This window comes from Myotis myotis, unplaced genomic scaffold (assembly GCF_014108235.1).
Source record: "Myotis myotis isolate mMyoMyo1 unplaced genomic scaffold, mMyoMyo1.p scaffold_m19_p_2, whole genome shotgun sequence".
NCBI classification, from domain to species: Eukaryota; Metazoa; Chordata; class Mammalia; order Chiroptera; family Vespertilionidae; genus Myotis; species Myotis myotis.
Window position 1 is genome coordinate 75,104,996 of NW_023416324.1, and position 66,443 is coordinate 75,171,438.

A 66,443-nucleotide genomic window follows, 5' to 3' on the forward strand; every position below is an offset into this window, starting at 1 on the left:
CATCTGCGAATAAGGAGAGTTTTACTTCTCCTTTTCCAATTTGGATGCCTTTTATTTCTTCTTCTTGTCTAATTGCAATGTCTAATACTTCCAGTAGTATGTCGAACAGGAGTGGTGAAAGTGGGCAACCCTGTCTTGTTCTTGTTCTTAGGGGAAATGGTTTTAGTTTTTGCCCATTGAGTATGATGTTGGCTGGGGGTTTGTCATATACGGCTTTTATTATGTTAAGATATGATCCTTCTATTCTCACCTTGCTGAGAGTTTTTATCAAAAATGGGTGTTGGATTTTGTCAAATGCTTTTTCTGCATCAATTGATATGCTATGTGTTTTTTTCCTCTCAATTTGTTTATGTGATGTATCACATTTATTGATTTGTGGATATTGTACCATCCTTGCATCCCTGGGATAAATCCTACTTGGTCATGGTGTATGATCTTTCTGATGTACTGCTGGATCCAATTTTCTAGGATTTTGTTGAGGATTTTAGCGTCTATGTTCATGAGGGATACTGACCTGTAATTCTCTTTCATTATGTTGTCTTTATCTGGTTTTGGTATTTGGGTGATGCTGGCTTCATAGAATGAGCTTGAAAGTGTTCCTTCCTCTTGAATTTTTTGTAGTAGTCTGAGGAGGATAGGTTTTAGTTCTTCCTTGAATGTTTGGTAAAACTCCCCTGAGAAGCCATCCGGCCCCGGGCTTTTGTTTGCTGGGAGCTTTTTGAGGACTGCTTCAATTTCCTCCATAGTTATCGGCCTATTGAGATTTTTATATTCTTCCTGATTGAGTTTTGGAATGTTTTATTTTTCTAGGAATATGTCCATTTCCTTCAGGTTGTCTAGTTTGTTGGAGTAGAGTTGTTCATAGTATTTTTTAACAATCATTTGTATTTCTGTGGTGTCTGTTGTTATTTCGCCTCTATCGTTTCTGATTTTGTTTATTTGGGTCCTCTCTCTTTGCTTCCTGGTGAGCCTGGCTAGAGTTCATCAATCTTGTTAATCCTTTCAAAGAACCAGCTGTTGGTTTCATTGATTTTCTGTTTTATTTTTTTGGTCTTTATGTCATTTATTTCTGCTCTAATCTTTATTATCTCCTTCCTTCTGCTCACTCTGTGCTTTTCTTGTTGCTCTGTTTCTAACTCTTTGAGTTGTAGAGTTAGATGATTTACTACCATTTTTTCTTGTTTTTTGAGGTAGGCCTGTAGAGCTATAAACATCCCTCTCGGGACTGCTTTCATTGTGGCCCATAGATTTTGGAATGTTGTGTTTTCATTGTCATTAGTTTCCAGGATGTTTTTAATTTCTTCTTTGATCTCAATTGTAACCCAATCAATATTTAATAACATGCTATTCAGCTTCCAAGTGTTTGAGTGTTTTGGATTGTTTTTATTGTAGTTTATTTCTACTATTATGCCATTGTGGTCTGAGACGATGCTTGGCATGATTTCAATCTTCTTAAATTTGGGGAGACTTTGCTTGTGACCCAATATGTGGTCTATTTTTGAAAATGTCCCATGTGCACTTGAGAAGAACATATATTCTGTGGCTTTGGGGTGAAATGTTCTGAAGATGTCAATTAAGTCCATCTGATCTAGTGAGTCTTTTAGGATTGCTGTTTCTTTGCTAATTTTTTTGTCTAGAGTATTTATCCAGTGATGTCAGTGGTGTATTAAAGTCCCCTACTATGATTGTATTGTTGTTGATCTCTCCCTTGATATCTTCCAGGAGTTTTTTTTATGAATTTGGGTGCTCCTGCATTGGGTGCATATATGTTTATCAGGGTTATATCCTCTTGTTGTATTGATCCCCTTACTATTGTGTAGTGGCTTTCCTTATCTCTTGTTATGGCCTTCACTTTGAGGTCTATTTTGTCAGATATAAGTATTGCTACCCTAGCTTTTTTTCATTTCCATTTGCCTGAAAGATATTTTTCCATCCTTTCACTTTCAGTCCGTGTGAGTCCCTTGTTCTGAGATGGATTTCTTGTAGACAGCATATATATGGGTTATGTTTTTTTATCCATTCAGCCACTCAATGGCTTTTGATTGGAGCATTTAGTTCATTTATGTTTAAAGTTATTATTGAAAAGTACTTGTTTGTAGCCATTTTTATTTTTGGTGCCTGTGTTCTTTCTTACTTTTTTATTTCTTCTGTTTACACCAGTCCCTTTAGCATTTCTTACATTGCTGGTTTGGTAGTGATAAGCTCCCTTAGCCTTTTTTTGTCTGTGAAGCTCCTTATTTCTTCTTCAATTTTGAATGATAGCCTTGCTGGTTAGAGTATTCTTGGATTCAGTCCCTTGCTTTGCATCACTTTGTAAATTTCATTCCATTCTTTTCTGGCCTGATATATTTCTATTGAGAAATTGTTTGATAATCTAATGGGTGATCCCTTGTAGGTCACTTTCTGTCTCTTTCTTGCAGCCTTTAAGATTCTCTCTTTGCCCTGAACATTTGCCATCATAATTATGATGTGTCATGGTGTGGGTCTTTTCGGGTTCATCTTGTTTGGGACTCTCTGTGCTTGTGTGACTTTTTTTCCTCCCACCTCAGGGAAGTTTTCTGACATTATTTCTTAAAATAGGTTTTCTAACCCTTGTTCCTCTTCCTGTTGTTCTGGCAGCCCTATTATCCGTATGTTGCTTCGTTTCACGTTGTCCCATAGCTCCCTTAGGCTCTCCTCCTGTCTTTTAACTTTTTTCTCCAATTGCAGTTCAGTTTGGGTGTGTTTTGCTTCCTTGTCTTCTAATTCACTAATTTGGACCTCCGCTTCTCCTAGTCTATTGTTGAAACTTTACATGTTTTTTTTTATTGCAGCTAGATCACTCTTCATTTCTTCTTGATTCTTACATAAGTTGTTGATTTTTTCATCCATTTCTTCTTGATTCTTGCATAAGTTGTTGATTTTTTCCTCCATCAGGTTTATGCACTCTAGGACCCTTATTCTGAATTATTTTTCTGACATATTGCATGCCTCTGTTTCACTTAGCTGCTTTTCTGCCCATTTCTCCTTTTCTTTCCTTTCGGGGTTTCTTTGTCTACCCATGTTTGATCTCACCCACAGATCTAGAAGTTTTTGTTCAGGGGCTGCTCCTTGGGTGGCAGTGGCTCCTCAGGCTGCGGTTGCTCCTCGGGTGGTTGTGGTAGCAGCTGCTCCTCAGTTGGCAGCAGCTTCCATGGTGGGTGCTGTTCGCAGCCATGGTGGCTCCTCTGGCTGGTGGGGGGAGGCTTTTCACACAGTTGCTGTTCCTCAGACAGAGGGTGTGCTGATCACGAGGCTGCTGTTCCTTGGATAGGTGTGTGCTGGATGCAGCTGCTATGCCTTGGACTGGGGTGGACTGCTCACGTGGCTGCTGTTCCTTGGATGGGGGCTGGCTGCACGCTGCTGTTGTTCCTCTGATGGGGCAGGCCGCTTTTGAGGCTACTGCTCCTTGGACAGGGGCAGGTTGATTGCAAGGCTGTTGCTCCTCAGACAGGGTGGGCTGCTCCTGTCTGGGAGAAAGGATGGGAGATGGGCTGCTTGCGTGGCTACTGCTCCTCAGACGGGAGTGAGCTTCATGTGTGGCTGCTCCTCCTCGGACGAGGACGGGCCACTCACCTGACTGCTGCTTGTTGGACAGGTGCAGGCTGTGTGTGGCTCTGCTCCTCGGATGGGGGCGGGCTGTGCAGGGCTGCCACTCCTCAGACATGGGCAGACTGCTCGTGCGGCTGCTGCTCCTTGGATGGGTTGGGCTGCTTGCGTGGTTGCTGCTCCTTGGACAGGGGCAGGCCACGTGAGGCTGCTGCTCTTAGGCCTGGAGCGGGCTGCTCGTGGGGCTGATGCTCCTTGGACAGGAGTGGGCTGCTCATGTGTCTGCTGCTCACGTGGTTGCAGTGCCCTGGACAGCTGAGTCTCCTTCGCCAATTTGGGGTTGATGTTATTTGTTTCAGCTGCTCATTCTATTTGCTCTGGGACATGCCTTGGGACACATCTGCTTATTCCACTGCCATCTTGTCTCCCCCTGTCCCCATTCTTATTTTCTTAAAATTTTCACTTTATAAAACCCTCCTCATTCCTCTATCCTTTGAGGTTTCCCTAACAGATACTCCCACCTCTGTGGGGGTCCATGTACCATGTAAAGCCATCTTATTATCCCAGGGGCAGCTAGGAGCATACCTACCACTTTGGAGAACACTGTTCTAGGCAAGTCCTTCCACCTGATGTGGAAGAGACAAAGGAGAAACAGCAGAAAGTGGTATTAGGGAAGTCAGAGGAGTAGAGTGTTTCAAAAATAGTTTCTGGTGTCAACCAGGACAGAGAGCTCCAGTGGTAAGAGAAACGAAGATATCATTGAATTTGGGTATTGGGGGAAAGCTTTGTGAGGTTAAATAGACAAAATTGTATGACAGTGGAGTGAGAGCCTAAAGAAACGAGAAACAATGGATACATGAGTATATAGGATGGGGCAAAAGTAGGCTTACAGCTGTGAGTATGCAGGGTTTATTCTTGCACTATTCTTTTTAATGATTGTACAAACAACTGTAGATCTACTTTTGCTCCACCTTATGTATTAGACTTTCAGGCAATCGGAGAGAATAACTGCAAAAAAAGGAGGTATATCCCCGACCTCTCCAGCCCTGACTCTGTCCCCAGATCTATCAGAGCCTGCTTCTGCGGGGCCTGTCCTTGGTGGGCTGGTACCACAGCCACCCACACAGCCCGGCGCTGCCATTGCTGCAGGACATTGACACGCAGATGAACTACCAGCTGTGGCTGCAGGGCTCCAGCAATGGCTTCCAGCTCTGCCTCGCCCTGCTCTGCTCCCCTTACTACTCTGGCAACCACGGCCCAGAGTCCAAGATCTCCCCGTTCTGGGTGACGCCAACCCCTGAGCAAAGGCCCAGTGACTATGGTATCCCCATGGATGTGGAGATGGCTTACGTCCAGGACAGCTTCCTGACGAATGACATCCTCCGTGAGATGCTGCTGCTAGTGGAGTTCTACAAGTGTGCCCTGGACCTGGTGAGGTTCCAGGAACCCTGGAACCAGGAGCACACCTACCTTGACAAGTGCCAGATCTCCCTGGCCAGCAGGATGCCCAAGGACCAGGGCCTGTGCCATGTGCTGGAGCAGGTGTACAGCGTCCTTAAGCAAGGGAACTGAGAGGATCGACCTCTGAGGACCTGGGAGGCCTCCTGGTCAGACTCAGCACCCCCCAACCCTAGGTGAGGGGAGCAGGTCAAGAGGTTTCATTCGCAACTGTGTTGCTGTGTTCCTGCGGGACTGAGTTGTTCGATGCAGGTGCTCATAGAATAAAGGAGAGAAGCAAATAAAAATAAAAAAGGGAGGTATATCTGTAGCTTAAGGGGAAAGCTGGACAAAGAAGAATAATTTTAATATATGAGAGCACTTTTAAAATGTTATGCAAATATAAGAGTTATTAATATTTGACCTTATCACATGCTGCCTTTTACTTATTTTTACCTCAATACCCTTTTACTCTGAGAAAATTTTAAGTGAAATAATAAATCATGTTTAATACTTACTATTATCAACACACTGTCCTACACAGAGAGATCAGTGAAAACTTGATTACTAAAATATAAATTCAAAATATATGGAAGTGTCCAGAGCATTCTCATGCATGCATATATTTTTCCCAATTAATTTGTTTACACTATGTTTCTTTGTATTTGTCATAATATGTACCCAGAGCCTGGAACATAGTAGGTACTCAATTAATATTTCTTGGTAGATTTTATTTCTTTATGTGAGTTATCCTCCAGTTTCTTCCTTCAGGTGGCAAGTTGTGTTTTGGCAACAATCAAAATTACAATGTAATACATTGAACTACATTCAAATATATGGATTATTTCACCCCATTCCCAATGAAATCCAGATGTGCTATTTCACCAATGAAACCAGCCCTTTATCAAAGTTCCATTAATCTCCTGAAGGTACCACTGTGCTCATTAACTAAATGTCAGGTAGGCACAGAAGCTACTTGGGATTTCACTTAATAAACCGGAACAATTTAAAGTAATTACTTATATCTTGTGAAAAGAAGCCAATGAGTAGCCAGTTTAACCTGCTAGAGACCTGTGGGGGAAAGAACCCATAAAGCGAGGGGGTTGGGAATAGCAGCTTTATTCCCTTTGCCAAGGCTTTCAAGTCAAGCAATTATTTACCCTGAAAAGGTACAGAGTTGACTTTAGGAAAACCTTTAATAATAATTTCAAATGTTTGTGGAACACTTAAAAATGTTAAATTGCCCAATTGACTGCCTAGATTTAGCTTATTTATCTGAAAACTTATTTTAGTAACTACCCGAATTATAGTTTCCCTTTTTATCCAATTTCCCACATTAATGTGATTTACTTTCCAGAATTCTGAACAGTGCTTTATGCCACTCGCAAGAGCAAAGAAATAAATTATTAAATGTATGACTTTGCACACAGTAATTTTCAATATATGGATTATCATTTGGACTTATTTTAATTCTGCACACTATACATTATTTAGTATACTTTAAAATGCTTTCAAGAAAGAACTAAAATTAGGCCACTTTTTTCAATATAATAGACTAGTTATAATAGATAATTAGGAAAATTATAGATATTTCTATATTGTTATACATAAAACAAATTTATATAATATTAATTACTATAAAGTGAGTTTATTCCACAACATACAAAGCTACCATAATTAGAGAATTGAACAAGTAGATCCAATTTTTAAGTACTTAGATTCTATAATCCATATTATCTGAAGGTCAAATGATGTATTTCCCTCATCTGAAAATGACATCATCCACTAACCTATTAGGTTAATAAGCTACTCAAAGAAAGTGAAAGATAATCAATATCTACTGAACACTTAACATATCCAGATACTTTTCATATAAGTCTATTTAAACCTTCACAACAAACTTTTAAGGTGAATACCTTCCCACTTTGCAGATGAGGAAAATGCATTTTCAGAGCATAAGTTTACTCACCCAGAGCCAACACCTAGAGGAGCTTTGACTGATGTCTGAAGACGTGTGCTCATCACCAACATCCAGACATCTCCCTCAACCAAAGGTCTTCAGTTAAACAAACAAAAAAAGCAAAATAATGTTTCTACTGTAATCAAAATGTCCATATTCCTTACCAAAATATGACCTCAAATGGTCCCTTATAAATATCTTTAAGGTTTTATTTTATTTTTATGTTGTTATTGTTTAAAGTGTTACAAATAGTAGTACAATATGTCTCCTTTCCCCCTCCCATTGACCTCCCCCGGGAATGACCTGCATCAGTAAGTTGACAGTCGTGCCATTCATCAAAAAGAGTGACCATTCAAGAAAGAGCAGTCTTGAGGGGAAGCCCATGCCCTAACTCCCCCCCCCCCACCCCGACCCCTGTGTCAGTGTCTGTGTCCATTGGTTATGCTTATATGCATGCATACAAGTCCTTTGGTTGATCTCTTACTGCTCCCCCTGCCCCCAGCCCTCCCCTGCCTTCCCATGTAGTTTGACAGTCTGTTCATCTTTAAGGGTTTTTTTTTCCATTTTCCCTAAAAAAGTCACAAAACTTACCTTCTACCTGCACTAGTTGCCTCATTTAGGCCACATTCAGTGAGCATATATTAAAGGCCCATTCAAATTGGGGTGCTTCCAAGGACCAATAAGATACCGTTGCTCCCACAAAAATGCTTTGGTAAGTAGGAACAATAGGCAAACAGATGGTATAAAATAAGGGCTTTGATATTCACAGAGTAATAGGGATCACATCAGAGGTGGCCTAAACCAGACTGGTGTGGGCAAGGTCTCTTCAAACAGAGAGGCCTATGCTGATTCCTAAAGGAAGAGTATTAGCCAAGTGACAAGTTAGAGAAGGCATCTCAGGAAGCCGGAAAATCATACTAGCAGCACTGAAGTGAGAAAGCGTGGTATACTCTGGTAATGGGAAATATCTTAGTACTGCTGGGCTATAAAGAATAGATGGCTAAAGGAGAGAGAGGGCTGGTAATAAATGACACTCGGCAGCTAAGTCAGGACCAGCTCTTAAGGTACAGTAAACCTTCTGGAAGGCAATGCAGACGCATGAAAGGATTTCATTCAACCAGGGGGAATGACTGGGTTTATATTTTAAATAGTTCATTCTGGGGAGAGTGTGAGGAATGGACTAGATAGGAGAACATTTCGAAGGCTGCCACAATAGCCAAGACAAGAAAATAAGGACTTTGACTACATTTGTGGCTGTAGGGATGGAGGTAAATTCCAGAGACATGGAAAACGTGAACTTGGAGAAAACTTAGTGAGGGTGATAAAAGCTCAAAAAAGAATCTGAAATTGTTTCCTGGAATGACCTGCATCAGTAAGTTGACAGTCGTGCCATTCATCAAAAAGAGTGACCATTCAAGAAAGAGCAGTCTTGAGGGGAAGCCCATGGGTTCATAATTAAACATGTGAGCTGTTTAGTAGGTCTTGCTTGAGTGCAGGAGAGAGGTCAGGTCACTTAAACACAGATTCCAGTTTGTATATCATTTTGAAAGCCATGGATATGAATAAGAACATGTTAGTTAGGTGCTCTTACTTCCTGGAGAAGGTGGGAGGTGGAGTGAGAAGAGAGAACCACAGAGCATGATATTTAAGGTGTGGTCAGCAGCAGAAGAGCCAGGGTAAGTAAACACGGAGCAACGGACACCCAGGAGAATCTGGTGTCATAGAAACCATGGGAGGACAGCTTCCCAAAGGAGGACGTGGTCAGCAGTGTGTAATACTTCAGAGAGCACCGGTCAGATCAACAACGAGCCAAACACAATGGATTTAGCAACAGAGATGATGTTGACAAATATTATGAGAGCTGGGTCAGTGGAGTTATGGGAATGGAAGCCAGACTAACACTCTCATCTGATAGAATTTCCTGAATAAAACAAAGAAATAATCCATAACTCTTATTTGCTAAAGGCTTTGTGCCAAGTATAAAGTTTAAAATTTTTTTTCTTTTGTTTTTGAAATATAGCATTATTATATTTTTATTTTTAATGATCTTAGAGAGAAGGAGGGAGGGACACACACACACACACACACACACACACACACACACAGAGGGAGAAACATCAATGTAAGAGAGAAACATTGATCTTTTGCCTCCTGCACGTGCCTGACTGGGAATCGAACCAGAAATGTTTTGGTGTACAAGACGACACTCCAACTGACTGAGCCACACCAGCCAGGGCAAAGTTTAAACTTTCTTCAAGCACCTTCATTTAATTGGCAATTAAATAAGTAAAGTATACATGCCCTTTCCTTAATTGCAGCTTTCATAATCTATTCACTTTCATGTACAAACAGGCTCATCTGTTAAAGCTGAGCTTACATGCAAAAATTAATGTTAACTCAAACCAGTTGACACAGATTCGCATAGGGAGTATGGTTAGAAGAAACCTAGAACATAATTCCAATTCTGGTAATTTGCAGACACAGCACAGAGATTCATTTAAAGCTAAGTCCTAAAATATTCTGTTGTCTTCCTTATATACATACAAATCAGAAGGTTATTTTAATAGAATTCACTGTTTATTTGTTTTTTAATAGTGGTACTAGAAGTTAGAATTAACCCCTAATCTATAGTTAATCGTATTACATTTGGTTTTTACTGGTGGAGTTTTCTTTCAGAGAATATGATTTATCAACAAACATGCCTAAATCTGAGTAATAATGATTCTCATCTCCATTAATTTTTTTAAAAAGATATCTTCCTCTTTCTCTAATTTATTAAACAATGAGGGCAAGTGGAGTTAATTTTTCTTGCCTTAATAATGTTCAAAGACAGCACTTAAATTGTAGCCTGTTTATAAATTTCAATAATATTGTAAATACATGTATATAAGGCAAAAATATGTGGAATATGTGTTTAAGTGTGTGTGCAAAGTGTTGCAAAATGTTTGAATGAAGTTTTTCCTGTGTGTGTGTGTGGGGGGGGGAGGTTGAGAGAGAGAGAGAGAAAGGCAGAGGAGAAACTCTCCTCTCTGCCTGATCCCGGGTGTTATTTAGTGAGAACGAGGTGTCCGGAGCTGCTAAACCCATTAATTTGGTCTAGTGATGGCAGAGCAGTAAAAAGGAAAGAGCCTGTGTCTGTGATGACACTGTGAAGCTATTCAGCCAACCAGGAACAGCTCCCTCGACTTCTTGTTAGGTATGATAGTGGCCCTAATGGTTAAACTCATTTTTAAATAGGGTGTTTGTTCCCTTTCAATCAAGAGGACTGATTTTATATACAACACACACATTCACAGTGCATTATGTACTGCAAGATTCTACATTTGGTTCTCTAAGATAGAATTTCCTTTATAACTTATTCATTTATAACTTATTAATAAATAAAGGAGGTTTTAGCCACACCATTTAGATGAATCATTTAGTCAAAACTGATCTGTTGTAAAAGTCTGGAAAAGGCTAGCCTGTTCAAACACGAAAGTAGCAAAAGCTACTCTGATGAAAATTAGGATTGAAAACAGGCTTCATAAAAAAAAGTAATAATAATAATTAGTAGGAAACAATTAAGTTTGGATTGTTAAAAATAAACATGATTTTTGGCCACCGTACAATTAAGTTATGACATTTTAAAAAGAATCAGTTATAACTAATAGCAAAAGATACATCAAGTTTTAAATCTCTGTGTCCAGGGAATATTTAAATTAAAAAAAAACTTACTTTAAAATCTTTCAATTAAATCAACACAACTGTGCATGATTTTTGACCCACCATTATAAATTATAACACCCCAAGAGAAATACATCATATTAACTCTAGTAAAGAGGATAATATGGAATTGCATTAAGAATAAATACATTTTGCTCCTTATTCAGAGATTTCAATTAATTTTGAAATTTCCTTTCTACTTTGGAATTTGAATAAATTATAATTTAAAGGGGGAATTTATATATATATATATATATTTTTTTTTATTATTAGTTAAGGTATTACAAATGTGTCCTCATCCCCCCCATTAACCCCCAACCTCCCCCCCACACACAAACTCATGCTCCCATCCCCCTGTTGCCATGTCCATTGGTATGGCTTATATACATGTATACAAGTCCTTCGGTTGATCTCTTCTTAAAGGGGGAATTTGAATGCTCTTTCTGGACTTGATTCTTGTGAGGGAAATTATCTTTTAGTACCGTGGAAATGACGAAAAACTTGGAGAGGAGGTAGAAAGGAAACCCATGGAGTCATAATGCTCTCACAAAAGAAAGCTAGATTGAGTCCAACAAACTCACCTGAGGGATTAGGAAAGCAGATTTCCAATAGTCAAAGATGGGCACAAGTAAAAGTGACAAATAGTGTAAGAGAACAGAATACTCTCAATATTGGAATTATTTGCGATTGTAGTATTAGAACTTGAATGAGGAAGAAAAGCAAGCTGTGTGCAAAGCTCTCCGGTGTGCTCAGATTTAAAAGGGCAGGAGCTGGAGATGAAAGCACAGACAAGGCCAAGGGTGATGAGGGAAGGGCACCCACCTGAAACAGGTTCAGAGCGTTTGATGCACAAAGGCCTCTGAAGCATATCCTTGAAAGCAAAAATGTCTGTGGCTCAGCAGTGAAGCACAGGAAGAAAGGGATAGGACCATTGCTTGCTCTAGTAGAGAAAACTCAGAACCATTGTGTTTCCATCTTGTTTCCATCTTGGCCATCAGGAGACTTCACTCTGGAAAGAGGAGAGCCTGCTGCCTGAGAGCAACCAAGGCCCCACATGGGGGACCTAATGAGAGCTTGCTCTGTTGTCATCCCAGGGTGAAGTCTCCGATGCCCCACGAGAATACTTCCCAGAGACCCAAGAGGCTTACAGATGACAGAGGACCATCCTTGGGCATTTTTGAGTAACCATGGCGACACGCACAGAAGGGCCTAAGCTACCTGGCGAGGGCTCTTATTTTGTTTTGTTTTAATAGAGGCTACTACTCTGGTATATAAGAATATTATATTTAAGGTAAATTCTGACTTCAACAAAACATCCTTCTTTTTCAAGAGGGAAGGGAAGTTAGTAATATTAACCACAGGCCAAGTGCTTTACAGCACGCTCCAGGAAAATTTAAGATTTTCGGTAAGATTATTGAGAAATTAATTCAGCAAATTACATGGAACCAACCTAAATTTAATAAAGTCACTACATGCTGGGTGTTTTTTAAATTGATTTTGAGAGAGAGAGAGAAACACTGATTTGTTGTTCCACTTATTTTTTTTTTTTAATTCAGTCTCCATAGAGACTGTCAAAAATTACCAAAGCCAACTATATTTCAAGTTGTCATGCTGGGTATTGGGAAAAGTTTTCAATTAGCAATAAGCATGACTCCGATAAACCTCATTATGATATTTATGCATTCCTTGGTTGCCTCCTGTATGGGCCCTGACTGGAGACCAAACCCACAACATTGGTGTATGGGGACGAAGCCCTAACCAACTAAGCTACCTGGCCAGGCTCTTTTTTTGTTGTGTTTTGTTTTGTTTTAATAGAGGGTACTACTCTGGTATATAAGAATATTTAAGGTGAGTTCTGACATCAGCAAAACATTTCACAAAGTCACATGGCATTCTCTGTCTTTCAAACCTAAGATTTTTTAAATTTTTTTATTTTATTGATTTTTCACAGAGAGGAAGAGAGAGGGTTAGAGAGTTAGACACTTGTAAAGGCCATACTTTAAATTTTCACCTTATGCCTAATGGAAAAGAGGGTCAGTTGTGGAAATACATGGCCTAAATTCAGTTCTACTTTTTATTGTACCTGGGGAAAATTACTTAACTTATCTGAACTTTACTTTCTTATCTATAAAATGGGGATAATAGCCCTGGACAGTGTTGCTGAATGGTTAGAGCATCAGTCTGTGCACCAAAGGGTTGTGGGTTCCATTCCTGGTCAAGGGCATGGTTCAAACCTGGTCCCGGTAAGAGTACAAGGGCAACTAATCAATATGTCTCTCACATCAATATTTCTGTCTCTCTTTCTCCCTCCCTCCCTTCCTCCTTTCCACTCTCTCTAAAAAAAATAATCAATGGAAAAATATTCTTAGGTGAGGATTTTAAAAAAATAGAGATAATAATATCTATCTCAAAGGGCAGTATTAATTTAAACAATATATATAAAGCACAAATATTTAAAATCCTTAATAAATATCATTGTTGATGCCATTAATGGTGGTAATACTTTCAAATTAATTTCATTTGCAAGTGAAAATGGTCTTCTCCATCTCTATTGGGTAAGATTTTGTTTGCAAGCAATAGCCCACCTGACTACAAGTGGCTTGGTCAATGTGCGTTTGTTTTCTTCATGTAACAATGTCAGCCGTGCTGGTCTTGAATTGGTCCAGAGTTCACCACGTCATGGCTTTGGGTCAGCATTGCCATGATTCTCTTGAGCTTTCCCTCATGGCCACAGGATAAGCCACTGCAGCTGCTCCAAACAGGAAGGAAACAGGAACAGGCACTCATCAGAGGCCTCTCGCCCATGATCTGGCAGGAAAATCATTCTCAGACATCCTCCCTCCTGTCCTGCTGCCTTTTCCTTAGGTCATCTAGTGGGACACATGGCCATCCCTGGCCACAAAAGAGGCTGTGAATGAAGTACCTTCCATTTTCAGCCACAAGAGTGGGAGAGGGATCTGCAACAAGGGAAAACGTAAACCAGTGTTTGCCACCTTATTTTCCCTTTGTTTTTCCTTTTCATGATCAAGCAGATATATTTTTTTCAAAGGCTCAGTTCAGATGCTTAAGCCCAAATATAATAATACCTTACCTCACTCCACACACATGATTATTGTCAGAGCTAAATACATAAATAAATACACCACTCCCATCTCCCTAATGCAGAAAAACAGGTAACTGTTAACCAATTTAGAAATTACAAATATCCCCTCACCCCACCCCCCAAATTGGGCAGCACTGAGAATTGCTTCTGGCCTGATGACTCACTCTTTTGTCCCTTGTGTTTCACACTTTCTTTCCCAGAAATCCTTCTGATCTCATCTCCCTGATTTCTTCCTCTTCCATTAGCTGGATCAAATATCTTTCAAAATATCACCTTCCTCTTTAGCAATGCAACAGGAACAGAATGACATAAGGGATTGAGTGAGTGAGTGAGTGTCTGTGTGTGTGTGTGTGCATGTAGAGAATGTGGGCAGAGAAACTAGATTTGCCTTTGAACTTCACCCTCTTAACCTTCAAACATAAAATAAAAAATCCATCCACAGCTTTCTGATTATTCCCAGACTTGGCTCTCTTTCTATCCTCCCCCATACCTGTCACTCCCTGGCCAATGCACTCCCTGCTTCCCACCCCCTCAAAAAAGAAAAAAGTCAGGATTCTGGAAAGATCTCCATCTGCTGAAGAAGAAAAACAGAAATTATCAGAACTAGAAGCCTCCTCGCTCTCTACTGCACCCCATGCAGTAGGTTATGGAAACCTCTTCTGCTGCCTGCCTTTCACAGAAGCATTTTGTTCCTTCTCCCTCACTGTAGGACTTGCCTAACCAGCTGCCTTGGGCCAGTCTTGTTTCAGAAAGATAACAAAGACTCCCAAACACAGAGCAGGGCCTCACCCACAGCCAGTATGGGCCAGTAAAATGGAGCTGAGTTGGAGAAGTCAATGCTTGTGCACCACTGAAGAAATACAATCAAAATTGTTCTACTCTGGGCAAAAGCAATACAAAATAAAATTCTAGTGGGATAAATGGTGGGTCCCTCTGCATCAGATAAGGATGTTGAGGCTTGTCAGGCACATCAGAGAAAGCCCATATCGTGCAGGGTAGAAGCTCTAAACCAGCAGCGGAGTGACCCATCTCCAAGAAGATGGGCATCTTTAGGAAGATGTGGGACTTCCAGAACCTCTACGTTTTATTCTGAGTGATGAGGTCCTCCATCTTCAAAGGCCCTTCACAAATATGAAATAGCTAACAGAGAACTAAGATGGACGGGTCACCTGAAACAGTGTCCAGGGAAGAAGTGTTGATAAACTGGTTGGGAATATATTACCCAGAAGAGAAAGGCACTTAAACTCACAGGACCAAGGCCCCTAGCACTGCTAGCGCTAGCTATAGTGTAGTGGGTAAGGACTGTTTCTGGTGTCCTACTTTCTGAGTGCAGATTCTGCTGGTGTTGATTTTGGATGAAGTCCCTGCCATTCTGTGAGAACTGGGTGCAGAAGATGACCCATGTGCATGCACAGAACCGGCCCATACTAACTGTGAGAGTTAGCTTCTGATACTGAGTTCCTCCCACCTTGATTCAGATAAAACTGCAACTTTTCACAAGGGCCTGAGGCTATGAAGAAGCCTTTGTAAGGAGAGCCAGATACCGTTTTTTTTTTTCAGGAAAAGTCACCTGATCATTTGTGGATTGCATAATAAATAGGTGGTCCTCAGAACTCAATTTGAGAAATACCGCTAAAGCTTTCCATTAGGAGATAATCCTATTAAATTTAAAAATTTTGGCTAGATGGGGATTTGTAATGTTCTGTGGAAAGTCTCAAGTGTCTCTGATAACACTGAGTGAATGTAATAACAATGACTCCTTGCATTTATGAGCTGCTTCTTAGCTATCATGTGCTTACACATGTGTTGTTTTATTTAATGTCTGCTGGATTATCAGTAAGTCCTACCTGCTGGAGATTGCCACCAGTCTACTGTAACAGAAGTTTCTGGTTTGGGGTCTTGGTTCCTTATAGGATTGGCTTGGAAAGTTAACTTTGTTATTGTTACTTTTATTGTGGTGATTCCGTAGGCAGCTGCCATTCTCCAACAAACCCTTTGTCCCTCGTGGATCAGGGCACACCCACAAAATATTACCATTTATATATATATATATATATATATATATTTTTTTTTTAAATATATTTTATTGATTTTTTACAGAGAGGAAGGGAGAGAGATAGAGAGTCAGAAACATCGATGAGAGAGAAACATCGATCAGCTGCCTCCTGCACATCTCCCACTGGGGATATGCCCGCAACCCAGGTACATGCCCTTGACCGGAATCGAACCCGGGACCTTTCAGTCCGCAGGCCGACGCTCTATCCACTGAGCCAAACCGGTTTCGGCATACCATTTATATATTATAAAATAATATAAATGCCCTGAAACAGAGGCTTTTAAACATATTTGTCATAGATATTCCAAGTGTGGCTTGTCAAGTACCTGCATCAGAAACATATTTTTATGTAAAAACGCAAACATGCAGAGATCAAAATTCCATCTTGGCATAGTAAATCCACATTTCTGGGCATGAGGACTATATATCCATGGTTTAAACAAGCACCTTAAACAACCCTTAGACACACTAACAATTAAGCATATGTAATTGTTTTAATGTCTCAAGAACTCACTAAAAAGTTAAATTCTGCCCAGCTGCTTGCTGGGCAAATGGCATACATATATATATATATAAAATGCAGGCATATTTATGAGGACTCAGATGTGTGGACCAGTCACTAACCCAGCAAAAATCACACCAAATCAGCCCTAAGGAACCCAGGGCCAGGGAGAGAGTGAAGCACTCATAAGGCATAAAATTTAAGGGTAGCCAAAAGTCTCAGTAATCAAGATAAATAATATCTTTAAAAAATTTTTTTTCATCAATTTTAGAGAGAAGGCAGAGGTGTGTGTGTGTGTGTGTGTGTGTGTGTGTGTGTGTGTGAGAGAGAGAGAGAGAGAGAGAGAGAGAGAGAGAGAGAGAGAAGGAAACATTGATGTGAGAGAGAAATATCAATGGGTTGTTGCCTCCCACACCCAGACTGTGGATAACCTGGCAACCTAGGCATGTGCCCTGACTGAGAATCAAACCTGCCACCTTTTGATGTACAGGATGGCACTTCAACCAACTGAGCCATACCTGCCAGGACAAGATAAGTAATATCTTAAATAAAAACTTTCAAATGGCAGGCAGTCCGGGTAAGAGAAGAAGCTTACAGAAACCAAGCCTTCCCCGTTTCCGCGGCCGGCATTTGTTTGTTTGTTTTCACTGAATCCTGTTCATGGGACATTTCGGATACAGACACTCACCTGTGCTGAAGAGAGGAAGAGGGTGTGGAGGAGTGGAATCTGGGGAGAGTCTGAGGAGAGAAGGGGGGCCGGGAGAGGTGGCAACGAATTGAGTGCTGAGACACCCCTGAGCCCAGGACTAGGGCAGCCATTCTCTCCGGAGAGTGAGACTCCTCCCCCCAGCCCCCAGGCAAGGAGCACAGCCACACCCAGATTCCACCCTGTAGGAGATCAAGGATTAAAATACCCTGATCAGTCCCTGGGAGTTAACAGGGTCTGGCCTATAGAGGGATTTTCAATCCCAGCAACAACACAGCACTGGTAACTATTACGCAGCCAGCTCTGGGCAGTGAACTCCCACTGGACAGAGAGGCCCTATAGCCTCAGAGGCCAACCCCAGAACACTGCCACCCAGAGGCTGACCCACAAACTGACTCTTTGCTTAACACAAAATAAGGCAGTCTGGGAAACAAATGCGGCTTGCTTTAAAATAAGGACTGTGGTTTACAACACAGAGGAACAGTGTATCGCAGGGAAACTCAACACCCTCCTGAATACCTGGCAGGTCTAAGGCGAGCCACACTGAAGAATAGAAGAACCGAAGGACCTTCACTACTGCAATATTTTTTTTTTCTTTTTTCACCTTTTAACTAAGAAACCAATTTTTTTTTATTTTATTTATTTTATTTATTTTTTCTTTTCTTCTTTTTTTTTCTCTTCTTTTTTCCATCACCTGATTTTACCCTTTTAATTACTACCTTCTTATTTTTAACCAGTATTATTACTGCTACCATTTTACCATTTTTTTTTAAAGTGCCATTTTATTTTCTCTTTATTTTATTTTGGGATTAGTGTTCTCCATTCTATTTTCATCGTTATATTATTGGTTGTTTCTAGTTTGCATTCATCTCCAGGGAGCTGTTGCTGGAATTTGTTAGGATTAATGGCTGTTCTATAGGAGTATTCTCCTCATATAAAAAAGTCTCTTCCCCTCTTCCACTTCATTCTCTCTTTTCGCTCTTTTTTTTCCTTTTCTTTTCTTATCTCGCTTTTATTTTCCCCCCTCCTTTTTCCCAATTTCATTTTTGCACTCCTTTTTTTGGTCCCTACTTTTCTTTTCTTTTTTCTCTTTTATCTTTTTCTCTTCCTTCTTCCTTATCCCCTAATTCTCTTAATTCAGGTGGTCACCTTTATTTGGGGTTATTAATATCGTGAATATATTTGTGTATAGTGCCTGGTACGTGGTGCCTTGTTGTGTTGTATTTTGTGCCTTTAAATCAACGCAGCAGATCCAAGCAACAGCAACCTCCTGAGCACCACACCCTCTGCTGAGGAACAGCAGCTGTACGTGAAACCTCGCCCCACCAGCCAGAAGACCCACCACAGCTGTGAACAGCACCCACCAGAGGAGCTGCTGCCAACTGAAGAGCAGCTGCTACCGCAACCGCCCGAAGAGCAACCACAGACCAAGGAGTCACTGCCACCAAGGGAGCAGCCACTGAACGACTCAACGTCCAGATATGTCAGTGAGATCAAACATGGGTAGACAAAGAAACCCCCAAAGGAAAGAGAAGGAGGACTCTCCAGAAAAGCAGCTAAGTAATACAGAGGCATGCAACATGACAGATAAAGAATTCAGAATAAGGGTCCTAGAGTGCATAAACCGGATGGAGGAAAAAAATCGACAACCTCTGCAAGAAGCAAGACGAAACAGATGAAAAAATCGATAACATATGGAAGAAGCTAGAAGAAACAGATGAAAAAATCAACAACTTAAGTAAGACCCAAGAAGAAATGAAGAGTGATATAGCTGCAATGAAAAACTCCATTGAAAGTATCAACAGTAGACTGGGTGAAGCGGAGGACCGAATTAGTGAATTAGAAGACAAGGAAGCAAAACACACCCAAATTGAACTGCAATTGGAGAAAAAAATGAAAAGACAGGAGGAGAGCCTAAGGGAGCTTTGGGACAACATGAAACGAAACAGCATACGAATAATAGGGGTACCAGATCAACAGAAGGATGAACAAGGATTAGAAAACCTATTAGAAGAAATAATATCAGAAAACTTCCCTGAGGTGGGGAAGAAAAAAGTCACACAAGCCCAGAGAGTCCCAAACAAGGTGAACCCGAAAAGACCCACACCAAGACACATCATAATTACCATGGCAAATGTTCAGGACAAAGAGAGAATCTTACAGGCTGCAAGAGAGAGACGGAAAGTTACATACAAGGGATCTCCCATTAGATTGTCAAATGATTTCTCAACAGAAACACATCAGGCCAGAAAAGAATGGACGGAAATTTACAAAGTGATGCAAAGCAAAGGACTGAATCCAAGAATACTCTATCCAGCAAGGCTATCATTCAAACTTGAAGGGGAAATAAGAAGCTTCACAGATAAAAAAAGGCTAAGGGAGTTTATCACCACCAAGCCAGCAATGCAAGGAATGCTAAAGGGACTGGTATAAAAATAAGAAATAAAAAGCTCAGAAAGAAAACAGCCACACAAAAACAGAAATGCCTACAAACAAGTACCTTTCAATAATAACTTTAAACGTAAACGGACTAAATGCTCCAAACAAAAGACATCGAGTGGCTGAATGGATAAAAAAACATGACCCATACATCTGCTGTCTACAAGAAACCCACCTCATTAGAAGGGACTCACACAGACTGAAAGTGAAAGGATGGAAAAATATCTTTCAGGCAAATGGAAAGGAAAAGAAAGCTGGGGTAGCAATACTTATATCGGACAAAATAGACCTCAAAGTGAAGGCCATAACAAGAGATAAGGAAGGCCACTTCATAATACTAAAGGGATCAATACAACAAGAAGATATAACCCTGGTAAACATATATGCACCCAATGCAGGAGCACCCAAATTCATAAAAAAACTCTTGGAAGATATCAAAGGAGAGATCGACAACAATACAATCATAGTAGGGGACTTTAATACACCACTAACAGCACTGGATAAGTCCTATAGACAAACAATCAGCAAAGATACAGCAATCCTAAATGACTCACTAGATCAGATGGACTTAATAGACATCTTCAGAAAACTTCACCCCAAAGCCAGGGAATATACGTTCTTCTCAAGTGCTCATGGGACATATTCAAAAATAGACCATATATTGGGTCACAAGCAAAGTATCCCCAAATTCAAGAAAATTGAAATCATAAAAAGCGTCTTCGCAGACCACGATGGCATAATATTAGAAATAAACTACAATAAAAACAACCCAAAATACTCAAACACCTGGAAGCTGAATAGCATGCTATTAAATATTGATTGGGTTACCAATGAAATCAAAGAAGAAATTCGAAACATCCTGGAAACTAATGACAATGAAAACACAACAATCCAAAACCTATGGGACACAATGAAAGCAGTCCTGAGAGGGAAGTTTATAGCTCTACAGGCCTATCTCAACAAACAAGAAAAAATGGTAGTAAATCATCTAACTCTACAACTCAAAGAATTAGAAAGAGAGCAACAAGAAAACCCCAGAGTGAGCAGAAGGAAGGAGATAATAAAGATTAGAGCAGAAATAAATGACATAGAGACCAAAAAAACAATACAGAAAATCAATGAAACCAAGAGCTGAAAGACATCTTTAATATTTTCTCTGTGGGCTCACGTTTAAATTGAGGAAAACTGCTGAGTTCTTAAATTATCTGGGTAGGATCTGGATTCTCTATTTTTGCAATTGATTTTATCACAATATGATTTTTACGTCTTTATACCATTCACAGTTGTGTTTTTTTTAATTCACTGGATTGGAAACAAATTCAAGGAACTATTTCAGGACTAATTCTCATGCATTATTTACTTTATACAACAGGTCAAGTAACAGTTATTGGCGTAACAGACTGCACTTGTAAATGAATGATAAACACTTCACATCTGGAATATGTTTGCATAACTATTAAAGAGCTGCTTATTTAAAAATAAAATAAATAAATAAATAAATAAATAAAAACTTTCAAATGAAATTTAATGCAAAAAAAAAAAATCCAAGATGAACAAAGTTTCAAAATTTTAAATAAAGACAGAATCAGTATTAATCCATTTTTCCTTTTGCCTCAGGCTCAGATATGGCTGAGCCTGGAGCTGAGGATGGCTCTTTGCTCTCTGGGTCAGCACGCTGGCTAGATGATCCTGGTCCTGCCTTTTATTATATCTAAAGGTGGAGCCTGGGACAAGGGGAGTGCCAACTTCTCCTCATGTTATGGTTCAGAGGATTTGAGGTCAAAAACCTAATTTCATTAACTTGGACCCATTGTTTTTTCCTTTGAAAATAAAAGTTAGATGGAGTTCTGTGGTCCTTAACCAAACAGAATTTTATTCCAGTGACAAAATTAATTTGCCTAAGACATATAGGCTCATAAGAAGCCTTACGGACTGCTGATGCTCAATTTAAGGGACTCAGCAGCAATTTGGATGGCCAAATAGGACCCTCTGTGGGGTGTCCCTCTTCCTCAGATGCTGCTTTCTGATAGACTCTTCTGGGAGTGTAAAATTTTAAATCCTTTCTAAACATCAATGATTGGCATAATTGGTGTAATTATAGGTATCTAAAAGGCAGAAAATGCCTATGTAACAGCTGCCAATAGATGGTTTCAGGAAACATGCAGTCACTTGTGGAAAGCCAGGCTCGGGTATAAACGCTTGGGTAATATTACTTCCAGATGGACCAACTTGAATCAGAGATGGCACAGAGATAGAAAGAAAAGAGCTCTCTCCGCTGGGACTGAGCCAACCAGGAACCCAGGGGCAGGAAGTGCGTGTTCAGGAAGAGGGCCTCCCCTGACTGTATGGTGAGAGTGTGCAGGTTAGAGAACCACAGTAAGCTCCATCCACTTAGGACAGGGGGGACTAGAAATAAATAGCTTCAGTTATCTTTCCTCAGGCTTATTTTTAAATGTCCCACGGTTTTTAAGGCCTCTGTTCATGGTAGCAAAATGGAAAAAGCAATAGGCAGTCCCCACTTGCAAAGGTCTTTTTATAAATGGCCATGGAGGAAATGGGAATACCTTGGATTTCTCTACTCCCTAAATATGTGGGGCTAGGTTTCATTCATAAAATGCTTGTGGGCTATGGAGAAGCTCTTTAAGCCGGTTTTGTTAGTAATAGGCATTGGAACCTGCAACTTTTGAACACTGCCCTTAATACCCTCCCACTTTTAGAGAACATGTGGGTTTGGAAGGGGAAGAGGAATTATTTGGGAGAAGTTGAAACAACTTAGAGGAATTGCTCCTCCTGCAGATTCCCAAGGCCAACTACCAGTTAGCCTGCCAAAATGGCGACCAAATGCTAACCTGCAGCTAAAGAATTCTCCCCCCACATTTCCTAAAGGTTTTTACTTCATTAGGTCAAATTACTGCTCTTCCCTTTTTTCTCTCTCTCCCTCTCTTCAGCAGAACTTCTATAAATGAATGGCTTTATTGAACTTAACTAGTATCTTCCTTTTAAAATGTAAATATGTCACCCTAGCTGGTTTGACTCAGTGGATAGAGCATCAGCCTGTGGACTGAAGGGTCCGGGGTTCAATTCTGGTCAAGGACACATGACCAGGTTGCCCAGGTTGCAGGCTCGATCCCCAGTGGGGGTTGTGCAGGAGGCAGCCGATCAATGGTTCTCTCTCATCATTGATGTTTCTATCTCTCTCTCCCTCTCTGAAATCAATAAGAATATATAAAAAATGTAAATATGTCTAAGAAACTGAGGATCATCTAATTAAAAAGCTTCAAGCCTATTAGTGTTCTTCTAACACCTCTTTAACAGTAGTCCTAAAGGAAAGACACTGGATTTCATTTTGTTTTGAGGAGACGGGAGTTTTATTTACAGTTTTTATCATAATGGTTAATGTGGGAGTATGGACTGCTTTCCAGGGTTAGGTGAAGGGGGATTTGGTAGGATCCATCGAGAGAAAGGGTCAAAAGGCCTCTAAAGTGTTTTTTGTAATCTAAAAAGTTTAAAATGTTATGCTATTCTTCAGCAGACACTTTTCATCCAGCAGACATCGTAGAAGAATGATGACCTCGGACTGACCCACTGCATGCATTCCCTTGATTGTGAAACACCCGCACTTCCTGTTCAGATAATTTACAATTTTAAACATTGACAACACATTTGCATTTAAAACAAATACAAGTGGGTCAAGGCCACCATCCTCCATCTGTCGTGTTACTGAAATCTGTGATGGTTTCTCTCCCACAGCAGTCTCCTTTGATACCAGTGGAGATGGGAATGGGAGGAAGGCCATCATCATGAATAAGGTGCATTGCACTCCCAACAGGACTTCCATATTCCCAGAGAAACAGAGAAATATCTGTCTCTGCTGGTAGAGGACTGGTAGTTACTGGCTTGACTGGGTTATGTGACAATGCCAGGGTTCCTGCAGAGGAAGTTCCGTGCATTGTTCATTTGGCTGCATCGGCAACTTCTCCATTAGGCAAGATCCCATCAGCAAACCAAACTCACCTTTGGTCTCTGGGCTGAGCCACTTCTGCTCCAGGGTGCTTTAAAACTCCCACAGGTACCGGCACTGTGGGAGGTGGAGAGCTCAGTGACTCTATGAACATACCCTAAAACAGTAGTGTTTTTTGTTTGTTTTTTCATATTTTTAAGCAGAAATTTTAATGTAAAATAGATAAAAGAGGAATTGTTCAGGTTGTGTGTTTGTGTGTGGATTTTCTTTGAGCACATCTGCCTAAAGGAAAGAGTAGTGAATCTTGGACTTTATGATGACTAGATAATGGACTCTCTCTCTTATATCTAAAGCAGCCTTATGTTCAGCCCAAAATACATTTTGCCATTTGGTACAAGGATATTCCACCAATAGAATATAGTGGAGCAGGAAAAAAATAATGCATCGAATGACATTGCAGTATGATTCCATAACTTTCTGGCCACTTCCAATCATTGTTCTCCAGTGCATAGAACTGGTCATTGCTAGCCTTCTGAGGCTCTGTGATCGCAAGACCAAATTAATGGGTTTAGCAGCTCTAGGCATCTCATCCCGGAATCAGGAAGGAAGGAGAGTTTATCCTCTTCCCTTTTCTCTCTCTCCCTCTCCAGCAGAACAACTCAACTGCCTAAGCAGGTGACCAAATAGAATGCCAATCTCCCTTCTTAAGAGCAACCCTCCTCTCTGGGAGAAGCCTCAGAACTTTACCACCACTTCACTTCAGAATGGGGTGAGGATGTGCTGCTCCCCTCAAGGATATTTCAGGACTCTGACGGTCTTCCATCCTTTCCCAGTTGTCTGCTCATTTGGATTTGGGCAAGGGAGGGGGTAGGTGGGGTGGGATTAGAGGGTGGAACTGATTATGTTAGGGTCAATTTTACTCTGGATTGGAGTTGGGGTTTTTGTCTGGCCCCTGATATTGGGCACTCTCTTTAGAGTGTGGTATGCTTAACCACTGCTGTTTCTATCTCTAGACCTTAGTGCCAAAATTATGGCTACAGGAAAAAAAAGTTGTTATATTAAATAGAAAGAAACCAAACTGTTTTAAGTAAGGATATTATGTATGGTGGGTGAGGAAGGGTAGATGTTCCTTGGCCCTTGAGCTTACACCCTGAGGCCAAAGAATGTTAAGAGGAAGTGCAAAAGCTTTCAGGCCTCAGGAGCAAATGCAAAAAAAGAGAGATGGGACTTAAGAATATACTCAGCTAATCAGTGGGTAAATACTCAATGACTGATCCAGAAGTAGGCAGGTGACACAGAAGCAGCCAATGTAATGCCTGACTCATGACTGGTGAGGTAACAGGGCATGCAAAATGCTATTGTAAAAGGGAATTTGAAGAATAAAATCTGGAGAAAAAATTCAAGAATTTGGTATTGGGAGAAAGTCAAGACACATAGGAAAACCAAGTGAATACATGATCAATATTAATACCTACATGGTCTTGATGCTAAATTAGGCAACCACTAGAGTTTTGGATTTTTAATTATATTTCTCCCAGGGCTCTCATGAAATTTCTAGGTCCCTTATAGTCATGTGTTTCTTTGCAATAAAGCCCCTTGATTTCAGTTTACTTCCATGAGTCTGTTTCTTGCAATCACATAGCCTAACACTAGTAAAGCCAATAACAAGTAATGAGAAGAGCCTGGTGAGTTCTGATGAAAAAAGAACAAGACCAAAGACAATTGATCTCTGTCCTCAAGTTCATTTCAGTAGTGTTAAAATCCCTATATGCTTTGTCACCATGTAGGGGTCAAGGCTATTTCTGCAATTGCCGTTTTTTAACTCATGTATGTAAGCAGAGACTTGGGATAAGATAATCATCTCAGAATGATTTGCAGATGTCCCCATTGACATGCTAATATCTATTTACACTCTTGGGGTGGGCTGGGGGTGTGTGTGTGTGTGTAAAATGATTATTTCAAAGTTTCGTTTAATTTTTAATCTTAGTTCATTTAGACCTGTGGCTAATTTCCCCCCACATTTTACACCTAACCAGCTCCAGGGTGGAAAAGCTGTCACAAGCCTTCATCTATAACACCAGGACCCAGCAATTCCACATCTAGGAACTACTCAAGAAAAACGCTCACATGTTTAAGCAGAGATGTAGGAAAATGCATTGTTATTACAATAAAAATGGAAAATCTTCTTAACCAGCACTTCTTTAATTTACTTGAACAAGATACTTGTCCACAGAACACCTAGCAATAATCTTGAAAGACACTATTTGGGAAAAGGCCTTGGGCGACACTATTTGAGAAATGCAAAGTACTTTTCACCTTCAGCAACACCTTTCCCCCCTCCCCCCTCCCCCCAGGGTTTTTTGTTTTGTTTTTCCTTGTTTTTGCTCCAACTTTTGGATTCATTGGGTGCTCACCCAAAAATTAAATAAAAACTGTTAGCAAATTCCCAAATGTACTTACACTCCTCTTTCAAAAACAGACTTCTGGACCTACTCTGCCAAGTGAGGAACAAAGTATAATGTGTTCGGAGACTACAATCCCACAGGATCCCAGGAACTTCAGATAAATTATTCAAAGTCTCTGGGGATTGGCAAACAAGAGAGATAAAAGGCCCACATTGAGAGTGTGGGAAAGGGGAAGGAAAAAGCAGAGGCTGAGACCGAAGGTCAGGCATTCCAGAAGAGACTGTTTTCACAGGTTTTAGGTGTTTGGAGCTGGGGAAGTTAGGACAAGCACTGGTAAGAAAGTGACAATTAACCACACATACAAGGGGAGCTAATTGATCGTTAAACAGGGCCTGGCAGCTCAGCTCTTCTAAAAGCAGTTACAGGCACCATACACTTTAGCCAATCATCACACTACACTGCTGGGCATTCACTGCCCAGAGAGCCAACTAAAGATAAAGTGTTTTCGTTTGCCTACTGCCTTTCAACTGCCTGTTGTGTCAGGAAATTGCACATTTATTATATGTTTAAGAACTAGTCCAAAGAATTACATATTTGTGGGGAAAAAAATCTAAGGAACCAACAGCCTAAGTAAATGATGATACTTCATTTGTTTCTTAAGTACCACCCTTAAAAGGTAAAAAAAAACCACCACACACACAAAAAACAAAAAACCCAACCCGCAAATGGAATATCATTTGAATGTCTTTTGTGTGATGCAAAGCAAGTTTGTGTACTGGTGCACAAATGAGTTGCAACTTTGTCTTTAAACAAAACGTCTGCAGGGTAAAAGAAGGCCCTACATGCAGCTTCTTGCCCTGACTTGACTGAGGCCTGGCCTGTTTGGCAGCACTCCATACACCAATTGCCCTGAACTGAAACTGTCAGAAGAAAATAAAATGGGCTAAATTTATCATCACCTGTACCCACTGACACATACACACGGAGGTGCCTTGCTAACTAAGACACAAACCAAAACGCAGCAGCCTGGCCAAACAGCCTCCTGGGAAATGCCGTTTGGCGATGTGAGCCTTTTTTTCTTCTTCTTTTTAGCATTGAGAAGGAAAACAACACATGCAGGAAACCATAAAACCCTTCAAGTTAACTGTAGCTAACGGTCACTCTCATTAGGATGTAATGGGTCGGTTGTAGCCCTCCCAATAAAGGTTGAATGTGCTCCTCTGAATCATTTCCAGTTTTCTCACGTGCTGGGATGTCTCTTGAACAACAAGCAGAAGTTCTACTCACTTCCAAAGCTGGTGCCTGACTTCATCTTTTATGTTAGAATACATTTGTTGAACTGGAAGATATACATATAGGTATATATGTACATTTCAACCAAGTTAACCACTTATACATAAGGGCATCCTTGGGAAATGGATAGGAAGTGGGGGGGCCGAGGGAAGTGAGGACTGGCAATCCTGGCCTATGGGCCTAAGGCTTTGGTTAAATCAGTATCTCTATTTGGGGAGTGAAGACATCTATTTCTGCAAATCCCTACTAGGGCTCAAGAGAATGGTTTCCAGTGCATTTTTCTCTCACTTCTGACCTTGTGACCTCAGATCAGTTACAGAACTGGGCAGGGTCAGTGGGCAGTGATTCTCCCCCTTCAGTGAGCACTGGAAATACATGGGGAAGGGGCTTCTTAGGGCCTCACCCCCAGAGTCTGTGATAATCTTCATAAACTTTGCTGCTAAAAAAAATCTCTAGGTAATTGATGCAAGAGTTCATGTTCCAGACTGGGAGACACAGATTCTAGGGACTTATTGTTCAGAACTAAGTAGCTTTTATGTTGCTTCCACTGTGCGAGGCTTGTACACTAAATTCCCCTTTGCTTCCACTGTGCGAGGCTTTTTGCAACAATCCATGAGGTAAGGAACCAGTATTTCATGGGCCCATACAGTAGGCCAGGCAGTAGGCCAGGTATTCTCCATGTGTAATTTCACTCGAGTCTCACAATAGCTTTCCATGTTAGGAAGCATTATTTCCATTTAACATTTTAGAACACTGAGGCTTAAAGAGGCTAAGAAATTTTACCAACATCCTTCACAGCTAGTTGGTCTAAGAGACACTTTCCAACTAGAAAAGATAATACCACAGCTAAGATAACACCGGCAGCATAATATGCAAAAGTATGTTTGAAAGCTCTTTGAAACAATAAAGTCAACAAATAAGAATTAAACATTCATTATATGCAAGGCAACAGGGAAGGCAAATTTGGGGAAATAAGAGTATTTAAGGCCTAGTTCCTGTCCTCTAAGAATTCCAGTCTCATGAGAGAGACCACTTTGGCTATATTAGAATTTGGAGAACTGGGAAGATGGACTAAAATTATTGTGTGCAGGGCTTTAAATGGCAGGCAGCATGTGAATTTTGTGCAAAGGGGAATCTAGTAGATTTTTAGCAGAGTCTGACTCCACCCATATGCCTGGAGATGCTTCTCTCCCCAAGAAACCCTCCACTTTAGCTTTCAAATGATAGCCAGAGCAGAGATACAGAAATGCATATGGAGATAATTTTTCAGAATGAATTAAAAGGGTATGGGTCAACAAACATTAACATGGGTTAGGAAGGTATTGTGTAGGCCTTAAAGGAGAAAAAAAGGGCCTTATGTTAATTCCACTAGAGAAAAACCATCCAAATGGATAAAATAGATTTGAATTCCTAGCAGATTCTTAGGTAATTTTTTTTTTTTTAATCTAGATCTTTCCAAATGCCTCCTTGGGAGCCTTAAATTATTTTAAATTTATGATTAAACATTCTGACCCATAGCATTACCCAAACTGTGTTTTCTAATTCATGAGCACTCTATAAACACAGGAAATACAGTACTCACAAATGTTGATGTCTACTTCCTAATCCCTTGCTTTCTCTCGTTTTCTCCAGAATCCTTTAATGCCTCTAGTACCCCACCCCCACAGTGAGCACAAATCAAGGAAGCCCTCCACATCCGCTTACATGCTCTTTATTTTTTGCTTGGCACTTATAGGTATTCAATTAGGAATCGACAAACCTTGCGTAAGCAACTCTGATGGTGCACAGGGCCAGAAGCAACGTCCTTAAAGAAAAATGGGTTGATATTCTTAAAAGAGAATCTGAAATTTGTTCTTTTCTATTGATCCAAATTATCTGAAAGAAAAAGTCATACTAAACTGTTTGGTTTCTCAGGTTTATTATGCCTTGTACCACCTAACACGTGAGTATCTCTTATGAATGAAAATTGATTCAGAGGAAGAAAAGTACAAAAATGTTTCTTACATTTACTCTGTCACCTCCTAGGACAGACACGCACATTTAAGCTTTTATTTTTAAAGCAACATTATCAAAATCATTAAAGAAAATATTTAAAGCATCCACCCTTACATGGAAAGTCAATGGGAAAATAAACATAGTTCTAGCAAGAGAACCTTACAAAATAAAATATACTTCATATAGGCTTATTTATGTCAAGGTTTTGATACCTAGATCTGAAAAAACAATCATACTATCAGTACAATGAACAAAAATAAATTGAAGCACTTTATAGAAGAGTTCTTTCTCCTTTTGCAAAGATCTTTGAAGAGACTTAAGACACCATGTTGTTTTAAGGTCTTTGAAAAACAACAAGATACTACAATTGCAAAACACAAATACAATTAAAACGAAATATATTAGCAAGTACGCAAAAGAAAAATTTGGAAATTAGTAGCTATAATGATCTTTAAAAGGTGAAATTATATTGAAACACGGCAATTCTATTATTTTGGAGGGGGAAATTGCTTTTCATTGACCCCAAAAAGTTGTTTGTTTTGGACCACAGGCTCCAAAAATGTCTTCTAGCTGGGCAATCCAGGATAGACACTCCCTTACCTATAAGCAATCCTGGATGACTAAAGGGTTATTTCCAAAGACACCTTTTAACCCCTCCTCTCCAGTGCTGAAAAATTATAAGAAATATAAAGCACACATTTTTAATTAACAAACATTTGGAAAATGAAGAGGGGTTTTGTGAATGGCAATTGTTAACCCTCAAAATAAATAATAGTGTTACTTAGTTAAGTTGCAGATTCCAAACCAAATACTAATGAGCCTCAGGACATCCAAGGCATGCATGTCTCAATAATACTGGTGGGCCTGATGCTTATAAAAAGTGTAAGTCTCCACTAGCTCAGTGTGTGCTATTCACAAATTCAGAGGGGGAGAGCTCGCCTCCTTGCCCTCAGGGAGCCAGCTTCTCCCAGGTCGTCCTTATGGCTGCATTTCACTTACATTAACAACCATGTTGGGCTTGACACAAAAATGGAGATTTTAGCACCACATGAACCTTCCTGCTTTTGAGGGGGAAAAAATCATTCAACTTTCACATTTCTTAATTGGTAATGGCTTTCTCCTCCACAATATATTAATAATTTAACAGGCTTGTTTGTTCTTAATCTGAGGAAAATAATTCTAGCCCTGCTAGGTGGTGACCATGGGCAAGTCAAGGAGAAAAGCAGCTTTAGGAACATAAAAGTTAAGAAAAGATCAGCCAGCCAGTTTTGTCTTTAAAGAATTCGGTCCACGTTGCCCCTCCCCCCTTTTAAAATTTCAAGACAAAGGGCGATTTAAAAAATGTGGCAAACTCAGAAAATTCCTAGAAAGCGTGTAGAGTTGACACATATTCAGCCGATGCCATCATTTCAGGGTCAAGGCCTGCCACATTTGGCCCAGAGGAACTAAATATTTATTCCTCAATAAGATGGCATTTAACAGTCTCCTTTCGGAGAGGCTCACTGGTTTCAATGCTAAGGCAGATGGTGAAGTTTCCACACACTGTAGGGCGCTCCTAATCTTAGGCTTCAGGCATAATAATGACAAAAGTCAAGATTTAGGGTTCAGTTCCAGCTGATTTTATTTCCTTCTCAAAAAAAGTTATTTACAGAAGGTATATATCAACAATCTGACAGGCAGTGAACTTGACATGATTAGCTGGCATGATTTTTTTCTTTCCCCCCAAACATTGTTTTTGTGGCCTTAAAATTTTAAGACAAATATTCTACACGGCATATTGCACAGGATGGATGGCAAAAAAAAAAAAAAAAGGTTAAAAACAAAAACCCTTAACGGAACTGCCTTAAAAGGCAGACGTCCTAGTGCCTGTCATGTTATATTAAACATACATACACACAATCTTTTTGCTTATTATAATACAGACTTAAATGTACAAAGATGTTTTCCACTTTTTTCAATCTTTAAACACAACAGCTATAAACCTGAACACATATGCTATCATCATGCCATAAGACTAAAACAATTATATTTAGCGACAAGTAGAAAGGATTAAATAGTCAAATACAAGAATGAAAAACGCAGTACATAGTGTCGCGAACTCAAATCGGCATTTAGATAGATCCAGTGGTTTAAACGGCACGTTTTTGCTTATAAAAAAAGTGCAAAAAAGATGTGGTTTACAAATTAAAGCTACAGGATCCCTTTTTGCTGTAAATGCACCAGTTTTAAAGCCTTTGCACAGAACAGTATTCTGTTTAAAAAATGTGTTTTTCTTAAAAGCATACAGTGTTTGGCTAATTCTCCTCCCCTTTTCATAAGACTGGGGTGGAGGGGTGAATACTGGTGGCAGGTTAAGGGATACTGTCACTTTAAGAAGCCTGCAGATTGAAGTGTAAACATGGAGAAATTAGGGGCTGATTTTTTTAAAACTGTGAGATATTAACCAGCCGCCCTATTATAAAATCAGGAAATCCAAACAGCGATTTACACCGATTAACACCCCCTTTATATATTTTTTACAAAAATACACTGAGAAAATAATCAAACGTTTTCATCTCTCTTGTCTTTTTTTGTTTTTTAAAAGTGTCAAAAGTCTACATTTAAATATAAAAAATTAAAAGTTAAAACTCTAGCCCTTCAGTGAAGGAGACGTAAAATGGCGTGGGTAACAACAACTACAAAAAAGAAAAAAAGGAAAAAAAGAAAGAACGAAAGAAAAAAAATAGAAAAAGGAAGGAATAAGTAAAATAAGAAAGAAAAAAAAGGGACAAAAATAAGAAAAAAAATGTTTGGCCAGTATAAATACGTCCACATATAAAATGGCATCTGATTACATTTACAAGAAAAAGAAATACGAGGATGGAGCATCGGTGAGGGGAAAAAAAAACACGTCTTCTCATTTACACCTAGAAGGAATAAACACATACACACTGAGAAAAAATTTGGTCCTGAATTGTTTTTTTTAAAAGTCCAGCACAGATTTGAGTTGCGTTTGAATCCTTTAAACAGTTAAGAATGAAAAAAAGCTGGTGATAATTTTGTTGTAGGAATCAAACAGAGCGCCATCTATCTGCTTTTTATATTATCCTACACTATTTCAAAAACTGCTCAACAGTCTCATACAGAAATCTTTAAAAGATAGACAGGAGAACATGCTATAGTAACCCCACCAGTGAAATAATCCAACACCATCACGATTCCAATTAAGAGAAGAAAAAAACCTTTTTCCCCCCCCGAAACCACTCGCCCTCCACTGCCCGGGACCGCAGCCAACAGTCGCCTCTCCTCCCGCGGGCGCGGGAGGTCCCCTCGCTGGTTTCATCCACGTGGAAGGCGGGGGGCCCCGGAGCCGCCGCCGCCTTCTCCCCAACGTGCAAATCCGTCTCAGTTTGTTACGCGCCCCTTTCCAGTTCTTGTCCTGGTCGCCCCCGCCCCTGCTTCTTCCAACCAGGTTCTCGGGTCATTTCCGAGCGCCGGTCACTCCCATCTCCTCCGGCTGCAGGAGCAAGGGGGGCAAAAAAAAAAAAAAGAAAAAAAAAAAAAAGAGGAAAAAAGACGGGCATTGGCCAGCATGGAGTCTCAGTCCTGGCTCTGGAGCCAGCGCGGCCCCCAAACATCTGCCATCGGTCAAACTCGCCTCCCCGCGCCTTGTCTTCTTCAGGAAAAGTGGGGGTTGGGGGGGGGGCGCGGAGTGCTAAGGACAAAGTCCCCAGAGGCGCGCTGGATATTTTTATTCCCCCCTCCCCCCCACTCCTCTCTTGATCAAGAAACAAAACGACAAAAAATAAAATCACTAACGGGGCGAAGAGAGAGGGGCGAGATTCCTCCAGTCTCCAGACAATTCCCAACTCGGCTTCTCAGAGGCGCAGACGAGTCCGGAAGCCCGGGGGGGGGATGGGATGGGGGTGTCTCTTCACGCAAAGGGGAGGACATTCAAAGGAGCTTTTTTTTTTTGCCATCACAACAACATCAACAACAACAATAAAAGGTGGCCCGTCTCCCTCGGCTCCACCGCGTCCCCGGAGGGGTGGGGGATGGGAGCGTGGGTCCCCAATCGCCGTGCGCGCTCCTCTTCGGCGACCCCGAGGCGGGCAAACCGGCCGCGCTCATCACTTCTAATTCTTCTTCTTTTTTTTTTCTTTTTTTTCCTTTTTCTGGTTTCCCTCCACTTTTCTTCTTTCTACTCTCCCTGTCCACCTTTTCTCCCTCGGTCACCCCGGCCCACCTCTCCAGCGCGCGCCGTTAGTAGGTGAAGACCAGGTTGGAGATGCTGGACTCGAGCCAGTCCCCCGAGATCATCTCGCTGACCTCGGGCGTGCAGTAGTCCGGGAACTCGAAGTGCGATCCCGAGCCCGGCTCCAGGGTGAAGTCCAGGTCCCGGTCCAGCGCCGACGACGAGCTGAAACTGCCCAGGGACATGCTCTCAAAGTTTGAGCTGGGGTTCAGGTCGAGCAGGTCGTCCTCGAACTCGTCGTCGGAGGCCGAGGAGCCCGCGGAGGAGGCCGACGAGGAGTGGGACGAAGCCGACGAGGACGCGTGCGAGGGCGCGCTGGACGGCGCGGGCGAGGCGGCGCGCAGGCTGGCGTAGCCGCGGTGATCGGCGGGCGAGCGGCCGGCGGCGGGCGACGAGGCGGCGCTGCTGCGGCCGCTGAGGCTCGGGCCGTCGGGCGGGCAGCCCGGGCCCCCCTCCTCGTACAGGCCCAGGGGGTCGCTGGGATCGGCGGCCGCGCCCACGCCCGCGGGCGACGCCGCCGCCGCGCTCAGACCGCCGAACAGGTAGACCCGCTTCACCTTCTTCTCGGCCGGGGGCTTGCCCGCGGCGGCGAGCGAGGCGGGGGCCGAGGCCGCCGCAGAGGCCGCGGCGCCGGGAGTCCGCGCCTTGTACAGCGAGTGGTGGTCGGCGGCCGCGGCGCCCAGGGGCAGCAGGGCGGCAGCCCCCGCCTGCTCCGCGGCGAAGGAGGAGGCGGCCGCCGCTTTCCCGCCGCCGCCGCCCGTCAGGATGAGCTTGGCGTGCGGCTTGCTGCCCCCGCCGCCCGCCACCTTGGAGCCACAGCTCTTTTTCTGCGCCGGTTTGGAGTTGGCGCCGCCGCCGCTCGCGCCGCCGCCTCCGCCCCCCGCGCTGCTGCTGCTCCCGCCGCCGCCCCCGTGGCCGCCCCCGCCGCTGCCACCGACCTTATCGCCCTTCTCCCCCGGCTTGGAGGCGGCGGCGGCCGAGGAGCTGGCGTTGGCGTTGCCGGACTTCACCTTCTTCCTGGGCCGGTACTTGTAGTCGGGGTAGTCAGCCATGTGCTTGAGGCGCAGCCGCTCCGCCTCCCGAATGAAAGGAATCTTGTCGGTGTCTTTGAGCAGCTTCCAGCGTTTGCCCAGCCGCTTGGAGATCTCGGCGTTGTGCATGTCGGGCGACTGTTCCATGATCTTGCGCCTCTCGATCTGCGACCACACCATGAAGGCGTTCATGGGCCGCTTGATGTGCCCGCTGGGCGTCTTGCACCAGCTCGGGTCGTCGGCCTTGCCGCCCGTGGAAGCGGTGGAGCCGGGCGTGGGGGACGAGGCGATGCCCAGCTCGAGGCCGGCGCCCGAGTCCGAGCTCTCGCCGGCCAGCAGCGCTTCCGTGTTCTCGGCGTTGTTCGTCTGCTGCACCATGGCCCCGGCTCGGCGAGCGCCCACGCGCGCTCACAGCCTCGCGGCGGCGGCAGCACGATCGCCGGGCCCTCCCGGCCGAGCGCACGCCGAGCGGGAGGACGCTCGCGGCGGCCGAGCGGGCCCCTCCACTCCCGGTCGGGGCGGAAGGTGGGCGAGAGGAAAGTCTCCCAAAGCGGAGGGGAAGGAGTCCTGCGCCTCGTGCAGAGGAGTTATAGTTCCCAGGCTGGTGAGTCTCTCCCTCCCTCTTTCTCTCTCTCACCGCGCCGCAGTTTGCTCTGTCTCTTGGCTCCGAGTCTGGAGACCGTGCTAAAGTGGAGCGGAGTTTCTTGAAGGCTGGTTGCTGAAGCTTCCAAGGCAAGTTTCTCGCCGCCTCCCAGGCAAGTCTTTTTTTTTTTTTTCCTCTTCCCCTGAAGCAGTTGATTCCAGTTCACTAGCGCTCTCGGGAGCTCAGGAAAGCGACATCGTCTGTATCACTTAGTGCCTTTCTTACAATGCAAAGCAAAAGAGACTGGCTCCAGGACTCTGTGGGCGGAATCGGCACTAAGGAGTTTGTGTAATTATTTTGTTGCAAGGTAGGAAGCCAAAAAGCCTTCATGCAACAGACTGGCATGAATAAATGTATGTTTTCCCCTCCCTTCTGCAAGAAGGGAGCTGGTAATGGTAGAGTTCCTCCAGTGCAGACTCTTAAAGAGCGTGCAAGAACTAGAGACCCTGGAGCGAATCCGGCCTCTTCCCCTCACACACTGTTTCTCTTGCTGCAGCTTAGAGCAGACCCCAATTCCGCCTCGCGCCTCTTTATCCTTTCACAGTCTTGGCCCGGGCCAATCAGCTGCTGTAACCAACGCTTCCTCGTGCCAAGCCCCTCCCCCGGGCTTCCCATTGGCTTGGAACCCGATGCAATAATAATCTCCGCGTGCAATGAGAAGCTCCAAATCTGACCTCATTCCAATTTACAGAGCAAACTTTTTAAAAGGGCTAGAGAAGTACAGCTGAGATTTCTGCTGCCTCTTTTTTCCTTTTGCTGTGTGTGTGTGTGTGTGTGTGTGTGTGTGTTCGCGCGCGCGCGCATGTGTGCGGGCGTGAGTGTGTGTGTGTGTGTGAAGAGGATGTTAATGCATGAAATTATTAAAGGGAGAGAGGAAATGTATTCTAACCATTATGTTAGATAACAAGGGGCTTGGAGTGGGGTGGGGGTAAGGGTGAAATACTGTAAATGGAAGCTTTCTGCTTAAAAGCCAAGTGATTATTTTTATTAGTTCTTTTCACGATTGGAATAAAGAATCAGTCTCTAGTGCAAAATCTGTTCCTAGGCCCCTTCATAAAGCCAGCGATGTAAAAGGGGGAGGGAAAGCTACAACAGTAAATCAATGGATATTGAAAACCATTAAGAAAGTGGTACCTAGACACCTGTCATCACAATTATTTTAACTCTAGGTACAGCACAGATGTTGATGTATTGTGTAAGTCCCTTCAGAGTAATTTTTTGTGCTGTTTGTGGATGGCAAAAAAAGAGGAATTTCTGCAGTAATTACTTGCTCTCTTAACCAAACGGGTTATTTAATGATTTAAACACCTATAGATCCTAGATAGCCCAAACAGAGGAGCTTTCCATTGGAACACACTAGGCAGTGTGCTATAATTAGTTCAATGGGAGACATTCCATAGGTTTATAGGATGATAATGGCGAGTAAAGGATGGGAATCTATTGTATTTTCTAAATACTTGTTTTCCTCATTTTCAAAATTAAACAATACATCACTCTCTGCCCTCTCCCCCAAACCCTCCTGCATATATTTTTCCTGTATATTCCTCCTATATATTTGTTACTTGAATCAAATGGGACTGAAAGGCCAGGGCAAAGAGAAACTGTAGAAGAAGGTGGTAACTGGCAGTGGAAGAGAATAGAGCCTCTGGGTTTGTATCAGACCTGGCTGTTGGTCTTTCTTACTGATTTTGTAACCCTGGGGATGTGGCCAAGTCTGTTTTCTGATACTGGAACACTAGGAGCTACGTTATATAGGGTTGGTGTGAGGGTTCAATGAGTTTGATGTATAGTAAGCCCTCAGTGAATGCTATTAGCCTTCCCTTGATAATTCAAATGCTTGAGATACTCCTCCACATAGAAGCAGCCTATTGTTCAAGAGACTAAAAGATGGCCACTGATGTGAAAAAATAATCACAGATCATGGATGTGAACCATCCAAGGACAATAGTGGCAATCCTATGGTCTCAATGATTTTAAAAGAAAGGGACTTTGTGAAAGCACTGTGGCAAAGAAAAGGTGCTAACTTAGTCAGAACACATGTTAATGTGGCCACAAAAATTACCTTTGTTCCAAAGTGTGAAAATTAGAATTCTAGTAAAAATTGGTCCTCCCTAACACCATAATAGTAAACTGTTTTTCTACAGGCCAATGATGGGTGGTTTGGGGAGGGCCAACTCAACATAATTAAGTCAGCTTTCGATTCAGACCAAACTAGTGCTAGGCAGCAAATTTCTATTTATCTTGTCAAATTTTTAAAGTATGTAGGCTGGCGAGAGGCCCAGATTGTCAGATTTAGAATTTTACTGGAAAGAACACCCTTTGGAGACATGTGAGTGGATCGCTAAGGATCAACCACAAGTAAGAATGTTTTTGTGGGTAAAAGCAAACAATTTTTGACTATTAGTTACCCATGTTATATGCTTTTTCTTTTAAAAGGAGAAACAGATCTTAAAAAAAATAAATACCCATAGACACTCTTTTTGCATATAACAAAGTTGGTGTATTATCATGCACTTAAATTTCTTTGGTATGCACACCAGAATACACCCGTAAATATTATCAATCTGACATTAAAGTTGCTCTAAGAACACTGCTTTTTTGTAAAATCTATACTGTTACTAAAATAAAAAAGAATAAATACTTTATTTTGGAGTTTGTACCAACAAACAATTTGAGAGTAGCTCTTTTGTGAAAATTCAGTCAAGGTGAGTATCAATATAATGGTTTATATTTCTAAAACCATTTATGCTCCTACCACTGAATATGAAAAGTAGAAATTAATCAAAGCAGTCATAGTAATTTTGTTTATGTTTAAAGCACAAAAATTTTTTTAAAAGTATGTACCCCCCCCCCCCCCCGAAAAGAAAAAAGCCCCTGGCCTATTTCTGTTGTTCAATGTATTGCAACAAATCCAACAAATGTTTAAAAACACCACTGTTACATGCCACCAAGGAAGAAAAACTGCCAATGAAACTGTGACATCCCCCAGTCTAGGACATAGACCTATTTCAGAGATGTTGAGTATGAAAATGTTCTTAGAATGGAACTTTTGTTAGTATTTTATTTAATATTCTAATTAGTATTAGTCATTTCCAATGACTTTGTAAGATTATTATAGTATATATGAATGCTTAGACTTCTGAAGTAGGTTTGTTCTTATGTCAGTAATTTTCTTAAAATGTTTGAAAACATGTGATAAACAACCTTTTATTAAAGTCAGCCTTTCTGGCCAACTGAGTGAGTATGTGCACACTGCAGTGTGTTAGGCCTCTGACAAATAAATAATGAGAAAAGATTGCTGTGTTCTCATTACTTAATTACACGTGCTTTATAACCAGTTCTCCATTACTGACATTTTCCCCCAAATACAGATATTTGGTGGCCCCTACTAAATCAGTACTCAGTGTTCCCTCTGCTGGCTTTGCAGTACATGAAGTAATTCTTGATAATGCTGCTCTTTAAGTCATATTAACAGTAAACCAAGATAATTTTGCAAAATAATTTTTTTTCTGTTTTAGGATAATAGACTATCTTTGTTAGCAATGATGTTAGACATTTAAAATTTTGAATTAAGGGAAATATTTTATCTTATTTATTTTCCATTAAGTAATGGAATTCTATGTGAGATGTAGTGTGATATCTGCTAATTCATTTCTTCTGCTCTCACACACCTGCACAACATAAAATCTCACAACATCCATAAAATAGTATGGGGTATAGATGGAAATAAGATTCTATCCCATTCTATCTCACTGCTTAATATATTCCTATAGTATAGAGGGGGTGGGGTGGGACCTGAGGGAAATTAGTTTAACAATTCTGGATGTGCACTGGTTTTCACGATTTGCCTTGCCTTGGTTATGGAAACTATGATTGTAAGAGCTGAGCTAACCTGACATGTATTCAGGTAAAATATAAATAAAGGGGTTAAACAATAAATATGGGGGGGGGGGACCATGTCTTTGTTACTTTAGCAGACAGGGAAGAAACCCTGGGAAATTTGATGTCATTGACCTTTGTCAACTGAAAGGCCCCCAGGCTTTTCAGTTTTCTGGAACTGAAAAGCATAACTTACACTTGTAGACAAACATAACTTACACTTCATCCTTTTGGGTTGGTGAAGTTGTACTGGACTTCCTTTTGGTGGGTTGCATTGAAAATGAGTAGTCAAAATAAGATGGAAGTATTTATTACTTGCAAAATATCAAAATAAGATTCTGGAGTAAAATAAAACCCATGATATATTTTACTCTTAGAATAAACTAAGAGATAAGAACCCTGCATTTCTACTAATTTTTACCATTTTCTCTCTCCTCCTAACCAGCCACTAGCATCTGATGGGCTTAAATCGCACTTCATACCAATGCCAACTCATTTTCCTTTCCTCTCAATTTTCTAATGAGAACAAGGAGAAAACGAGTGTTTGTGTGGGTCACGTAGATTGGAAGCATGAATAGGAGCCTTTGCTCCATTTCACCAGGCCCAGGCCAGGCACACCCACGGGGAGCCAGGGTTTGCTCTGCCTCCAGCCGGCTCCCAGCTTGGGGAGGAGCCGCCGCCAGGTGGCATCGCTGAGCCTCCCTGCGCCCTGGAGGAGACCTGGGAAAACGTGGGGGATCCACAGACTTCTTTCTTTTCCCCCTTCCTCCGCTCCCGAACTCTTATCATCCTCCACTACTCTGTCTCCTTTAGCGGTTTAAACAATCAGCGGTTAATAGGGTGTGACGGTGAAGTTTAAGGATTTTTTTATTTTTTTTCATAAATCCAAGTTTAGAGCAACCGATCGCCGCCTCCTGCTCACTTGTCAGGAGCTCCCCGATTTGGGGGAAGCCTGGTCGGCTACCGTTTGGATCTAGCGACGGAACCCGGGAGATGATCAGTTTACCGCGTGCGTATCTGGCTGAAGCGGGAGCGAGCCAGAACGCGGTTTCTCCGCCAGCAGCCTTCCGCTTCCGAGAGCCGAGTAGAGAAGCGGCGCGCCTGCCTCGGGGACTGGCGAAGGCCACTCCTCCTGCCAACATGGTTCCCTGGCCGGACGCCGGCCTCCCCGGCGCGCAGTGGCGCGGGCCCGCTCCGCCCGCCCCGAGCTCCGAGCGGCTCCGGCAGGAGGAGCGGCGCTCCGCCTGGTCCCGCCTCGGCGGCCGCACCTCGCCTTTCCATTCCAGGTACCGGGACGGAAAAAAAATTGGAATCGACTCAGGCTGTCCTTTTTGGAGGAGAGCCTTTCCTACTGTAAACGTGTTTCAGTCTATCCTGTCAGCAGCACTTGAACACCCGCCTTGCGTTTAGGCTTTACGACCGTGGAAGAAGCTGAAGACACCCCCGCGTCGTCACGAGCCCTTAGCCCCCCTTTGAGCTGCAACCGGCCGCGGCTGCCTGGGGGTCGTTCCCAGGGCGCCCGGCTCCGCCATCCCCCACCTCCCTCCCCAAGCCAGCGCAGCCCTGGGTTGGGGTGCCCAGTTCCGTCAGTGACCGGAACTGCCAGCCTCTCGGCCCCCTCCCCCTGGGCGCCCACAGTCTGCGTTCTGGTCGCCTCAATGCCCTCGGAGCGCGGTGCGTCCGGGCCCCCACGTTCCGGCCACCAGGCTGCATTCGGATCCCAGCTGGGCACCCTCCGCGGGCGTGTGGCTGCCTGGCTTTTCAGGAGGACAGAGTGGTGGTGGTGGTGGTGGTGGGGTTTCAGGGCAGGAAAAAGTCACGGGGGGAGGAGATTGACAATTTGTTGCACCCAAATCCTCAAGCGCCCCTTCCCCGGGACTTCATAAGGGTAAGCGGGCTGAGCGCCCTCCCTTGCCCCATGCTCCCATGAGGAAGGCAGGGTGGGGTGGGGAGTCCGCAAGGGGCGCGGAGGCGCCCCAAGGTACCAGGGGCTCGGGTGTGCACCCGACGCTCCAGTGATTGGACTCTGGTTTCAGGTCTGAGAGGAGGGAGCTTATGGCAGGTAAATAGAGGCTGCGCCCCAGGCGTGGTTCCTTAGAAGCAAAGATTTATGGAGGGGTTCGACTCGCAGTGCACCCCTCCCCCACCCCCCCGTACCCCCCGCCAACATTCCTGAGTCTCTTTCTGCCTGCCCCACCCCCGGGCGTCCCGAGACCGTCCCAGTGACCCCAGCACGCAGTGTGGATGCGAGCGCACCCCCACAGGATCCCCTCCGCCACCTCCACAGCCGAGTGGAAGCGGTTCCAGCCGGAGCCCAGTGGGGGAGCGCGGCTGATGTCACTTTTGGAAAAGCCCTTGAACAAGAGCAAACCTAAGCCCACGTTCACATGCTGGTTGACCTACAATCGGAGGGTGTGCGAGGGCGGGCTGGGGCGGCGCGTCTGCGGGGAGGAAAACCCGCTGGAGAGTGGGCAGAGGAAGCAAAGCAAAATGTCAGATAAGAGAGGCGAGGGAGGAAGAAAGGCGCTTGATCGCAGAGAGGGAGGTGGGAAGGCGCGGAGCATGCACCGGCTGCCAGGTGACTCGGAGGCAGAGGAGAAAAGAGGCGGGCGCGTGGCGGGCACCCGATCTCCAGGCGCCCAGCCCACCCCTCCCGGGATCCCGATGCGGCCAGATACCACGTGTGGCAGAGACGACGCGGAGCTGGGGGTTGGGGGGGGGGGGGGCGGGGAGGGGTGGGGTGGGAGGAGGGCATGGGGACCAAAGAACTCAGCGCCCCAGACCGCGCCTGGCGTGCTGCACACCTGGCATCCAGGACTCGCCATCTGCTAGGAGCTCACCACCGCTCCGGCCAGGGGTGTGGGCTCGGAGAGCGATAAGGACACTCCAGCGGAGTGGATGGCTTCTGTCAACGGCCGCAATGAACTCTATGAAGGTTTAAGGTGCTCCTACTGTGTGCTGAGCGCAGCCTCCAGCTGCTGGGCTCAGGAATGGCACCCGTACCGCACTGACTCTGTTAGATTGCACCCTCAAACTAGGAAATAATCCTGTGTATATAGTTGTATAATAAATCAACAATAGGAACAATCTTCGCAAATTCGCCGAGGGTGGTTGAAGCAATCTGGGTTCTGGAGAGGCTGGGTCTGGCTGAGAAAGCTACAGACGGACGTTGGGTGATTTTCCACGGCTTCCTGGAGCATGAATGACCACCCCCAATTCCTGTTCCACAGTCTCACAACACAGAGATCAAAATGAACAATAACAATTTAAAATGTAGTTTAGTGATACCTCATTTGGGCTAGAATGGTTTGCAAATAACTGAAGGCTGTCTTTAAACACTCAAATCATTAATTTCACAAATGTCAGACCTGGAACACTGCCTTATTGAAACAAGTGTTTTGTAATGTAACTTGTTGTTGTTAATCCTCACTGGAGGATATTTTTTTCCATTGATTTTTAGAGAGAGTGGAAGGGATGGAGCAGAGAGAGAGAGAGAGAGAGAGAGAGGGAGAAGAGAGAGAAACATTGATGTGACACATGGATTGGTTGCCTCCTGGGTGGAATCTGCAACCAAGGTATGTGCCCTTGAACAGGAATGGAACTCAGGGGCTGATGCTATAACCACTGACCAACAAATCAGGGCTGTAATGTACCTTTATATTATTCTGAGAGGAAATTCATGAATATAACTTACTATGCATTGTTATGAGAACCACGCAACATTGTTTTAAATCATAATGCTCAAACTATAATATAAAGGGGAAATACAAGTTACAAAATTAATAATAAAGTAATATACATTTCAAATGTGCATGCTCAGGCTATATTTCATGGAAACACCCAAAATATTGTCTAAAATGTTTAAAATTCTCCCTAGGGAGTACTACTGCCCAGATGTGAATTATGTATTATGAGTTCCAGGCAAGTACTAAGTAGTAGGAATGCTATTGATATTCTGAATTCTTAAATTCGAAGTAGATGTGGGTATTCTTGCCTTGATGTGGACCCTCTCCCATTGACTGGATTTGGTCAGGTGACTTGGTCTGGCTAATAGCACATTGGCAAGCATGGCCAGGCAGAGGCTTGATAAGTCCCACATATGCAGGTTTGTGCACCTGAAACCTTGAGAACATGGGGTTGGAAAAAAGCCAGTCTAACTTAGTGGAAGATGAAAGGCTATACGGGGAGAGCCAAGATGCCTTGCCAACACGAGGGTCCCAGGCATGTGACATGCTATCTTGGACTTCAGTAGGAGCATCAGTTGGGGACAGCTACCTGATTGATCCCAGATGAGTCCAGCAAAAGAATCACTCAGATTGACAACCAACAGAATTATGAGAATAATGCACCATTGTTTTAAATCACTATATTTTGGGTGGTTTGTTGCAAAGTAATAGAGGATGGGGAAGTATTAATTACAATGCCATGTGATAAATGCCAAAATAAAAATCTACCCAAGAAGGTTATCTTCGCTTACTGACTCCAGATCTTCATTATGAGTTCAATCAAGAATATTCATCTATGCCTCCGGTGAATATAAGAGTGAATTAGACTTCAGTAACCCCAGACATCCTATCTACTCTAGTTGCAAGTTGTGCTTCTTTCCATTTCCCAGATGTTCCTGAAATTCTTTCTCCCCTCAGGAGGCCTGCAGCTCACCAGCATTGTGGTGTTTCCTCTCTGTGTCTCCTTCTGCTGTCTGTGGCCTTTCTTGGCCAGCTCTTTTCTCTCTACTTTTTTATTTTTATTTTTCCTTCTTCCTGGTCTCATTTCTCCCCATTTTTTTCTGCTATTGCTTCAACACTTAGTTACTTATGGTCAGTAAACCTATCGACCATATTAAGACTTCAATAATTTGCTTTGTTAGTGTATCTTTTTTTTTTTTTTTTTCCATTGCTTCTGCTTGTAAATTTCTTTCAGTCAAGTGTTGGGGGTGGGATGACTATCAGCTCTCTAGACTCTTGAAAAGTGTGGTGTTCACATACAGGCTGTAATTCTAATGTCCTGGGATGGTGTATTAGTCAGGGTTCTCCAGAGAAACAGAACCAGCAGGAGATAGGTAGATAGATCTCAATTATGGAGAGAAGTCCCAAGATTTGCAATCAGCAAACTGGAGAGCCAATTGTGTGGTTTCAGTCTAAACTCCAGGAGGTTTGCGGCCAGGAAAAGCCGATGTTTCAGTTGGGAGTTCTAAGGCAAGGGGAAAAAAAATGATATCCCAGCAGGCAGGCAGGCAGGCAGGCAGGCAGGGGTAATTCTTCTGGCTTGGGGGACAGTCAGCCTTTTTGTCCTATTCAGGTCTTCAACTGATTGGATGAGCCCCAGCCACATTAGGGAGGGCAATCTGCTTTCTCAGTTTATTGATTTAAATGTCAATCTCATGAAAAACACCTTCATAGAAACACTCAGAATACTATTTAAAAAATTATCTGAGCAACTGTGGCCCAGTCAAATTGACATGTAAAATTATAACACATATTTTTCAAATTAAAATGCAGACTATCCAAGAAGATACTGTATTGAGCTACTATTAGGCAATAATAGCTTACAGTACAGGTCTTTATAGTAGCTTTTCTAGTAGGTTCAAGTAGGTTTTAGCATGAGTGTGAGGGGCTGGGGAGAGGGAAAGAGCAGATCACTTTGAGAAAGGGAGGTTTGAACATAGTGGTCTCAGCTGAAGGGTATAGTGTGATAGATGAGAAAAGGAAAAACTAACGGCTAAAATGTGTTGCTCTCTTTAAACATATAGCTTTAATTCTTGAGACTGGAAAATCCCTATTCTTAATATGCTGGATGGTATCAGTAAAATCACTTCAAGTTTAAGGTATGATATAGCTTAGCTCAGAATTGATATAGCTATCCTTTTCATGTACACACTTTAAGAATGAAATGAAAAAGAAAAAAAAATCCCTAAAACTCCATACTGTGTAATTAAAGGGTATGCTCACTAGCCTTCTTTTAGAAGTAATTTCATTATGCCTATAGTATCTCGTAGTCTATACAACAGTTTCTAAATCTGAGTCCAGCAACTCTCCAAACTAGGCTGAATGGTTCCATTTCTAAACATGTGACCTTCACGGTTGCATGAGAAGGGAAGTGTAGAGAAATCTTACTCATTCTTAAAGGTCTCTTCCTGAAAGGGACACACATTATTTGTGCTCACAGCCCAGTGGACATAACTAGGCACATGGCTCTATGTGAAGGCTTGGAAATATGGCTCTACTCTGTGCCCAGGAAACAAGGAAAATGGGTATGGGTGAATCGTGGAAATCTGTTCATATTACTTATGGAATTGATATACCTCATCTACATGTGCTATAAAGTGAATTTATTTTAAGTGAATCCTATTTTCCTTTCAGCTGCATGTAGAAATCAGTGATGTTCTACCAGGAAAAATTTTTACCTTGACTAATACTGTAGGACAGGGGTCCTCAAACTTTTTAAACAGGGGGCCAGTTCACTGTCCCTCAGACCGTTGGAGGGTCGGACTATAGTTTAAAAAAAAAACTATGAACAAATTCCTATGCACACTGCACATATCTTATTTTGAAGTGAAAAAACAAAACGGGAACAAATACAATATTTGTATTTGCATGTGGCCCGCGGGCCGTAGTTTGAGGACCCCTGCTATAGGATATTGTTCTTTTATAAAATGACATTAGGGCTTAAAATAATCATTAGAGATATGAACACTTCTGCTTTTGATGGTGATGTGGTAGCAGCAGAAAGTATCACAAACAGAAAAAAGAAATATTCAAATGTCATATTTTACAAGATATTGCATTTAAAAGATAGTTCTTCTAGCATATAAGACAAGAAGAAATAAATTTAGAGAGAGAAGCTAAAACTGCTAGCCATCTCCTCGCCTGGCAGCATTTGCTGAGTCTGGACACAGGTTGTCATAGGAAAATAAAAAGAAAAAATAAAATATTTTATATCCATGTTGGTCAGCATGGATAGATTGGAATCCACAGGATCATCCAAGAGCTATTTTCCCCAACAGGATATTTGCTGAGTGCTACAAAGACACAGAAATCAGTTGTAGACCAACTCATGCTAGAGCAGTGGTTCTCAACCTTCCTGATGCCGCGACCCTTTAATACAGTTCCTCATGTTGTGGTGACCCCCAACCATAAAATTATTTTCATTGCTACTTCATAACTGTAATTTTGCTACTGTTATGAATCGTAATGTAAATATCTGATATGCAGGATATATTTTCATTGTTACAAATTGAACATAATTAAAGCATAGTCACAAAAACAATATGTAATTATATATGTGTTTTCCGATGGTCTTAGGTGACCCCTGTGAAAGGGTCGTTCAATCCCCAAAGGGGTTGCGACCGACAGGTTGAGAACTGCTGTGCTATGCACACAACAAGAAACAACAACTGTGTGTGTGTGTGTGTGTGTGTGTGTGTGTGTGTATCTATATATCTATATATATGTGTGTGTGTGTGTGTTACCAATGGGATATGTTCTGAGAAATGCAATTCTGTCATTATGCAAATGTCATAGAGTGCAATTACAAAAGGCTAGATAGTATAGCCTACTACACGCACCTAGGATATATATATATATATATATATATATATATATATATATATATATATATATACACACACACTAGAGGCCTGATGCACAAAATTTGGCCATTGTGTTGTCCAGAAAGTCGTTTGGCTGTCTGGTCTAATTAGCATATTATGCTTTTATTATTATAGAGAGCTTGTTGCTCTAGGCTACAAAAATTACTATGCTGAATACAGTAGACAACTGTAACACAATGGTATTTGTATATCTAAGCATATCTAAACATAGAAAAACTACAGCAAAAATATGTAGACAGTATTTTTCATACAATTGGCAGTACAGTAGATGTGTTTACACCAGCATCACTGTAAACACGAGAAATGGGTTGTGTAGGACTTTATAATGGCACTAGGTGATAGGAAATTTTCAGCTCCATTTTAATCATATGGGAGTTTTTTTTCAAATTAAAAAGAACTGAATTAAGAGGAATACCTTGTTTGTGGATTGGTAAAGATTTTGATTTTTCAAAAATTGATTTATAGTTTAAATGTAATTCCAAACAAACTTTTAATTTTTGTTTATTTTGTAGATATAGTCAAGCTGATTCAAAATTGATGTGATATAGCCAAGCTAATTATAAAATTAAATGGAAATGCAAATGACCTATTAGTCAAAAACATCCTGAAGAAGAAAAACAGAGGTGGAGAATTCATTACACTACCAGATTTTAAGAACTTCAGTAATTAACACAATGTAGTATTGGTGTAAGATTAGACAAATTATAGACCAAATGAACACAAAAGAGTCAAAAATAAACTTACATCAATAGAATTACTTGATTTATAATAAAAACAGCACTCCAATTTTGTGAGGAAAGGAAAGTAGACTTATTCCTCCCCTCTCCCCCCAACATATGGTGTTAGGGCAGCTGTATATCCACAAGGAAAAAATAAAAAAGAATCTTGACCTCTAATTCATACCATATACAAAAATCAATTTATCATATATCACAGTCATACATGTGCAGAGAAAACTTAAGAGGATATATTTATGACCATGAAGTAGGCAAAGATTTCTTACACAGGACACAAAAACGCTAAGCAGAGAAGAAACCAAACACTGGTATAAAATATTTGTAATACATAAATCTGATAGATGACCCACAAGAATAACTAAAATTAAAATAGTAACAAAGTAAGAAGAGATATGGAACATCTGAAATTCTCATATATTTGGTGGGTATGTACATTGGTATAATCACTACTTACTAACCTAACATGTCCAGCAAACCTACTCCTAGATATATACTCAAGAGAAATGAGTGTATATATGCTCACCAAAGAGCACATACAAGAATGCTCATGCCCAAACCTGTCCATTAACAGAAGAATAGATATCTTATGAAATTTTCACCTGATGAAATACTGCACAGAAACAAAAGAACAGAAAAGAAATTAGCCCAAACGAGTATGTGTTGTATGATTTCCATTTGCATGAAGTTATCTCAAGAACAGGCAAATCTAACTGTTAGTCATAGAAGTTAGAGACGTGGTTATCTGTCCATGAGGGCTTGATTGGAAATGGCCATGACTGAACCTTCTAGAATACTTGAAATGTTCACTATATTAATCTGAGTAATGCTTGCACGGGTGTACACCTGTATAAAAATTTATCAAGCAGTACACTAAAGATCAGTGCTGTTTTTGCCTCTAATATATGTATACCTCAAGAAAAAGATGTATCGAGAAAGACAAAAGATATTTAAAGGAAACCTACTTTTCAGTACTTAAAAGCAGGAGTCAGTAAACATTATCTGTAAAGGGCCAGACAGCAAATAGTTCAGGCTTGTAGGTTCTGTCATGACTACTTAACTCTGCTGCTATAGTGCAAAAGCAGATATAGACAGTAAATAAACAATGACCATGGCTGTATTCAAATAAACTTTATTTACAAAAATAGTGCTGGCCTGATTGGGCCTGCCAGCCATGGTTTACCAACTCCTGCTTAAAAGTATTATTAGCAAAGATATCACCTATAGTTAAAACATCACAAAATAGAATTCCTTTTTCTATAATATGAGGTGATTGTAGTAAGGCCTCTTCTAGCCCAAGTACCACATGATTGCTTTTGACATACTGGAAGTGGGTTGTGTGAGAGAGTGTGTGAGTGAAGACATAAAGGGGGGTCAGTAATCATATCAAAGTAGTTATAAATTACCCTCCCACCTTTCTCTTTTTCTATACCTTCATCCTTCTTCTTATTGAATCAGGAATGGATTTTCATGCAACATGAGCAAATACTTGTGGGACATTCATTACACAGTACACACAAGACTTTTGTGGTCACCCCGCCTAGAGGTAGTGATGGTCCCACAGCTAGTATATAGTGGAAATCAATTTAGATATGGTTCCTGCCCTCAAGGACCTATATGATGAAAGAGTAAAAAATTAAGTAAATACAGATAGAAAGAAGTAACTATGTAAGTGTTGTAAAGAAGAATAAATTGGCATGTGAGAAGGAATAAAAGGGGCATAATTTACAAATGGAGTTGGTCAGGGCAGACTTCTCTGGGACTAGGTCGTTAAAAGTGAGACCTAAGGAATGAATAGAAGCTGGCTAGGTGAAGAAAGGTGTGGTATGTGGGAGGCAGGGAGAGAACAGCAGGTAGAAGAAACAGAATGTGTCAAGGCAGGAGAAAGGAAAGCTTAGCACACGAAACTAGTGCAGCTAGAATGTAATGAGCATAAAAAAATAAAGTGGCACAGAAGAGAAAGGAGTGGTGAGTAAAACCCAGACTGTACAGGGTACTGGTTTATATTACGGAGTTTAGATGTTTTTGTTGTTGCTGTTAATCCTCACCCTACGATATTTTCCCACTAATTTTTGGAGAGAGTGGAAGGGAGGAGGAGAGACAGAGAGAGAAAAACATTGATGTGAGAGAGAAACATTGATTGGTTGACTCCCACATGAGCCAGGGATCAAGCCTGCAACTGAGGTACATGCCCTGACCAGAATCAAACCTGGGACCCTTCAGTCTGAAGGCTGACATTCTGTCAACTGACCCAAACTGGCTAGGGCTAGATTTTGTTTTAAATGCCATGGGAAATCATGGACTGATTTTAAATAAGTGAATGGCGTGGCCTGATTAACATGTTAAAAACATCACTCTAATTGCTGTGTAGAGAATTCATAGAGAGAGCAATATTATCTTTCCAAGACTACTGTGGTGCCCCCACCCCTCCCCCTCTACCCCCTGGAGATGATGATGGTTTGGACAGCAGTGAAGGAAAGAAAGAAATGAATGGTTTGGGGATACATTTTGGAGGTAAAATTGATAGAACTTAGTAATGGACTGTTTTAGGGAAATGACAGAGAAAAAGATTTGAGAAGAGTAGGGAAGTACAAAATGATCATTTAGGAAAGTAATCAACTGCGTTTTCTGGAGATACCTAGTTAGGTTGCCAAGCAATGTTTAGGTCGGATGCTGGCTTTTCATTGACACCAATGAGTTCAGTTGTGTGTTTTCTCCAGTTTGGGTGCAAGAACAAAAAAATGATTGGGTTCATCTGGGGTTGGGGTTTGATGTGTTTGCCAGGGGAGAAAGAAGCATGGCAATTACTATAGTATTTTCAAAGGAGTTATTCAACTGAGGGATTGTGAGAATCTAAACAAATAGAGAAGTAAAGGAAAGGGACTGATGGGGAGAGTGGGGCTGACAGGGTTGTGGAATGGAAGTCGTAATAAGATAGAAGATGGTGGGAGAGTGGGGTGATGGATTGAATATGCTGAAAGTAAAAGTTTTATTTGAGAATGGGATGTTTGATTTTACAGTTTATTTTTTTTAAATATATTTTATTGATTTCAGAGAGGCAGAGCGAGGGAGAGAGAAATAGAAACATCAATGATGAGAGAGAATCATTGATCACCTGCCTCCTGCACACCCCACAATGGGGATCAAGCCCACAACCCAGGTATATGCACTGACCAGGAATCAAACCATGACCTCCTGGTTCATAGGTCGACACTCAACCACTGAGACATGTCAAGATTTTACAGTTGTTTAGAGTTCAATGAACCAACAGCTCAGCATTTGGGACAGGTCATCCAATATATGTTGAAGTTGTTTAATATGATGACAGGAGGTAAGTTGGACTTAAAGATTGGAAGCCAGTGTTGAAATTGAAAGTCAATGAAGAGAAGTGACAGCAGATGACAGCAATAGGGAGGAAAGTGCGATTTAGCTGAATGATATGAGTCTTAAAGGACAGGGGAGCCATACAAGGGGGAGCAGGCAAACATTGATCCACTAACAAACCTGGGGTGAGAATAAGTAGTTTCCACTTAAGAGGCCTACAGGAGAAATGATATTCTCAGATAGGCTTTAGGTGCCATTGAGGCCTGTGAGTAGGTGGAAAGAGAAGGGAGAATAAAGGTAGAGAGTACAGGAAAGTTTGTTGAACACAGAACAACCATTTTCAAGAGCAAAAGAGGTTCAGCGTTGTGTCACATGGAGTGATGGATCCAGTAAGCAGGTTGGAGCCGAGAGTTGATAAGATAAAGGATTTCTGGAGAGGCTCTTGTGTCTGGCAGAGGATTTGCTCCTGAAAGGTTTTAGGAGGAAGGCAAGTATTTAGCTTAACAGAAGTCTGAAAGGTTCTTTTCTTTCCTTTTTAAACAATAAGTATGGTAATTGGGACATTTTCATTTTAAAGTTGATAATAAAAATCCACAACAAATTAATGAGTACGGGGTTTCTGTTTGAGATGATAAAAATATTCTGGAGAAGAATGGTGGTGATGGTGGCACAACATTGTGAACACACTTCATGCTGAACTACGCACTGGAAAATCACTAACATGGTGAATTGTACATTATGTATCTTTTTTAAAAAAAATATATTTTATTGATTTTTCACAGAGAGGAAGGGAGAGAGATAGAAAGTTAGAAACACCGATGAGAGAGAAACATCGATCAGCTGCCTCCTGCACATCTCCCACCGGGGACGTGCCCGCAACCCAGGCACATGCCCCCGACCGGAATCGAACCTGGGACCCTTCAGTCCGCAGGCCGACGCTCCATCCACTGAGCCAAACCAGTTTCGGCACATTATGTATCTTTACCACAATAAAAAAAAATATGTAACCATTAGCAACAGCTATAAATTACCAGCCCATTTGGGAAATTTGTTCTCAGACATATTTTATTTGTCCTCAAACTGTTTTGGCCATCATTGTGTGTAAAAAACAATAGTTTCTAACATTTAGAAATCTGGAGATTTTGTATAAAATACCTTTGAAAACTGGGCTAGCTAATAATGTGGGCACACATCCCTACCTGGGTCTGACCAGCGGGAGCCCAGGAGGCCTGCTCCCCTCCGCCATGCTTGTGCCTCTCCTATCCCTGCTGTGTTCTTGGCAGCACAGAGGCCCACGTGCTCCGGCCATTGAGACTGGTGCTGCCCTACTGTTTTCAGAATTCATAGGATGGTGAAATAGTTGTATAGCTGTGTTTCTAGAAAGGTGAGAAAGTGAAAGGGAGACTGAGCAGAAGTTTCAAGAAAAGTGGGAGAAAACATAGTTCTTGGTGGAAATGAATTTGGGTGTTTTAATGTATAAACAAAATTGGTCCCAAGAATATAATCTGGCCAACATCAGTTATTTTTATTACCTGAGGGCAGTTTTGTTTGCCTCCCTGATTTATATAAACTCTTTATAAGTTTTAAATAATTTGTGTAAAACTGAAAAATGAAGGGAACTTGAAGGTCATAGAAAAAAAATCTCTGCTTTCACCAAATCTTTCTTTGACTAATGAAACTACCCTGACTTTGAGCCTTTTGGGAACAATCCATTGGGCAGTAATAAATTAATTAAACTATTGTTCTCAATATTTGTTCAGAAAAAAAACCCCAATGCTGCATTTTCTGTTTTGTGTGTGTGTGTGTGTGTGTGTGTGTGTGTGTGTGAGAGAGAGAGAGAGAGAGAGAGAGAGAGAGAGAGAGAGAGAGAGAGAGAAGGGTCATGTATATCTATCTTATTTGCTGGCACAAGAACACATTGTTTGTGCCAAACCAATAAGTAGATTCAGGAACATTAAATCATTGTGTGTCAACATTACTGTGAATAAAATTCCTAGTACACAAAATGGGCACATACTATCACCAGAAAAAGTGCACTGACTTCTTTTGAAAGTAAAAATGTATTAAACTCCATATCTTGCACTGACTGACTCTAGTCTAAAATATTCTAACACTTCTAAATTTACAAAGATGGCATTTTGCCTTTTTTTTTTTATAGATCTCTTTCAATTGGATGAACTTAACCTTCAGATAGCTTTGCATCGAATTACCATATCTCTGGGTGAGAGATGAAAAAACCATTTAATGAGAATGAAAATGTTCAATATCTACTTAGAAATGGAGGGTTTCCCCAATGAATGTTGATTACAGCCTGACATGTGTTGTTGTGCTATGGCATCAGGAAATATCCCCAAGACCCAGGCCTAGTCATATATAAATAGCATAGTGGGTATATTAGTTTTCCAAATACCACAGACAGGATGGCCTCATTCTCTCCAGATCTGGATACTAGAGTCTGAAAGCAAGATGTTGGCAGGGCCCTGGTCTCTCTGGAGGCTCCAAGGCAGAATCTGTGCCATGCCTTTCTCTAAGCTTCTGGTGTTGCCAGCAATTCTTGGCATCCCTTGGCTTGTAGACACATCACTACAATCTCTGCCTCCATTGTCACATGGTGTATGCCTGTGTGTCTTTATCTGTCTTTTGTTTTAAGGACAGTCATATTGGCTTAGAGCCCTCCCAAATGAGCTCATCTTCACTTGATTACATCTATAAAGACCCCATTTCCAAATAAGGTCACATTCACAGGAACCAGGTATTGGGACTTCAACATGTATTTTTCGGGTACACAATTCAACCCATACTAGAGGGACAGAAGAACGGACAGACCATGATCATTGAATTAGCTTTTTAGTTAGACTCTGGCCCAGCCAAATCTCATCTCATCTCAACTATGGCTGCCCTGTTTCCTTCCCTCACTCTGGTTTTGGGGCCATCTCTTGTTTTTTCCTGCTAGTGTGACAAGCTAGTTAATATCTGTCACCTTTCATCAATTTACACAGGTTTCTGTCAGTGACTAGTCCCTCTGGTAGCATGGTGTCTCCTTACCTTAAACCCTGGAAATAGAATCCCTTGATTGGAACCTAGAATGCCATTCCTATGAATCACTCCTATCAATCACTCCCTCTTGTCTATAATTCTTCCCTATGCTGCTTAGATTTTTTTTTTTTTTATTGTCATCACTTTCATTACCTTGCAACTCTCTTCCCGATCATCCTACTCTTTCATGTACTTGTTGAAACTCAATCTTGAATAACTCTCTTATTTAGCCTGGGTAGCTGAGCACTGTCAGAGGAAATCACACAACCGTTCACCTGGTCAGCTTTCTCTAGGTTCTCTGCAGAGGCATTTCATTCTATCCAAAAGCTCCTTGATCCTGTGGCATCAATGATTTCCCCTCATTCATAGCTTTCTCTTCAACTCTTTCTTCTTATTTTTTAAAAATCCCTACCCAAGGATATTTTCTCCATTGAAAGGAGGGAGTGAGGGAGAGGGACAGAATGAGGGGGAAAGATAGAGAGAAAGAGAGAAACATTGATGTGATGGAAACACATTGATGGGTTGCCTCCTGCATGTGCCCTGACTGAGGCTGGGGGTCAAATCTGCAACCCAGGAATTGAACTGGCAACCTTTTGGTTCACTGGACAATGCCCAAACAACCGGGGCACACCGGTCTGGGCCACACAGGTACCTCCTTAATTTCAGAACACCAAATCTACAAATTAGCCTTGATCTGCAACCATCACTTTTCTCCTTCCCACCTGCAACAAAGGAAGCAAAGTCCATCTAAGGTCTTACATTCTGCCCTTGGCCACTTTTGTTCCTCACGCTATACAATCTCCATGGGATTTCTGTCACTCTCGTGAATTTACATGCTGATAATTTCCAAACCTGTAACTCTAGATTATATCATTCTCCAAAGACTCATTCACATATCGTACCTGGGTACTAGACAGCTCACTTAGATATGCTGTGGGCACCTTCAAGCACCATGTCAAAATTCAACTTTGTAATCTCTACTCCTCAGCACTCTAACTACTCTGACTCCCGAGTTCCCCATCTCAGTTAATCCTTACCACATTTTTTCGCCTCAGAGACTGGGTGTTATCTGTAGCAGATTCCTTGGGGCCTGACCACTCCATGTGCTCCTGTCCATTTCCAATGGCCAGTATCTGTTATGTAATATAGGATCCTATACTTGTAATATAGGATTTCAACTACAGCACACAAACCACTCTATTTTTCTCTCTCCTTTTGTTGTTGTTAGTAATAATCTTTTATTATTGAGGTCCTTTTTGGAAGCAACAAGGAAGAACAGGCTGGAAAAGCTGCAAAATTAAAGTCATCAACCAATGACTTACGGAAATTGGTTCATAAATCCCCCAGCTTGTCAACCTCTTGGGTGGGATAACTCTGAATCATTTGTTTCATGCCATTTCCCAGAATTTTTCCATGACATTTACAACATAGTTGACTTGATAAAGCATTCTATCTTGGCTGACTTCCCTCCATATAACTTACTCACCGTTCTACCCATATTCCCTGTTCTTCTTGAATGAACTACTTGTCCTTGAATCCTAGCCTTGAAGTCTGTTTCTAGAGGAAACCAAAGTAAGACATTATCCTTCTTTCTATACCCTTCCTTTCTTCTTCCAGCCAATTACCAAATCCTATAAATTCTACTTCATAATCATCTTGGTAAGGAAGCCATTTCTCTTCAGCCTCACTGTCATCACCTGGGCCACTGTCACCTTCTAGCAACAGTCTCCTACCTGCCTCCCTTCAGTGTTGTCCCCTTTAATCCTTTCTCTTCCCTTCAGGGAGTGATCTTTCAAATATGCAGATTTCATAGTATCACCACCACACTGAACTTTTCAGGTCTCAATTTACAGTTAAGAAGCTTTCCTTGATCTTTCAATTCTAGGAACCAGGAAAAGGAGCACCCTAGTATTTCCCGTTAGAGAATGAATATAAATTGCCTCTTCATTGAGCTGTGTTCCTCACTAGACTGTAAATTTTCTAAGGCTAGGAATGTTGTTTTTGTCTTCCCTTCCCTTCCCTTCCCTTCCCTTCCCTTCCCTTCCCTTCCCTTCCCTTCCCTTCCCTTCCCTTCCCTTCCCTTCCCTTCCCTTCTTTTCCCTTTCCTCCCCTTCCCTCCCTTTCCCTCCCCTCCCCTCCCCTCCCCTTCCCTCCTCTTCCCTCTCATTCCCTTTCCTTCCCTTCCCTCCTCTTCCCTTCCCTCTCCTCCCCTCCCCTCCCTTCCCTCCCCTCCCCTTCCCCCTCTTCCCTCCCCTTCCCTTCCCTTCTCTTTCCTTCCCTTCCCTCCTCTTCCCTCCCATTCCCTTTCCTTCCCTTCCCTCCGTTTCCCTTCTCTTTCCTTCCCTTCCTTCTCCTTCCTTTCCCTTCCCTCCCTTCCCTTCCCTTCCCTTCCCTTCCCTTCCCTTCCCTTCCCTTCCCTTCCCTTCCCTTCCCTTCCCTTCCCTTCCCTTATCCACCCTCACACCCTTGTTGTTGTTGTGCTCCTTCATTATAACTTAACATAGGGTACAGAGTAGAAACTCAAATATTTGTTGAATAAATACATGCTTAACAGGTTCTTCCTGCCTTGCCCATCTTGGCCTGTTTCTGAAGGGCCAGAATCAGAAAGCTAGTGAACACATTTTCAGTTTGTACCTGTGTTTACTCTTATGTCTCAATTTAAGTTTTTCCTCCCTATAAATGATGACTAGTGATCTCATTAGGGGATGAGGTCATTAGGCAATGGTGAGTCAGGCATAGGACTGATTTTGTTTAAACCTTAATAGGTAATTCTTCCTGTTCCTTGGTATAAAAAGAAATATGGACAAGATGGTAGTTTGAAATTTCCAAATTCCTTACATTTAAGGACTTTCCTTAACCCTTAACATTTATTCTTGCCTAAGAACTTATTTCAAATAATTTATTCCATAAAAATGTGTTTTAAATGTATTATTTCAAAGAAGAAATTATTTCATCAGAATAAATTCATGTCAACTCATTACTGCCTGTTATCATTTGAATTCTGTTAATTGAACTTCTGTTCAAGGAGTTTTGTTTGTATTTAAAAAGAAAAAAGCTACCATTATAATTTCTATCCAATTTGACAAAATTCAAACTTCAAAACTTTTGATTCTTATCCATGCCTCTAATCTAGACGCTTTCTTCTCCCACTTAAAAGTATCTGAAATTGCAGTTATTTATTCTAATTACCTAAATGAAGTGAGTAACCTATGCTGTAAATCATATTACTTGTAATATAGGATTTCAACTACAGCACACAAACCACTTTATTTTTCTCTCTCCTTTTGTTGTTGTTAGTATAAGGTAGTTGTTAAAGCACAAGCTTTAGGTTGTGACAGGCAGGCTAGAGTCCTTATCCTGCCAGTTATTAGGCTGTGTGAGCAGAAGTAGTTTACCTTCTCTCTCCAGGCCTCAGTCTCTTCATCTTTTTTCTTAATATTTTTATTGATTTACAGAGAATGGAAGAGGGAGGGAGAGAGAGAAACATCAATGATGAGAGAGAATCATTAATTAGCGGCCTCCTGCACACCCCCTACTGGGAATTGAACCCGAAACCCAGTCATGTGCCCTGACCAGGAATCAAACCACAACCTCCTGGATGGGTGGCTCAGTAAGTTAGAGTTATGTCCCATGAACCAAAGTGTTGTGGGTTCAATTCCCAGTCAGGGAACATACCTAGGTTGCAAGTGCAATCTCTGGTCAGGGTGCATATGGGAGGCAACTGATAGATGTTTCTCACATTGCTGTTCTTCTCTCTCTCTCTCTCTCTCTCTCTCTCTCTCTCTCTCTCAAATCAATAAAAACATATCCTTGGGTACAGATTAAAAAAAACCCACCAGCTCTTAGGCTTGCTGTGGAACAAGTGAGACAATATCATTATCATTGTTATTTATTATCTGTTAGTTGGAGAGTAAACCTTATATTAACTAACTTAGCCCTCATATAAATACTGTGATGTGGGCAATGCTGTCATCTCTAGCTTAAAAATAAAGAAATTAAAGCCTAGAGAAGGTAAGGAAACTTGCCTTATAATAGTAGGAGTAGTAGTGGGAGAAAAACCAAGATGGCGGCAAAGGTAAACACCGGAAATTGCTGCCTTGCACAACCACTTCAAAAATACAACTAAAAGACAAAACGGACATCATCCAGAACCACAGGAAGGCTGGCTGAGTGGAAATTCTACAACTAGAAGGAAAGAGAGCCAAAACCGGTTTGGCTCAGTGGATAGAGCGTCGGCCTGCGGACTGAAAGGTCCCAGGTTCGATTCTGGTCAAGGGCATGTACCTGGGTTGCGGGCACATCCCCAGTGGGGGATGTGCAGGAGGCGGCTGATCGATGTTTCTCTCTCATCGATGTTTCTGACTCTCTATCTCTCTCCTTTCCTCTCTGTAAAAAATCAATAAAAAAAATATAAAAAAAAAGAAGGAAAGAGAAAAGCACACTGAGACTCAGAGGAGGTGTGAAAGTAAAGTGCAGAGGTATGGAGGCGCACGCGGAAGGGCACGGTGAAAGTGGAAAGAGCTGGCAGCTGAGGATGCGGTTGTCTTTTTCAATCAGGAGGGAGTCTCAAGCTCCTGACTGCTCTGAACTCCAGTTCCAGGTGAGTCTCTGGGGACCCAGACTCATATGGGAGAAACTGGACTGTCTGGCATCAGTTGGAACTCGAGGGTGGCTTTCTCTCAGAGGTGCTTGCAGCTGTTACCAGGACACTAAGACACGGGGCCTCTTAGGATAGCACTGAGGAGCAGCCATAACTGCTTGCTCCACCCTGTTGATCCCCTGAGACCCTGCCCCACCCAGGCTGCAACAGAGGCTTCTGCATATGAAAAGCCTGGCCCTTTGCAATCTGAAAATTACCTAACAAACTGCAGCTGGGTCAGACAAACCCAGAACATCCAAAAGAAGGCCCAAGGCCCCACAGCAGCTTGCATTGCTTCACAGCTGGGCTCCTGCTGGGTAGCCTCAGGAAAAGGCTAAATTAGCACCTCCTTAGAGATTCAAGAGCCAGTGTACCCAGTGGTCAGAGGGGGACCATCCCGATTACAACTCCTGAGATCCATAAGGGACACACTCAGGGGGCAGACTCAGTGAGCATCAAAGCCCCACTGAAGCAAGTCTTGCCCCAGAAGGGTGTCTTCAGCACAGAAGTTCTCCCACTGTAGACACAGCTGATTCTCACAGCCAACTGGCCTGGAGGTCAATTCCTCCCAGTGATACCTACAACAATCAAGGCTTAACTACAACAAGACTGTGCACAAAGCCCACAAAGGGGTGCACCAAGAGTGTCCACCTCTGGTAATTGGGGAGGCTGAACCACTGGGCCCTATAGGACACCTAGCACACAAAGCCACTCTATCAACACAGGGAAGCATAAAAAATGTGGAGACAAAGAAACAGGTCACAAATGACAGAAATGGAGGAAAGCAAACGACTGGATATAGAGTTCAAAACCACACTTTCAAGGTTTTTCAAGAATTTTCTAGAAATCACTGATAAACTTAGTGGGACCCTCAAGAAATCTAGTGAGACCCTCGAGATTATGAAAAAGGACCAACTAGAAATTAAGCATACACTGACTGAAATAAAGAATATTATACAGAGTTCCAACAGCAGACTAGAGGATCGCAAGAATCAAGTCAAAGATTTGAAATACGAAGAAGCAAAAAACACCCAACCGGAAAAGCAAAAAGAAAAAAGAATCCAAAAATATGAAGATAGTGTAAGGAGCCTCTGGGACAGCTTCAAGCGTACCAACATCCGAATTATGGGGGTACCAGAAGAAGAGAGAGAGCAAGATATTGAAAACCTATTTGAAGAAATAATGACAGAAAACTTCCCCTACCTGGTGAAAGAAATAGACTTACAAGTCCAGGAAGAGCAGAGAACCCCAAACAAAAAAAATCCAAAGAGGACCACACCAAGACACATCATAATTAAAATGCCAAGAGCAAAAGACAAAGAGAGAATCTTAAAAGCAGCAAGAGAAAAAAAATTCAGTTACCTACAAGGGAGTACCCATATGACTGTCAGCTGATTTCTCAACAGAAACTTTGCAGGCCAGAAGGGAGTGGCAAGAAATATTCTAAGTGATGAATAGCAAGAACCTACAACCAAGATTACTTTACCCAGTAAAGCTCTCATTCAGAATTCAAGGTCAGATAAAGAGCTTCACAGATAAGAAAAAGCTAAAGGAGTTCATCACCACCAAACCAGTATTATATGAAATGCTGAAAGGTTTCCTTTAAGAAGAGGAAGAAGAAGAAAAAGGTAAAGATACAAATTATGAACAACAAATACATATCTATCAACAAGTGAATCTAAAAGTTAAGTGAATAAATAATCTGATGAACAGAATAAACTGGTGAATATAATAGAATCAGGGGCATAGAAAGGGAGTGGACTGACTATTCCGGGGGGAGGGAAAGGGTGTGGGGGCTGAAGGAAGAGACTGGACAAAAATCGTACATCTATGGATGAGGACAGTTGGGGGGTGTAAGGGCAGAGGGTGGGGTGAGAACCAGGTGGAGGGGAGCTATTGGGAGAAAAAAGAGGAACAACTGTAATAATCTGAACAATAAAGATTTAATTTAAAAAAATAGTAGTAGTAGTAGTAATAATACTACTAGTAATTATTATTATTATTATTCACCATGTACCAGGCACCATTCTAAACTGTTTACATATGAACTCAATTATTCCTCAATCCTAAAAGGTAGGTCTTATTGTTATCCCCAATTTGTAGAAGGAGACTAAGACCCAGAGTTATGAAGTATTGTAACTTGTTCAAGATAACATAGCTTCTATGCAGTAAAACCAGGATTCAAATCCAGGAAATCTGGCTTTGGAGAATGTATGCTAAGACTTGTTTTGTGGCCAAACACAGTCTGTCCTGGAGAATGTTCCTGTGGGCTTGAGCAGGATATGTATTCTGCTGCTGTGGGATAGAATTGTCTGTTAGTGTCTGTTAGGTCGTTTGGTCTAAAGTGTAATTCGAGTCCAATATTTCCTGACTTTCTGCCTGGAAGATCAATCCAGTATTGAAAGTGGAGTATTGAATACCCCTACTCATTATTGTTATATTGTTGTCTCTCTTCAGATGGGGGGGCGGGGATGTTGGTGGTGTTTTTTGTTTTAGTATTTGCTTAATATATGTAGGTACACCAATGTTGGGTGTACATATATTTATTTATTTTTTTTAAATATATTTTTATTGATTAAGATATTACATATGTGTCCTTGTCCCCACGTTACCCTCTACCCCGCCCCCCGCTCATTCCCTCACCCCCCCCCCCCGCCCCCCCCGTTGTCCGTGTCCATTGGTTAGGCCTATATGCCTGCATATAAGTCCTTTGGTTGATCTTTCCCCCTTACCCCCACCCTCCCCTACCTTCCCTCCAAAGCCCCACAGTCCAATCAATGCCTCTCCGTCTCTGGATCAGTCCTTGTTCATCAGTTTATGTTGTTCATTATATTCCACAAATGAGTGAGATCATGTGGTATTTATCCGCTCTCCAGTTCCATCCATGCTGTGGCAAATGGTAAGAGTTCCTTTTTCTTCTTCCTCTTCTTAAAGGATACCTTTCAGCATTTCATGTAATGCTGGTTTGGTGGTGATGAACTCCTTTAGCGTTTTCTTATCCGTGAAGCTCTTTCTCTGACCTTCTATTCTGAATGATAGCTTTGCTGGATAAAGTAATCTTGGTTGCAGGTTCATGCTATTCATCACTTTGAATATTTCTTGCCACTCCCTTCTGGCCTGCATGGTTTCTGTTGAGAAATCAGCTGACAGTCGTATGGGTACTCCCTTGTAGGTAACTGACTGTCTTTCTCTTGCTGCTTTTAAGATTCTCTCTTTGTCTTTTGCTCTTGGCATTTTAATTACGATGTGTCTTGGTGTGGTCCTCTTTGGATTCCTTTTTTTTGGGGTTCTCTGCGCTTCCTGGACTTGGAAGTCTATTTCTTTCACCAGGTAGGGGAAGTTTTCTGTCATGATTTCTTCAAATAGGTTTTCAATATCTTGCCCTCTCTCTTCTTCTGGTACCCCTATAATTCTGATGTTAGTACGCTTGAAGTTGTCCCAGAGGCTCCTTACACTATCTTCATATTTTTGGAATCTCTTTTCTTTTTTCTTTTTCAGTTGGGTATTTTTTGTTTCTTTGTATTTCAAATCTTTGACTTGATTCTTGGGATCCTCTTGTCTGCTGTTGGATCTCCGTAGATTATTCTTTATTTCAGTCAGTGTATGCTTAATTTCTAGTTGGTCCTTTTTCATGTCCTCCATGGTCTCACTATACTTATTGAGGGACTCATTAAATTTATCGGCGGTTTCCATAAAATTCTTGTAAAACCTTATAAACGTGGCCTTGAACTCTATATCCAGTCGTTTGCTTTCCTCCATTTCTGCCATTTGTGACCTGTTTCTTTGTCTCCGCATTTTGGCTGCTTCCCTGTGTTGATAGAGTGGCTTTGTGTGCTAGGTGTCCTGTAGGGCCCAGTGGCTCAGCCTCCCCAGTTATCTGAGGTGGACACTCTTGGTGCACCCCCTCGTGGACTTTGTGCACAGTCTTGTTGTAGCTATGCCTTGGTTGTTGTAGGATCACTGGGAGGAATTGACCTCCAGGGCAATTGGCAGTGAGAATCAGCTGTGTCTGCAGTGGGAGAACTTCTGTGCTGAAGACACCCTTCTGGGGCAAGACTTGCTTCAGTGGGGCTTTGGTGCTCACTGAGACTGCACCCTGAGTGTGTCCCTTATGGATCTGAGGAGTTGTGATCTGGATGGTCCCCCTCTGGCCACTGGGTACAGTGGCTCTTGGATCTAAGGAGGTGCTAATTTAGTCTCTGCCTGAGGTTACACAGCAGGAACTACGAAGAGAACTGCAGATTCCCCTTCCTTTTTTTTGGAGTTTGGAAGTGCCCTGATGATGCTCAGCTGTGTAGCAATGCAAGCCGCTGTGGGGCCTTGGGCCTTCTCTTGGAAGCTCTGGGTCTATCTGGCTGAGCTGCGGTTAGGTAATTACAGGTTGCAAATGGCCGGGGCATTCATATGCAAAAGCCTCTGCCACAGCCTGGGCGGGGCGGGGTCTCAAGGAATCAAAGGGTGGAGAAAGCAGCTATGGCGGAGCCTCAGCCCCGCCCTAAGGAGTCTCGAGTCCCAGTGTCCCGGCAATGGCTGCAAGCACCTCTGAGGGAAAGCCGCTCTCAAGCTCGCCCGCTGCCATACAGTCCAGTTTCTCCCCGTATGAGTCCTGGGTCCCCAGAGACTTCCCGGAACCGGATTTCAGAGCCGTCGGGAGCTTGTGTCTCCCTCCGGATTCAAAAAGACAGCCGCATCCTCAGGTGCCAGACCCTTTCCGCGCGCGAGCCCCCGTACCTCTGCACTCCACCTCCGTAGCTCCTCCCGCTCTCAGTGTGCTTTTCTTTCCTTCTAGTTGTAGAATTTACACTCAGCCAGCCCTCCTGTAGTTCTGGATGATGTCCACCTTGTGTTTTTGATGCATTTATCGATTGTTGTGGGAAGCAGCAATTTCCTGGTGTTTATCTATGCCGCCATCTTAGTTTCTCTCGGGTGTACATATATTTATAGTTCTTATATCTTTTTGATGAATTTACCCCTTTATAATTATAACATGACCTTCTTTGTCTCTTATTATAGTTTTTGACTTAAAGTCTGTTTTGTCTGATATAATTATAGCTACTCCTGGTCTCTTTAGGTTTCCATTTGCATGAAATATGAGCCTATTTGTGCCATTAACGCTGAAGCGAGTTTCCTCTTGTAGGCAGCACATAGTTGGGTTTTCTTTTTTATCAGTTCAGCCACTCTATGTCTTTAGATTGGAGAATTTAATCCATTTACATTTAAAGTAATTATCAGTAAGTAAAAGCTTAATGTCATCTTGTCAGTTGTTTCCTGGCTGTTTTGCAGTTCCTTTGCTCCTTCCTCTCTTGCTGTCTTCCTTGGTGAATTGACGATTTTCTCTAGTGGTATGTTTGATTCTTTTCTCTTTATCTTTGTGTACCTATTATAGGCTTTTGCTTTCTGGTTACTATGAGGCTTACATAGATATTGTATAGTTATAACAGTCTTTTTTTAAAACTGATAACTTTGCACACAAAAACTCTACCCTCTTACTCCCCCCTCATTTTATGTTTTTATTGTTACAACTTATAGCTTTTTTATATTGTGCATCCATTAACAAATTATTGCAGCTATAGTTATTTTTAATACCTTTGTCCTTTAATTTTCAATCTGGAGTTAAATGAATAACATAACACCATATTACAGTGCTGGAATGTTCAGAATTTGACTATATAGTTATCTTTACCAATGTATCTTATATTTTCACATTACTAATTAATATCCTGTTATTTCTGCATGACAAACACCTTTTAGCATTTCTTATAAGGCAGGTCTAATGGTGAGGAACTCTTTTAGCTTTTGTTTGTCTGGGAAACTATTAACTTGCCTTCATTTCTGGACAGATTTGCTGGATCAAGTATTTTTGGTTGGCACTTTTTTCCCAGCACTTTGAATATATCATTTTATTCTCTACTGACCTGCAAGGTTTCTGATAAGAAATCCACTGATAGCCTTATAAGGGTTCCTTTTAATGTGAGGTATATATATATATCTATATATATATCTATATCTATATCTATATATATATATATCTATATCTATATCTATATATATATATATTTCCTTTCTGACTGGTGTGGTCCAGTGGTTATCCTATGAACCAGCAGGTTTGATTCCCAGTCAGAGCACATGCCCTGGTTATGGGCTCAATCCCCAGGAGAGGGTGTTTGGAGGCAGCTAATCAATGATTCTCTCTCATCATTGTTGTTTCTCTCTCTCTTTCCCACTTCCTGCCTTTCTAAAAATCAACAAAAAAATAAAATTAAAAAAATATATATATTTCTTGGTTTTAAACTTCTCTCTTTGTCTTTCATTTCAGACACCTTTATTACAATCTGCCTTGGAGAAGACCTTTTGGGTTGATTCTTTTTGGTGACTTATGAGCTTTATGAACTTGGATATCCAAATGTATTCTGAGATTTGAGAAAAATTCACAGCTATTATTTCTTTAAACAATTTTTTCCTGTCCCTTTCTTTCTCTCTTCTCCTTCTTGCACTCCACTATTACATAGTTTTTCTTGATGGTATCCCATAATTCACATAGGCTTTCTTCGATCTTTTTTCACTCTTCTTTTTATCTTGTCTGATTAGATAATTTTAAATGACCTGTATTTGACTTCACGGCTTCTTTCTTCTGCTCTATCAAGTCTACTGTTAATGTTCTTTATTGCATTTTTATTTCATTAAGTTTATTCTTCAACTCACGACTTTCTTTTTAGTCCTTTTCAATCATTTCAATAGATGTGTTAAACTAATTTTGTTTGCGTTTGTTATCTTGGTTACATTAAATTGTCTTTCTGTGTTTTCTAATAACATATTGAGCTTTCTTAAAGCAACTATTTTTGCCGAAACCGGTTTGGCTCAGTGGATAGAGCGTCGGCCTGCGGACTGAGGGGTCCCGGGTTCGATTCTGGTCAAGGGCATGTACCTGGGTTGCGGGCACATCCCCAGTGGGAGATGTGCAGGAGGCGGCTGATCGATGTTTCTAACTCTCTATCTCTCTCCCTTCCTCTCTGTAAAAAATCAATAAAATATATTAAAAAAAAATAAAACAACTATTTTGAATTCTTTATTGAGAAAATTGCAAATCTCTTTCCTTTAGGGATGGTTGGTTATTGGAAAACTACTGTGTTCTTTTGGTGGTGTCATGTTTCCTTGATGTTTCATGTTCCTCAAAGTCTTCTGTTGCTGTCTTCACATTTGAAGAAGTAGTTACCTCCTACAGTCCCTGCTGACTGGCTTTGGGGGAGAAATACCTTCTGTCAGTCCTGCTGAGTATTCTGAGACTTTCTCAGACATCTTCTCTGGCTCCACATGCTCCACACTTCTTGTTCCCTCTTGAGGGAAAATGCTTAATACGTCATTCTTTCTCTTGATACTGCAAAGCCTGGCTGAGCTACCCAGAGTATTGGAGATGCCTGTGGTCCAATGGCCTGGGAGGTTGGGGGCAGCCATAGGTGAGGTATCCCCAGAGGTTTGTGGTTGAGCTATCTGATAGAGTCCAAAAGGGATCTGCATCCATTTCTGCCCTCCGATAGCCATGGCTTCTCTTCTCTAAGCCCCTCCTCACCCCTCAGTCATGCAGCACATCTCAGCATTCTGGAATGGGCAAGAAGAAAGTGGGCTTCTTTGGCAGTGGCCAGTACAGCTGGTACTTATTCACATGCTCCCACGTCCCGCTTGGAGAAATCGCAGGCATAGCAGGTCTCTTAGCACTGAGCTATGCTGGCTTGGGGGAGGGGTGTCCAGGAAAAGTGAAAGTGTTCCTCTTACCCTCTTCAATGTGTCCAGTCTCAAGTTTGTTTTCCAACAGTGTGTTGGAACTTCTTGTTATACTCCTGGACACGCACAAAGGCACTTTTGAGAATGATTGTCAAATTCACCATTCTTTGGGGTGAAGACAGTGGGAAACTCTTGTTTCCTTCATTTTGCTGTCATCACTCCCAAATTTTATGTTTGGTAATACAAATTGCCACAAATATCTAAGCCTTTTGGAAGAAAATAATTTTAATTTCAGTGTAATAGACAACTACGAATTTTGTGTGGTTTTGTTCAACACAGACTATGGCTCAGAACCTTTGCTCCTTGGAAATATGCTTGGAACTCTGCTGGAAAATGTTACACTTCTCTTTTCTCTATAATATTGATATACCTGTCACATTCAAGCAGGGCCCATGATTAATCTTAATGT

At 42.0% G+C, this 66,443-nt stretch overlaps 1 protein-coding gene and 1 non-coding gene across 2 annotated transcripts; both read right to left on the minus strand.

Annotated features, from left to right (window-relative positions):
* Positions 1–12,222: 12,222 nt before the first annotated feature.
* Positions 12,223–12,358, minus strand: LOC118677769. Its single transcript, XR_004974500.1, has one exon. It is a non-coding gene; the product is annotated as a U4 spliceosomal RNA (small nuclear RNA).
* Positions 12,359–29,032: 16,674 nt separating this feature from the next.
* Positions 29,033–35,601, minus strand: SOX4 (SRY-box transcription factor 4). The gene has a single exon (XM_036349699.1). The coding sequence runs from the start codon at positions 34,767–34,769 to the stop codon at positions 33,369–33,371; it is 1,401 nt and encodes a 466-aa protein (XP_036205592.1). The 5' UTR covers positions 34,770–35,601; the 3' UTR covers positions 29,033–33,368.
* Between the last annotated feature and the right edge of the window lie 30,842 nt (positions 35,602–66,443).

Excerpts from the sequence above, each read along its gene's own strand:
- SOX4 (XM_036349699.1), bottom strand. The coding sequence starts at position 34,769 with ATGGTGCAGCAGACGAACAACGCCGAGAACACGGAAGCGCTGCTGGCC.